This window comes from Chroicocephalus ridibundus, chromosome 3 (genome assembly GCF_963924245.1).
Source record: "Chroicocephalus ridibundus chromosome 3, bChrRid1.1, whole genome shotgun sequence".
Classification (NCBI taxonomy): Eukaryota; Metazoa; Chordata; class Aves; order Charadriiformes; family Laridae; genus Chroicocephalus; species Chroicocephalus ridibundus.
Genome location: NC_086286.1, coordinates 122417628 through 122483774, shown reverse-complemented (window position 1 = coordinate 122483774; position 66147 = coordinate 122417628). Strand labels below are relative to the sequence as shown.

Below are 66147 nucleotides of genomic sequence, written 5' to 3'. Positions count from 1 at the left end.
CCTGACCACTCTTTCAGTAAAGGAATTCTTCCTAATATCTAACCTAAACCTTTTCCCTGCTGCAACTTCAGACCATGTCCTCTGGTCCTGTCATTATTCACCTGGGAGAAGAGGCCAACACCCACCTCTCTCCAACCTCCTTCCAGGGAGTTGTAGAGGGCAATGAGGTCTCCCCTCAGTCTCCTCTTCTCCAAGATAAACATGCCCAGCTCCCTCAGCCTCTCCTCATATGCCCTGGTCTCCAGACCCCTCACCAGCCTGGTAGCTCTCCTCTGGACACGCTCCAGCACTAGTCCCAAGTGCTCCAGCCTGGTTCCAAGTCCTGGTAACCAAACCACTAAGTGGGGTGTGCTGAGGGTGCTGCCATTACCTAATTTACAGGCAGAGAGATGCACTCACAGCAGCATCCCACTGTCACCACAACCAAACTGCGGGCACCCCTCAGTCACCTTCCTCCCAAGCTGGTAGGTGGTTTTGGATGAGAGCTCAGGCTCAGAGGAAGCCTTTCAGAGCAACAAGTCTTCATTCACCACATACAGCTCTCCCTAAGTCACCAGAAGTCCCACAGAAACCTTGTGTCCTTCCTCCCTCCTCTAAGACATGACAAAAAGGAGAAGCATTTTCCTTTCTGTGGTGACAAAGGACCATTTCTGGTCACTTCAAACAGCCTGGCTGCTCCTCATCTTGGGGACAGCCTGCCACCTTGTGTTGAAAGCTAAGGATTATCAGATTGATTTTGCTCAGGGCATTGAAAATGCGTCAGGCATTACTTACTGGTTTGTGTTTAGGACTCCTAAAGGCCAAAAGAAAAGAAGACGACCACAAGAAGCTTGGCTTTGTGGGGGAGTCAAGGGCACAACAGAAATTGCCTAAGTGTTCCCAGTCTTGGCTTTGGTGGCACAGTTGCTTTCAGGTAAGTCATTGCCTGGTGCTTCTCTTCCCAAGCAAGGGCGAGCAACTCCTGGGACCCCAGCAGCCATTTTGGACTGTCCCTTCTACAGTGGAGGATTTTGGTCCATTCAGGTTGTGGCATCCCCCTGCAACTGGATGTGACCTTTCTTGCCCTTGAGCCTGGCCCATAATTTGCAGCACCCATACCTTTTTTGCCCATGGAAGCTCCATTGCTTTGCTTCACTGAAGGCCCCAAGCATCACTGAGGTGCTCATGGGCATCGGAGACATAGCTATGGGCTCCAGGTGCAACATGTGGGACATCAACAGCCACTGAGTGGTGTCTGTAGGCCAGGCCAGATGCTCAGGGCACCTCATACAGCCCTAAACACCTGTGTGAGCCAAGAACTCCAGGTCCTTACACACCCCAGGGGATTCATCTTAAACTGGACTCTGCTCGACTTCCACTTGGCTCCTTTTACTTCCTCCACTCTTAACAAGCATAACGTGTTCATTAGAAAGGATAGATGTTTATAGGGTGTAAGATTCTTTCCAGATTATTTTTTTCATTTTTCTAAATACTCCTAAGTGTGTGACAAATGTTTCTCATAAATCCTATTAGTGGTTAATGAACCCAGGGGGAGCCGTGCCATCATCTTGCAGAGCCCTGCTGTAGCTTTCTACAGAGGTTCTCTTATATTTCTCCATTCTTTCACAGTTTTTTTCGTATTTCTCTTTTTTTCACCATCAGCCTTTCCACCCTCCTTATGCCGTTTTCCTCCTGTCCCTGTTCTTGCTCAAGCGGTGTGAAGTACCACACACGCCCCATTCACAGGCCAGGCAAACAGCACAACACGTGATGTGCAGGTGCTATGCAGGACGGGAGGTAGGGGTAAAACATTCACAAAAAAAAAAAAAAAAATCCCATTTGCCCAGCTGTATTGACTCTTGCAGCTCCCAGCCAAGGGGTGACGGCAGCTGGGTTAGCCGTGACACCCCAGCAGAGGCAAAGGCAGCTGCCTTCACTCAACTCTCACAGCAGACACGTAAGGGCTGAGCTGGAAACTGGTGATGATTCAGAGCCAGCTCAGAAATGGTGAAAAGCATCATTTTTTTCTCCTAGTTTTGGATTTCACTTCTTACACAGAGCCGGTTCCTCTTATTCCTGCACAGGCAACGAGCTGCCCAGCTGGGAAAGGCTGGGTTTCGAGTTATTCACAAGCAATGGTTGACTTCAGAGATACCAATTTTCTTACCCAGCGGGTGATGACTCGAGCAGGCACAACTCAGTGTTCATCACGAGCACGGCAAAAGTAGGTTCTTGGGACTAAGTGGAAGTACCAGCTGCTTCCTGAAATGTGTTGGACGTCGCGCGGCTTGTCAGCATCGCTGGAGCAACCCGTTGGGGTCACGGTGAGATGGTGCAATTCAGCCTCGTGAGCAACCACAGGCTGAGCAAGGCAAAGTTGTGCTGCTTTTTCTAAAATGACCTTCCCGTTCTTTCTCCTGTGGCTGGGCCAGCTGAGAATTAGGTCTCCATGTACACTGAGGTGAACCCAAGGAGAGCTCAACTGCAATGATTCTTCCTTACTAGCGGTGGACTGCGGACGCCGTCTGGCATCCTGGCACCCACTAAATTCTGCCCGGGTATTGAAGAGCCTCTTGGCAGCTCGGCTGGAGAATGACTTATGGGTTTGTTTACTTGCTGGGGCTCCGACTCATCTTCAGCGTAGGCCAAGCTGAGTCAAATTTTCGCATTTTGCTAACACGGCATGTGCACACCAGGCATGAGGAAACACGCAAAAGCTGCAGAGGCTCAGCCATGTGTGCGCACTCCTTGGTTTCCTTGTTCCTGCATACCGGTGCTGACGCAGGCAGAAGGTAGACCCTACTATCAGTTCAAGCCTGGGTTGCTGACCTGCTTATCCAAGTGCAAAACTATGTGCAAAAAGATTAAATCATCTTCCAAAGAAGGTCTGAAATCTTTGCTTTTCCAGTAAACAAGCAGGTAACTGTTTACTGGCACACAGTGAAACCCAGCCAAGAAATTGTACAGAGTGCTAGCAACATCGAAAAATGACTCCACGTGTCCTCATAGCAACAGATCTTTTAATAAGATGAGGAACAGGTACAAGGCAAGTTTCCAATTACTTTAACAGGCATAAAAAAATCAGGTTGTGCCTGGTCATGGCTTTGTGATCTTTCAGCGGAATTGCTATTTGGTACTGACTTGCTCTCGCATCTTTATTGCTTATTTAAAATGTGCCTCTGCTTGGACTGGAGTTTCGTAATCGTGGCACTTTGGGCTTCCACATCTATCGCCTCGGTAAACATCCCATTAAAACTTGTTCAGCTGTACAAATCCCAGCCCTGCAGACAGAATTCAAAACATCGCTGGCGCCTTCCTGGGTTCCCTGTAAAGTGCTGAAAAAGCCGACCCCGAACCTGCAGAAATGATCACAGCCCCGGGACTGCGCCGCTCTCACCGCACGCTACGAAAGCGCCCTTCGGGCTTCTGCTGCCGCTTAATAACTTCAGTGCACATCAGATGTACTCCGCCACCAAAACGCATTTACCTCCACGCCTCCACCAAAATGTACTTACCTCTGCTGTAGAGCACAGTATTAAATTATTAAGTAATTTACTGCCTACAGGAGTTGGAAATGGTACTGCTTGCATTAGGAGGTGCTGGGCTGCGCAGGTATTGCGACAGTTAGGTTTAACTGTTGTCGTCCTGCCCCCTGTTCTACTGGCACCCAGAACTGGTGGGGGTTTTGCGACAAGTGTCTCCTGTCCCAGCTTTGTCCTTCTGCTGTGTGGTGACAGGTCTCTCTGGTCAGATGTCCAACAGCATTGAAATACGTGAAATCTTTTGCTAAAATGTAACTTGGTTCATTGACACTACGCAATATCCCTGAAAAAAGGGGGAAATCTCTTTTCTCACCACTCACCCACAACCAGTGCCATGCCCAGAGAGCTGTCCTGTCAAAGTCTCCCCCAAGCCCCATAAAATGGGAACTGGGGCTGCTTCCACCTCCACGTTCCCACCCCCACAGTTCTTTTACTGGGAATTGCTGGGAGCAAACGCAGTTAAGTAGCACGCTTCCTCACACCAAATAGTTGTTTACACACTCAAAGAGATCCCATGGAGGACCTACCTGCCACCAGTACCTGGCTACCCCAGTACCTGGCTACCCCACCCCTGGAGACATTCAAGGCCAGGCTTGATGAGGCTCTGAGCAACCTGATCTAGTTGAAGATGTCCCTGCTTACTGCAAGGGGTTGGACTAGATGACCTTTAAAGGTGCCTTCCAACACATTCTATGATTCTATGATTCTACAATGGCTATGAGTTCCCCTGAAGTCTCATGGAATACACATGAATGTTGTGGAGGTGGAGGTGGGCACCTCGTTGAGATTGGACGGGGTAAGAGTGGGGCCCTTGTCTGCTTCATGGTGTTGCACGTCTTCTCTTCCAACCATGAGTGGTGATATAGACCTGTGACATATTGGCAGAATATGGGAATTTTTTGAGCTCTTAAGGTGGTCACAGGTGGGCAACTCCTTCTTACTGATGAAGGGACAGTAGGTGTAAGAAGCAGTGGGTGAATGCTTTTGCAGCTATGGAAATCTAATATTCCTTGCTTCCACTCACATCTGTCATGTCCTTTGTGTTCTGCAAACAAGACACAGGTCCACACAGACGTTGCTGTATAAGCTCCTAATCTGTGTCAGCACCTGCAGGTGTTCATGCCACTGGTAGGTGCTGGGTGCCTGCAGGTCTTTCCTACATCTGGCTTCAAGCTGTCATTTTGTGAGACGTGCAAGGACCTGGCCTGGCTGGAAGAGTGCAAACACAACACACAGGATGTCCTGCGTGGGAGCATCGGTCGGGAGGGGACGTTCTGCATCTCTGTTTCCAGCTCACTGAATCACATCACCCACGCCTGGAAAATGGCCTTCACCGGGCATGTTCTTGGCATCGTGCCTCCATGCACAGCACTTTTGGTGTTCTTGCTGAGACTCATGAGGCTGAGCTGCGTGTTAGTTAGCTTGACAGGGGATGTGCTAGAGGCTGGCAGGAAAAATGCAGAGGAACAGGAGGACCTCACAGGCTATCAGGGTCTCCAAGGAACTGGGACTGAGTCATGGCAGAAAGACACAGGGAAATAAAATCAAACAGATGTATAGATACTGCTAGACCAAGCCCAATGCGAACCAAACCTGAGCCTAGGCTTTCAGTGCCAGCCTTTCCCCCCTAGTATTTATTTACCAAGGAAAAAACTACTTTTTTTCTCCCCTACTTCTAATTGCAGGCAAAAGAGCAGAGCTGTGTCTTATGAGGACAAACTAAAGGAATTTTGAAGGATATCCAAACATTCAATTTTGAAAATTTGGAAATGTCATGTGCATTGAGAGTGGCTCAGTGGAAAGAGACCTGGGAGTCCTGGTAGACAACAGGATGACCGTGAGCCAGCAATGTGCCCTTGTGGCCAAAAAGGCCAATGGAATCCTGGAGTGCATCAAGAAGAGTGTGGCTAGCAGGTCGAGGGAGGTCATCCTCCCCCTCTACTCTGCCTTGGTGAGGCCACATCTGGAGTACTGTGTCCAGTTCTGGGCTCCCTGGTTCAAGAAGGACAGGGAACTGCTGGAGAGGGGACAGCAAAGGGCTATGAAGATGATGAGGGGACTGGAACATCTCTCTTATGAAGAAAGGCTGAGGGATTCGGGTCTCTTCAGTCTGGAAAAAAGACGGCTGAGGGGGGATCTTATCAACACTTATCAATACTTAAAGGGGGGGTGTCAGGAGGATGGGGCCAGGATCTTTTCAGTGGAGCCCGGCAACAGGACAAGAGGTAACGGGCACAAACTTGAGCACAGGAAGTTCCACCTAAACATGAGGAGGAACTTCTTTCCTTTGAGGGTGGCGGAGCCCTGGCACAGGCTGCCCACAGAGGTGGTGGAATCTCCGACTCTGGAGACATTCCAAACCCGCCCGGACGCGTTCCTGTGCCACCTGCTCTGGGTGACCCTGCTCTGGCAGGGGGTTGGACTAGATGATCTCCAGAGGTGCCTTCCAACCCTATGATTCTATGATTTCAGCCCCTGTGTGATCCTTTATGGTGCACAACCTATGGCAAAGATGGGGGAGAAAAAAGGGGAATAAAACCATTGTAAAATGAGCAAGATCAGAAAATCTCATCCAGAATTGTCAAGGCAGGATGATTCAACGTTGTCTGGACACTTTTTGGTGCTGTCATGGCAGGAATGGGAAGCCTGAGGCTGAGCACAACACCTCCTGGTCCCACTAAGGCTTTCAATGCTATGCAAGAGTTGTCCTTGCCCATTGTCATTTTTTCAGGAGAAGCACTTTGAAGCCCACCAGTTCTTTGCAGGTTTATTCTCATGGGCCTGCATTTCTGCAAATGTAAGATTTGAGCCATTTTTCTTCTTTTTCTCTCTCGCCTTTTCTTTCCTAATTTTAGCCTCCAGAGGGCGAACACCCTTCAAAAAGACTCTGAGAAGAGCTACAGCCAAGCTGGAAGCGATCTGCTCGCAAAACCACAGCAGAAAGACCCATGATAAGGAATTCCCCCCAGATCGGGCGTTTCCCGGCCCTTTTTCTGTGATGACGTCTCCGGCCCCCAAGCCTGACCACTGTTGCGGAGGTCGGGGCGATGGGCTGGGTGAGAGAAGGGGAACACGAACTCCTGACTCAGGGCTTCCTGGAAAACCATTGGGATGATGAAATCGGCTGGTGCTTTACATCAAGTGGGAAGTTTTTCAGTGGCTTGCCGCGGGAGCTGGTTCCCAAGCCAGAAATCCTGGGCCATGCAGGAAAGTCCTAATGCCACCGATGCCGACGTTATGCTCCTTTTCTGTATGACATACAAGCAACTTCTTTGCAAAGTGCTTTAGGAAAGAAGGGGATCTGCCACTAGCCAGCTTCAGAGGGGGCAGAAAATCCTACCAGATCGGAGCACACCCCTGCCTAACCCTAACCCAGAGCCCAAAGTGATGGAGAAATGGGTCCCAGGAGAGCCAGTATTAAAACAGGGGTTGGATGCTCTTGAGGACAACACAGACATTGCCACATGTTGAAGAGCCCCAGCTCTTGGGAAACGCTGAGTGTCTGCTCTGAAAAACACGTCATTGGCATGTGTCTCCAAAGGAACTGGAAAAGCAAGAATTGAGGGGAATATCACACTCATGGACAGAGAGGATATTGCTCACTCCCAGCTGAAAAAAACACTGTTTTGAGAGGGTATGGAGACAAGATGGAATGACATAGGAGCAGTTTGGGGGTGAGGAGATGGGAAATGGGTCTGTGGAAAGTGACTGAAGGAGAAATGAGGCTGCTGGGGGCCTCAGTGTAAGGAATATTTCAGTGTATATACACATACATATCAGTTATACCATTAGTATACTCACTCTATATAGTACAATTCATTTCTATAGTATATTTATGGTGAGATGGGAGGCTGGAGGGAGGCGGGAGGATGCTGCCATCAGCTGGAGGGACCCAGCACCTCTGCGTCCATCCTGGCACCATCACTGAAATAGGCTGGGTAATTAAATCATTTACTGCTATGTTTCTGTCAGATCTCATTACATGGCACCTGAGTTATTTTTACGCTTGAGTGATTGCCTGGATTCTACCGTGGTGGTGCTAGATATCCCATCCCTGATGAAATCCCTGGAAATAGCCTCAAAGGGGACATTTGGTCAAGGCTGGCACTTTCTTCTGCAGCAATAATGCTGTCAGGGTATAATCCTGGTGTGGATGTGGTCCTGCCTCGTCTGCTGTCACAGCGCACCACGGGCAGCAGGGGAGAATTTGGGAGAAGGGACACAGGGAAGATCACGCAGCTCCTGCAAGGAGTAGGTGAGGGCTCCTTGTCTTTGCAAAGAGATGGCTGGAGGGGAAGCATGATGAGACTTACGAAATGGGGAGAGGACAGGCTGTTCACTGCTTCATCCAATGAAAAATTCAAATAAAATAAAATAAAATAAATAAGGCATCGGCTGAGGTTGTCAGGCTCGAAACAGACAAATCAGCAGGTGTTTGGTACAAAGTCTGGCGAGGGAGGTTTGGGGTGGCAAAGGCTGGTCCTGCTCTCTCCGGAGGAGCCCGGGTGGCCACGGGAGAGACACCATGGAGGGTCACCCAGCAGGCAGAGACCCCAGCTGCTGCAGGCGTCCCCAGGCCACAAATGGTCAGAGACAGGAGGGTTTGCGGAGGAAATGTCATCACCTGTTAATATGCCTTTCCCAGACATCCGCTTCTGGCGAGCGACAGGGCAGCGGGTGACGGGGACGTGCGGGTGACCCGGTGCAGCGGTCCCGTCCCGTTCTTATCACCCCTGCGACCGACGGGAAGAAGCTGCAGCAGAACCAGCCCTGGGCAGAGCCTCTCTGGGGGGGCTCATCTCGGCTGCGCCGTTTCTCACCTTGCTTTTGGAGCACAGACGCTGTCCTTATGCCAGTCCAGTTGGAGAAACACCTGCAAACAGATCCCCCGCCTTCATCCGTCTGCCCTACAGCGAGCTAAGAGCCTTCCCTCTGCCCCAGCTGCCTCTCGTATCCAATAAATCCCGATTTGGTTTTTTTGCACAGTCCAGCATTAACAGCACAGATGGAGCAACGGTACTGGAATATGCATGGCTTTTAGTCGAGAGGAATACATTATGATGGTACACAGGGGCTTTTTACTATGGCTAGGACCGGCGTAAATATATCTTACCAAAAAAAAAGACCTCCTCCTCCCCTTGTCTTCTTTCCCTTCTGGAATAATCATCCTGCCCAAACGCTCGTACAGAACCGGCTTGGGCTCGCAAAAGAGTTTTTAAAAGCTCCATCTTTCAATTTTTAATTTGCATGTATCTGACACCGAGGGGGCTAAGCGTGAGCACCGCCAAGCCCATGTGCTTCTGTCGTTGCCACTTCTCAGAGCGTTACCGGGTTTTGAAGTGGTTTGTACTGAAGAAAAACGAGCGTCAAATACAGGGAGCAGCAACAAGCCTGCTGTCAGAGCAAACCCACCTTCACAGGATTTCCCAAGTGTTTTGCCTTTATTCTGCATTTTGTGTGAATGTTCAAGCTGCTCGTTTCCTTTTTCTTTTTTTTTTTTTTTCTTTTCCTTAGAAAAAATAAAGCAGACAAGGTTTGAAAGCAGAGAACACGCCGAGTGCTTCAGAGAGTCTCTAACGACGCTTGTCAGGTCCTTCATCTGGAGCTGCTCGGCTTGACAGCCTGTGAACTCCCATTTCTTTAACCAAAGCTCTGAAAACATGATATTTTGCTTAAACTACCCTTTAAACTACTCTAACTCTTTATAGCTGTTTAAGCTGCTTAAGATTCAGCCACAGTTCAGATCGATTCATACGCTAAAGGATTGCGGAGTAGCCGAATGCTATAAACTCGCCTGGCTTTGAAATGATCTCAAAATTGAAAACGTTTCAACTGGTAGTATTTAAATATTCATTGCTCTAAATCTAAGAAATTTGCTTCTAAATAGGATTGAATTATGAGTCTCAAAGAGATTTGCAGCACAAAGCCCCCTTTGCAGGGAGCCTGCAGCAGTTTCAAAGTTATTAACTTCTGCAGTTAGGAAATTCCTCCTTAAGTGGCATCTTTAACAAACGCTTCACGAAATTGCCTTCGCCGATCAAAAAATACAGACGCAATTAATTTGTCTTGAATTTTAAACCTCACTGACATCAACAGAATGAGCTGTATTTTATCTCCCTGGCTCCCACCGCCCAAGCTGAGTGCAGAACCGGGCAGTGACATAAAATCGGTACAGCGCGATGTTTTTGTGCTCGTTTGCTCGGAGTCATTAAACCGCCTGTGATGGGGGGATGTGCCATCGCGCACGCGGGCAGGCACGAACCCGACACCGTCGCTGGGGTGAGATGGAGCAAGCCCAACCCCAGGCGCGGGGCGAGTTGTTTTTAAGTTATACGAGCACTGTGCGGGCCAACCTTTAAAGTCGCAACAGCCCCGGCAGTTACGCTTGTCAATACGGTGCTGTGCTGGTGGGTTTGTGCCAGCTTTTAGCCCGCCGCAGCAGGGGTCAGGGGAGGTGACACCAGCCCGGGTGAGGAGCAGATGCCTCCAGTGCACCAGACGCAATGTGTTTGTGGCCAAACTTTCTTCCCCGCCGAAAGAACAGGACGTGATTTTCCCGGCTGAAATAGGGCGAGACCTCGTTGGGTCACGTCTCCCGCCTCCGCCTGGCCACGGAAACGAGTTAAATATCAAACTTTTCAGCTGAACTGATTAACCAGCTCCGGCGCTGCTGTGAGCCACCAGGGTGGAAGCAGTGGAAAAACGCGCAGGTGTGGGATGCGATGCAGAGATGTGCTGGGCATTGAGCTCATCCGAAACCCCCAGCAAAACCCCGTGGGGACCAGGTCTGCAAGATGGGGACCAGCAGAGAGCCTGCTCGCTGCGGCAATGGGGATGGGTGACCTCCAAAGCACCACGTGTCCCAGGAGAGGCACATGGTGCTTGATGGTGCTTCTCCTGCACCATCTCCCCAGCTGACAGCAGGTGCAGGTCCTTGGCATGGGACTTAAGCACCTACATCCCACAAGGAGGTCCTGCAAGTCTTGCTCAAACCTTTGATCAGAAATCACAGAATTATAGAATAGTTTGGGTTGGAAGGGACCTTTAAAGGTCATCTAGTCCAACCCCTCTGCAATGAGCAGGGACATCTTCAACTAGATCGGGTCGCTCAGAGCCCCGTCCAACCTGACCTGGAATGTTTCCTGGGATAGGGCATCTACCACCTCTCTGGGCAACTTGGGCCAGTGTTTCACCACCCTCATTGTAAAAAATTTCTTCCTGATATCTAGCCTGAATCTACTCTCCTTTAGTTTAAGACCATTACCGCTTGTCCTAGCGCAACAAGCCCTGCTAAAAAGGGTCACTTAATCTCCTCAAACTCCAGCCTGGATTTGCTGCCTAGATCATAGCAGTGTTGGGCATCGTGTGTTGGGGCATAGGGACCGTTCCTGGCCTTTAATGAGGAATTTTGGGTGCTTTACATGGGGGTTTCCCAGAGCTTGAGGATGGGGGTGTTCTATGGGGCGCTGAAGTAAGGATTATGTTAAATAGGATTTTAATGTGGTAATGTCGGCTTGTCAAATGCTCCAAAAAACCAGCAAGCACAGGAAAATCACTGCTTACTCTGGAAAAAAATACACATTTCTTTTTTATGCTCAGAAAAATGTCTCCTCTGGAAGGAAATGGCCGTACATTTAGAGATGGGCGGTGGTAAGACGCTGGCATTTCAGCGCTGAAAATTACACCTTGTTCTTTTTAACAGAGCCTCGGGGAACGATGCGAACGAATGACGCAGAGGACGGGCACTGCAAGCCTTAATATCACGCTCTGGCCACTTCCCTCCCTCCTGCTTCAGTGAGCAGTGGGGAGCATCTGGCCTTCCTCTAAAAACCACGTGCAATTTATTGCTCCAATATTAAAGGCTGGACTCTGAGCCCTCAAATCACCCCCGGAGCCGCGGGGTGTAAATCCGTGCCGCTCACCATGGGACTATCACCATGGTGGGGCAGCTCTTGGTGGGCATCCTGCTGTCACCTTCAGCCTGGAGGAGGTTTTGGGCCACCAAGCAGCACTCACGCCTCTTTGCATCCTCGTCTAAGAAATGCTAATTGTGCGGCGCTTGCTTGAGCCGTGGCTCTATAATTAGCAGTGCCGCGTCAGCGTGTGTTGATGCCGCAGTGTTAATCTCGCAGATCCTTTTCCAGGAGCTGCTGGGACGCCAGACAACCCGGGGGTTATTTCGGGTGGCTCGTCCATCATGCAGTTTCCCCAGGTCCGTCCATCCCCACTGAGCGCAGGTTTGCCCTGTAACGGCAGCGCTGGATTTTTACAGCGAGTACCAAATTAGTCTGATTGGGGAAACACTCGTAGAGTTTGAAACATGGTCCTGTGGGCTTCGTATGGAGACCCCAGTGGGTGGCACTTGACAAGGGAGCTGGGACCTGGCCTGGGGACCCACCCCCAGCCCCAGGGCAGCACCAAGTGCCAGGGCAGCATTAGAAGCATTAACCCCAAAGGAAAGGTTTTCTGCCCTCAGGAGAAGCATTTTCACCTCTTCGAAGACCCAGACTTGAAACTGGAGGGTCAAGTCCACCGTGGCTCTTGTACATTGGGTCAAGTGTGCCAAAATTAGGGAAACTGAATGCTATTTTAGGATGCAAGCCAGATGCTGTATCACTCTTCCACAGATGCGTGTGTGCTCATTTAAAATCTGGCATCCCGTTCTAGTTTGGTTCCTCCAGAGGGGTCTCGAATGGGCCGGAGCACCTGTGGCTCTGGTTGTCAGGCTCAGACTGAGCCCCACATGGCCACCCATGTCAGCAAAGCACTGTTGGCATTATTTGTCCACAGGATCATGTACAGGAGTGCATCACCTCGGGGGTGGATGCAGGAAAACAGCCCCCCTCACCAGCCCTTCCCACCCCAACATCCTTCCCCACTGAGGTCCTCCAGGGATGCAGCTGTAGGACACAGAGCAGGGGAAAGCGGAGCAAAACAGAGGGAGTGGGAAAGGACAGTGACGAAGAAGGGAAAATTCATTATGAAGTGCAGAAAACCAGGTTACTTTTATTTTTCCCATCAAAACAGTTTTTTTTTCCCCCACAGTATGGAATTGCTCAGGTACCCTAGGGGCACACTGAGCTTCTTCCACAGCACGTGCCCGTGCTCATGAGTTCAAAGATTACATCTGCCGGTGACCTGCCAGGATTTGGTCCCTGCTGGATCAGCTTTTATTTCCCTGCCAGATCCAGAAAACCTCTTAGGTTTGTCTCTTTGACACTTCATCCCGCATGCTCATGGCGCAACTAAGAAGCTGCAGTTACCGAGCGAGTGTCACCTCCAATTTATGTCACCGTAGAAGGGAGAAGAGCCAGGACTATTACGTGTTTATTATATTAGTGGCCCTATTTCTAGGCGAACAGCAAGACCAAGGCATGTTTTGCAGAAGCCTGTGCGCTTTATCCCAGGCAACAAATCCTGACTCAGCCTGTTGCATAAATTATTTATCACAATCAGGGAAAGTTAGAGGAGTGGAAAGCTGAATTAGTCCAGACAAGGCGGTTGATGGAAGTGAAGTGAAAGCGTAAGCAAATGCAGGGGCATGGTGAAGGCTCCTGATTTCACAAACTGAGCATCGCCAGAGCCTGGCTCCAAATGCCACCAGTGTGAGGACCATCCCTGGTATGCTTTTGGAGAGCTCACACCCTCCCAAAGGTCTGCTTGGGGTAATGAGACAGGGATATCACCTTGTCCCTGGGGGAAATTTGGATGGAGTCATCCCATGCAAGAGGGTAAGAGTTAATGTTTTGGCTGGTGTCACACCGTACTAGCTGGCCCTGGTCCTGTTGAGTTTACTCACTATCTCAAGGATACAAGGAATAAACAAGACTGTGAAGAATTACAGTAACCAGGGTTTCCCCGCAGCAAGAACCCTCCCTTGGATGTCCACAATGGGAGGGGAGAGGGGAGAAGCCAGGAACCAAGCTCATCAAATGTCAAAGAGCTGCAAGGAGGAAGACCCACCATGTCATGCAGAAATGTGGGGCTCCAGATGAGCATGAGTGCAGCCCCAAAACAGGGGCGGCCACTCAACAAATACTTAACTTCTTAAATTGCCACCCATTGCCCCAAGCCAGGCAAAAGTGAGGAGGAAATCTGAAGGGAAGCTGCAGGAAGATCCCCAAGGTTAGTGCAGAGGTGGATGTTATCTCACCTTTCATTAGCGACGTGTGCTGGTGGCGCGTGCCTGTCTCCATGCATTGGAGGTACCGAGGATGACTCTGAGCTCCGGAGCAGCAGCAGTGCCGGCCTCAGCCCTGATTTCCCACACTGCAGCTGGGCTGAGCTGGATGGGGTCCGACAGGGAAGGAGAGACTCACTCACCCAAGGAAAGGGGGCTCTGGCTTGTGGTTTCTGCTGGGTTTAGCTGTGGCAAGTCGGGGAGATGCCTGTCTCCTTCTTCCCACCTCTGCTACAGGGGTGAAAGCATCCAGAGAGGGAGAGCAGATGCTTGAGGATGGGAACCCCTTAAATGACCAGGGATGAGTCAAAACCCTGAGAAAAGCTGACTTCCTGAGTCCAGAATAAAGAAAAGAGAGACAATGGGATCATAGAATCATAGAATCGCCTGGGTTGGGAGGGACCTTTCAGATCATCAAGTCCAACCATCAACCTAACTCTGACAAAAACCATCACTAAACCATATCTCTAAGCACTATGTCTGCCCGTCTTTTAAATACCTCCGGGGATGGTGACTCCACCACTTCCCTGGGCAGCCTGTTCCAACGCTTGATAACCCTGTTGGTGAAGAAGTTTTTCCTAATATCCAATCTAAACCTCCCCTGGCGCAACCTGAGGCCGTTTCCTCTCGTCCTATCGCCTGTTCCGTGGGAGAAGAGACCGACCCCCCCCTCACCACAAGCTCCTTTCAGGTAGTTGTAGAGAGATCTTCCTTCGTTTCTTGTTGTTTTTCATTCTGCAAAGCAACAGACAGAGAAAAAAAGCCCTTCACTCACCACAAACTCCATTCAAACTTGAATGATTACAGCAGAACTGTGTTCTGGTTTAGTTTTTTTTCTTTTTTTTTTATCCCAGCCATCAGGGAATGTATTAATCTGAAACCACAGCCCAACCTAGGATATATTTTAAAAGTCTTCAGATCACGGTCTTCAGACGCCTCCAGGAGGGAGCCAAGGGGCGGACAGGGAAGGATAAACATCAGGCAGGGAAAATATTTAATTTAGCTAAAGGGCCATATTGACACAAGAGCAAAACCGGATTATCTGTCCATGGATACATTTAATTAGAGGAAACTTCCCAGCTATTAGAGCAGAAAAAAGCAGAGGTGAGGGGAAAAAAAAAAAAAAGGAAAGCTGTTTTCAAGATTAAATGGCATTTTAAAAAAGGAAATTTTATAAGATGGCAACAGCAGGGGTGGGCAAAAGGGTTGATGCCGTGTCCTGACACCTCCTTTAGGTGGTCTGACTGCATCTGGGCTGGTTAATTCATCTTTATTGTCCAGGCTGTTGAATTTTTCAAGAGGTCCCCAAGCCAAATTTTGGCCCAGGCCAACTCGCAGGCTGACAGCCAGCTCTCAGGGCCCATTCAGGGGGTTGAGGGCACCCACTTCCCTCCCTGCAGGGTGGTTTGGAGGTGCCCCCCATCCCGGGGCGGGCAGAGAGCCAGGCCAGCCTCTTCCCGTCACTGCCTGTCCCTGCTCCTGCATCCTCCCGCTGCAGAAATGATGGCCAGATGCAGGGGAGGAGGTCCTTGGGGAAGGAAGAAAAGGAGGAAAAAAACCAAAAGGAGGAAAAAGATTGTTAATGCTCAGCTGAAATCTTTGTTTGCGACGTTGCATTTCGACGGCTTTGATTCTTTTCCCTCCCTTGAGGGAGCTTGTGGCCAGCTGTGATTTCCAGCTCTGAATCCCCACGCCACATGGAATCCCTTCACTTGTAAAGCCAAGAGGTCTTCTCACCGATTTCACGCCTTTCTTCCATCGACAGCCATACGGGCACATCACCGCCACGCCGTGCCCCTGCATGGGGCAGAGAGAAGGAGCATCCCTGCTCCGGGGAGACAGGACGGGCTGGGGCAAAAGGCAGGAACGAGTGGTTTTCTCTGGGGGAAGAGGGACAGAGGACGGAGGACAGGCTCGTTGGCTCAGCTCCAGAGCCGGCCCTTCCTCCCAGCTGCATACGGTGAGGTGGGGCAAGAGGAAGGCGGACGGTCTAACCGGGGAGACAGCACAGCCACAGATTTATTTCCAGCTCAAAAACTATTTTAACAGGCAAATATAATTAATGGAGAGCATGGTTTGGGAACACTGTCTCCAACCCTCCCTGCTTGCTGGGGCTTCAAACCTTGATGGAGGGTGGTGTGGGGTCCAAAGGGGCAAGACTTTTTTCTGAATTTCACCCTGATTTTATCGGTTTGCTGATGGGGAGTTTCATCTCCATCCTTCAAGTTTCCCCACCTGTAAAATAACAATAAAGCTGCCAGCCTAAGCTGTGCAGCAGCCAGAGCTCTGCTCACTGGGAGAACTGTAAGACAACTCACGAGCTATTCTCACAATAAATTAATATTATCAGTAAAAGAGAAGCAGCAGCTACCACGAGAAGCACCCATCAGCCGATCGAAGCATCCTGGAAGACCGATGATTTAATCAATCTAATTCTTGCCAAGTATTAGCCTGGAAAGATCTGAGCTGCCAGAAACCAGGCCAGGCAGATGACTGTCCTGCCCACAGCCCTGCTTTCCTGCCGAGCCTGACAGGTCCTGGCAAAAGCTCCTGCACCCAGAAATGTATTTTGAGACCAGCATGCTCGCAGAGTAACTCATTCCCTTCAAATTAAATTAAAGAGAGGTTATTCTCATCTGTACTGGGAAGGGAGCAGACAGGTGAAGCTGGTGTAACAGCCAAGAGGTCCCTGCAGGGCTGGGAGCAGAAATGGGGCAGCAGGAGCACAAAGATATATGAGTGCCTTGTCCTGGCCCCAGCAAGCTCAAGGGCTTTGGGGTACGTGCAACAACCGTGAGCTGCCAGAAATACCCACAGCTGCCAAAAGAAGGAAGATCCCCCATCATCCCCCCTGGGTCCCTCTGCTCCCAACCACCCCAGCGAGAAAGGAGGCCGCGATCTGCAGTTTCAGTGTGTTAAACTGGTTCAGCCGAAGGTGCGATGGAAGCGAGAACTGGTGCAAGAGGGAAGGCTGGGCTGGGTCCTCCAGCTGGGAGAGGGGCGGAGCGGGAGGCAGAGCAAACTTTCAGTGTATGCGTACTGGGTATCTCCACAAATCTGCGTCTAACAGCCTGCGTGAGGTGGCAGAAAGGTGCTCCACGGGGTCCAACTAAGGCCAGCTGGCATGGTTTGGCAACGTCCATACCATTTGACCCTCTTAGTCATCAAAGACAGGGTGGTCACATCCAGGCTGCTGTTGGCAGGGATCTGTGGCCAGAGCGAGCTCCAGCATTGTGCTTGGGAATTGCTGGGAAGCCCAGGCTGTGCCCAGGACCACTCCAAAACATGGAGTTTCATGCAGGGGACCCTTCCCTGAGACCATTTCATGTGAAGTGATACATAAACCTCCTAGTTCTCCCGTAGCAAAAATGGGGGGGAAAAATGGAAAATTCTACCTTTTCTGTGGATGGTTGCCCAGAGAAGATATGGGGTCTCCATTTCTGGAGGTGCTCAAAACTCAACTGAACACATCCCTGAGCAACCTGGTCTTGGTCTGAGAGCAGGTTCAATTTTGAAGCCGTCCCCGCATTGAAAAGAGGGCTGGACAAGGTGATTTTAAAAGGTCCCTCCCAGCTTAAGTTAATTTTATGGCTCTAAATTATCCAATGATCCTAAAGTAGACCATTGGAACATTTTGAAATCCTGTGGAGTTATTCTCCTGGTTATTTATACTGGTTCACCATACCTTGACCTCAGAGATTTATGGATTGACACCAGCTTCACCACTGCTTCTCATTCCTTCTGCAGCTCCATGGACTAGTCTGGGCTGTCCTGTGGCATCCACACAGCTTGGCCTGGCACCGTGGAGGTGAACCACACCATGGAGGTGGAGTGGTACAGCCAGGAACAGGAGGCCCTTTGGATGGTTTTGCCATCCAAGTCACTGTGTTGTGAAACTACCACTTCAGAAAATGCCTTCCAGAAACACTCTTCTCAGATACAGCTGCTCATCTCTTCCTAAATCCTCTTAACTGTTTAATTGGAAATTGCTTTTATTGTGCAGGGCACAAATCTCACGTGCCAGTGGTCTGCCCAAGGTGTGGAGCCATTTTGCTGCCCAGAGGATCTGGACGGTGCTGGGCAAAGCCCAAGGCAGCTACTGGGTTTGGGTTGCACCTTTTGCACTATTGGGGGCCCATCGAAATACGTTCCTGATATTTAGCAGAGCACTCTTGATAAACATCCATCACAGAGTGAAGCACAAGCTCACTGCTGATGTCCAAGCTGGTAGGTAGGTAGGAACCCAGAGAAAGCTGTCTTTGAGGAAGGTGCAAATGCTTTCTGCTCTCTCGTAGTAACATTCAATAGTCAAACAATTTTAAATAATAAACATTTCAAACAAACCAACAAACAAAACCAACTTCATCACTTTCCACTGTAACTTTCAGGCCCATAGATAACTGGGATTGAAAAGGACCTCATGGGTCTCCAGCCCAACCTCCTGCTCAGGCAGAGCCAGCTCTGCGGTCAGACCAGGTTGCTCATGGCTTTATCTGGTCACAACTTCTCTGTTTGACCTGCTCCACTGACCTCAGGGTGGAAAAGTTTCTTCTTATACCCACCTGGAATCTCTCCTGTTTCAACTTAGGGCCTCCGTACAGTTTAATAAAGACCCCAAGCTCCTGATGAACAACCTCAACCCCCTCCAAACCTGCTATTGAAGAGGAAGGGAAGAAACCAAGACAACATGCCTGATTTTTGCAGTGAAACATAAAGTCTTTCATCTTGGACACAAGGTGCTTTGAGGTTAAGGATGAGGTGAGCCAAAGAGTGACATTTCCAACAATAAAAAGGGCGTTTTCCCCTCCTGACTCTGAAGCTGGATCCATGGACCTGCAAGGGTAGAAGATTGCCAGAGGAAAACAAGAGGATGCCTGGCCTGGATGTTATTGAGTCATTCCCCTTGGGCTAAGGAGGACCTAAATGTACATCTCCCCCACCCTTCCCCGTGGTCTAACCACCTGATTTTTATACAAAAAATTGGGCAGGAGCCCTTCCTGGCTCAGCTCCCCACCAAGACCTGCTGCTGCTGATCACGGAGCTCCTGCCTGTGCAGGGCAGCTTACTCCCAATGTTAGGACTAAAAAGGGTCAAACCTAGAGATCTTCTCCACCTCCACACCTCTCCCAGCCATTCCCAGAGTGAGATCCCCAAATTAGGGACTCATGCGCATCCAGGGAAGAAAAACCCAAAGGGAAAGTGCTGCAATTTGTGCATTTGTGTCTGTAAGTCACCCGCTGTGAGTTAACGTGGGGATTATTAATCATCATTATGATTATTAATCATTGTTATGATTTCAGTCATGCCCCAAGCAAGAGATTTCCTTCTTCAGCATCAGGAAAACATGAAGAAAAAAAAAAACAAAAAAGGAATAAAGAAAAATTAAAAAGAAATTAAAGAAAAAAGAAAACTTGCAGGGTTGCAACATTTTATAAACTTATCAATATTTTTCCTCCCAAAAAATATCAGAGGAAAGGCTACCTTCTGATTTGGAATTAGATCACCGTTATGGGTTAATCACGCAGCCAAAGCAAATATGAGAAGCAGAGAGGAACATCTCTAACATCGCCTAAGTGACTTCAGAGGATTTTAGGCACCTAAAGAACAGAGGAGAACCTTGCCCGGCTGTAACGGCACCTAAATCCACAAAAAGGTTGGTGCGAGTTTAGGAAACCCCACAAAGTCCCTGCTGGAGCTGCTGGTCAGCATCTTCATCAACAATGTTATTCAGATGCTTCTGGTTTCATTTTGAGAGGGGGGGGTGTTTCCCTTTTTCTGGATTATATTGGTTAAGAAAATGCTTGAGAAAGGGAGGGAAGCTGGAAGGCAAAGTTAAATTACAGCGGGAGGAACTGTAAACCTCATAAATGCTCACAGGGTGAAGCAGCAGCCGTGCCCCGAAGGCTGGTTTGATAAACGCGTCAGGGGGTGCCACCACTCGGCATGTTCTCGATGAACACAGAAGCGACGGCGCCTCTTACTTCTCCTCCATCTTCCCATTTCCTACCCAGTTGCTCTGGAAACTTCCCCGCCGCCGTACTCGCAGGAGCAAAGCCCAAGAGAAGCCAACCCAACCGCAAAGCCTTCGTGACTTAGAGCTCACGGCCAGGCAATGATGGAGGAGGGTTTCGGTGTCAGCCATCCCTGTGCCGACCTGCCTCCCTCCCACACACCGCAGGGCTTGGCTCCAGACGGACCCCCTCAAATAAGCCCCGCATCCCACGCCGAGCCCGCGGGGCACCCTTGGGCGGCATCGCCACCCACCTCCCCGCAGGTTACTCACACAAAGGCCGCACAGGCGATTCCTCCTACACGCAGACCGTGTTGCAATTCACCAGCAATTACCTGACGTAAAAGGAGCCGGAGGGCTGAAAAACCTCCCACGAGACCCCGGGTGCTTTTCCAACCGGGAATTTGAGCAGCCAAGCCGGAGGGTTGCCATTAATTCCCCCTCAGGATAAACTCCAATTGGGCTGGGGTAGGAGGGAAGTGCACCGGACGCTTTGTCCTTCTGGAGGGAGCACCTGCAATTCATGGGGAAAAGAAAGGAAAGAGAATAATAAAAAAAATAAAAATCCTGAACCTCATTTGCACTGGAGGAATTAGAAGACCCTGGAACAGCAGAGCCATCCAGTCCTGAGGAGGCCAGGCCACGCTAGAGGCATCTCTGGAGGGTTTTGTCCCAGCAAACACTGTGACCTTGGGGGGAGACGCAATTTTCATGCCTCGTGTCCAAGCCCGCAGCAAGCAGGAGTGGAGCAGTGATGCTTTGTGTGATTGACATAAGAAATTTTGATGCCCACAAGATGCCCACAGCAGGCAGAGGAGGAGAGCACGGCTGCACTCTCCTCTTGCTTTCTGTCCCCTCTAGGTTTAGCAGGCTCTGCCGACCAAGACGGCCACCCCAGCACCCAAATCCCCCTCCTCCCAGCTGTCTCCAGCTGGAGGACAGTACACAAGGAGAAACAGCATGACTATGTCCAGCTCTGGAGCCCTCAGCACAAGAAGGACATGGACCTGTTGGAGCCGGTCCGGCGGAGGGCCACGAAGATTATCCAAGGGCTGGAGCACCTCTCCTTTGAAGACAGGCTGAGAGAGTTGGGGTTGTTCAGCCTGGAGAAGAGAAGGCTCTGAGGAGACCTTAGAGCCCCTTCCAGTCCCTGAAGGGGGCCTACAGGAAAGCTGGGGAGGGGCTGTTTGCAAGGGCATGTAGCGATAGGACGAGGGGCAATGGTTTTAAACTGGAGCAGGGTGGGTTTAGATTAGACATTAGGAAGAAGGTCTTTACACTGAGGGTGGTGAGACACTGGCCCAGGTTGCCCAGAGAGGTGGTGGAGGCCCCATCCCTGGAGACATTCAAGGCCAGGCTGGATGAGGCTCTGAGCAACCTGATCTAGTTGAAGATGTCCCTGCTGACTGCAGGGGGGTTGGACTAGATGGACTTTAGAGGTCCCTTCCAGCCCAACACGTTCTATGATTCTGTGACTGAGTGAGCAAGGCCGGGCAGGGGGCAAAGCCAAGCCACACGCTTCAAACCTGCACCTCCCACCTACGACGCAGACCTGAGAGTACTTTTTTTCATGCATGTTTTGCATAAAATGCAAAATGCATTTTTGTACGTATCAAAGTCTTTATATGCACAGCTTTGCCTTGTTAAACCCATTTAGCCAAAAAACTTCATCCATTCGAGTTGCACACAACCGGTGTTCGTAAAAATCTCAGAATGGTTTAGATTGGAAAGGACCTTAAAGACCATCTCGTTCCAACCCTCCTCCCATGGGCAGGGACGCCTCCCACGGGCAGGGACACCTCCCACCAGACCAGGCTGCTCAAAGCCCCATCCAGCCTGGCCTTGAACACCTCCAGGGATGGGGCAGCCACAACCTCCCTGGGCAACCTGTTCCAGCGCCTCGCCACCCTCATAGTGAAAAATTTCTTCCTAATATCTAATCTAAATCTCCCCTCTTTCAGTTTAACAGTGTTAGGCCTCGTCCTATCGCTACACGCCCTGATGAAGAGTCCCCGTTGCAGCGTGCAAGATTTGTGCATTGCCCCCAAAGCCTCAAATAAATCACGTATGAGGACAAGGACAACCCCTCCTCCCCCTGGAGTTATGCCTCCAGGCCACGAACCCATCTATGCCTGGTTTATTTTCTTAAGGTGTAAGAGAGCTGGCTCAGAGGAAGGGTGGGAGCGCTGGGCTTGCGGCTCCTCACACCTCCCACACGGCCAGGAAATACCCCGTGGCTCAGCTGCTCTCAGACATTTCCCCTGCACGCCCCCAGATACACAGAATAATTATGTATGTATTATGTGCATATATAAATACATAATAAAATTAATTTAAAATAGATGAAGAACATGAAATATACAAAATATTTATGTAGCATATATTAATACATAGAATTTGTATATATATTGAATATATGCAATAAATAAACATATTGCACACACACAAACATGCACGCAGCAAAGGGCTGCTTAGAGGTCACGGCTAGGAAATAGGCAGGGATGGAGCCGGGGACAAGACCGACATCCAGGCGCAAAGGAGCGAGCGATGCTGGAAGCATGCACAGCACACATGGAGGAGCCAAGGGTTGCCCAAATCCTGGCCTGTCCCATGACCTGCCACCAAGATGAGTAAAATGTGTCCGAACGGCCCCAGGGACCCACCCGCCTCCACTTCTACAGCTTCCTCGTGTCTCCTCGGCATCTCCCGGCCAAGGAACCCCCACGACATGCCCACTTCGCGGTGTTTCCTCATCTGGCTGTTAAATCCTCTTTCCAGGACCCATTTGGTTTTCTGCTTTACCTTCAAACCCCATCAGAAAACATAAGTGGGTGCCACGATGGGAAGCGGAGCTGCGGGACGGGTCCGGCGGTGCCCTGGGAGGGTGTCGGGATGGTTCCAGCTTTTACAACACCTGGGTTTGGCTGGGAACGCCTGGACCATCAGAAAAGGACAAATCCCCAGTTTCCCAGCCAGACTCACTCCGAGGACCCGCTTAAAGATGATTTAAAGCCGGCGGTTTGCGCTTGCCTTAAGCTATCGATCGAGCTCAGGATGGCACACCTTCCCTCCGCTCGCCAGCTCCCGCCCGAGCTGATCGACAGCAACCACCACCCCTCCCAACACAGAGACAACAAACCACCCACTGGCCAACAGGGTGGTCCTGGGCTCCAGCTCCAAATATTGCATTTAGCAACCTGGTCTATGCCAGGCACGCGAGCCACGCTCACTACTTCTTCGTGATGCTCTGAAGGCACGCTGCAGCCACCCAGGGCTCAATGCTCCATTGCCAGCGAGGGAAAACCCAGCGCCCCCGGTAACGGCTCTTGCTATTTTGCGCTGTATTTTATCTGTCCATGTGTTGAAAAGTTTTAATCCTGTACCTATGTATAGTCCCGTAACAGCAATTTTCAGCGCCAGCCAGAAAGAAAACACAGTACAGTTAATGGAAAACACTCCAGAGCTAAGTATACAAAATGACAGCGTTATAAACCAGAAGCATTTTGTCCCATTAAAGTTTCCATTCATAGACAGAATAACAAGGGATGAGTTATTTGGAAGCGGAGATTTTAAGGACATCAGTAATGTAACAGGGCAAGAGAAACGCTGCGACTGCAAGACCTTCGCTCAGGAGTGACTCAGCACAGCAGCTGCATCCTGCAAAAGTAATATTTCAGCCCCCTCAAGAAAATGCCTGCACAGCCTCTCAGAGCGCGTGAAAACCAACCCTGGAAGCCCCAGCAGCCATCCGATCCGCTCACCGCTACGGGGATTAACACACGTCCCCCACCCCGGCTCAGCGCGGCGACCTGCCCCGCGGGGAAGCATCGCCCCCCCCGCCCACCCCCGGCTGCAGAGAGCTCCGGCAGCGCCGCCGGGGACTCAGGGCAGCACCGTCACACAGAACGGTAGGGTTGGAAGGGACCTCTGGAGATCATCCCGTCCAACCCCCTGCCAGAGCAGGGTCACCCAGAGCAGGTGGCACAGGAACGCATCCGGGCAGGTTTGGAATGTCTCCAGAGACGGAGACTCCACCACCTCTCTGGGCAGCCTGTGCCAGGGCTCTGCCACCCTCAAAGGAAAGAAGTTCCTCCTCTTGTTTAGGTGGAACTCCCTATGTTCAAGTTTGTGCCCGTTACCTCTTGTCCTGATTGCTTTGTCAACAGAAAGCAATCACATTTTGGCCTCAAAACTATAGGAGACAACCCCGTCACCACCCCTAAACCCCAAAATCTCCCCCTTTACCCCCCACAGCCACCCTGCGCAGCCCTTGCTCCGAGCCAGCTGTCCCCGTGTGGAGGCAGCTGTTAAGGAGGTTAACACAGATCATGTCAAGTAACAAACACCTAGTATTTATTAATAAATTAGTACACTGGAAGGCAATTTTTCAATTCATTCCCCCCTCTTCCCCTACTCCCACCCTTTCCCACGGGGCAGCACATGCCACCCTCATGATTTCTTCAAATTGAGCATAGTACAGACTGTTCGTTACGGGAGCATAGTAGTTGCAAGTATAATCAGACAGACTTCTTACGATGCAGCTTTTTTCCCACCCCCACCCCCTCCCACCCCTTTTTTTGTTTGTTTGTTTGTTTCCTTAATAAAAAGTGAAGTGTGATTTGAAGAGACTATTAAGACCAGGTAAGGTCTTTGGAGAACCTATCGGCCATGTCTGTATATAAAAAAAAAAAAAAAACCAAAACAAGAGACACGAGTGTAAAAGCGTAGCTTGGTTTAAGTCTTACACCACGAGGAGAGCAGGACCACCGGCGGCCGCCTTTGCCTCCCCACGTCCAGCACCGGCTCCCTTCGGGGCCCCCGCCGTTCCCGCAAGTGGCAAGGCAAAAATAACTCCTTACATTCGACCGAAGGTAAAGGACCTTCTCATCGCCTCGAAGGCTGGTGGGACTGACCCTTCTCTTTGCGGTTAAAGCGCTTCTGCTTTAGCTTATAGGAGCGCGACGCGTTGTCCGGGTGAAAACCATACAATAAATAACCGTGCTAGTAAAATCTCAGCGGTGGATATGAGCTATACAATAGTACGTTAAAAAAAAAATAATAATAAAGTCAGCTCAGGTGGGAAGCTCAGCTGCGTTAAAAGACAGTAACCAGCAACGATTGGGGCTTTTTTTTTTTTTGCGTGTTTTTGCCATTTACTGCTCCGAGGCGAAAGGAGGTGGTGGGAGACGGTCACTCCGAGCGACAGCTTTGACAGAAGAAGTGGGTTACAGAGCAATCCCCGATGTGTTAAATTACACCAGATTCGTGGTCTTTTAGTTCGTTAACTGCTTTTTTTTTTTTTAATTATTTATATTTTTTTTTTTAAAGTGCATCGACTGATCTGATTGGAATGAGAACAAGAAGAGAGGCTCGGGAAGGGGACAGAGGGTGCAGAGACTTGGACTGAGCGATAGAGTTAAGGTGGAGGGGTGCAACGCTGGCAAACTGCCCCCCCTCCAGAAACCGAGGACACCTCAACAAAAATACTGGCCATATATTCTACAACAAAACCTGCCTGCGTATTGTCGGTCATCTTAACGAGTGCCAAGCTAGCTCTAGCAGATATTCGGAGAGTGTGTGGTGACCCAGTGCCTACAGTAAGTCGGGAAGGTGGCTATAGACAGAGTCCAGGAGGGTCTGGCTGGCTTCCTGGCTCTTGACTCCGGCGATCTCAAATAGCCTGTCCAGCTTGTCTTCAGCCTGCGGGATCTCCTCTATCACGTGGAGCTCCTCGGGATTAAGGATGTGCAGCATGTCGTCGAAGATGGGCTGCAGGTCGCAAGGGTCCAAGCGCACCTGGCGCAGGACGGTGTCCTTCTTTTCTGTAGGAGGAAAGGACAAGGTGGTCAAGAAACCCCTCAAGAAACCTCCGCTAACCAGGGCTGGTTCTCCTTGGAGACGTTGGTTCATCCCCTGGTGCCACCTCTGGAGAGGGACACGCCACCAGGAGAACTGAGGGAAAAGGTGGAGGGTGATGACAGATGGGGAGGGGAGAAGGCGGAGAAGCCAGCGCTGCTGAGGCACCTAAGCCAGGGTCCTGCTACAGCAAACACAGCATTTATAAATGCTGAACGGCCAATGCGGAAAAGTGAAGAGGAAGGGGAGCCAAAAAAGCCGAATTCTGCTCTTTTGAGTTGTTTTTTTTGGGTCAGCTTCATTTAGGCACCCAAGTATAAATTCGGTAGGTTGACTGAGCTCGGTGTTTCACCTTCGTCAGAAGTTGAAGAAGATTAAATGAAGCAAATTAAATGCAGTAAATTAAACCCCTTCAAAAAAAGGGTGAGTGACTAACAGCGATTTACATCTCAAGTCAGACGCTGCAGCAAGCAGGACTAAGGGTGGGGACAAAAATTACATTCAATCTCGAAATGACATTTTTCTGGTTTCATCTTATGCAATCACCCAAGGGCCAACGCAACAGCCAAAAGTCAGGAGAACTGCCCCCCAACACCCAGGGATGCTACGAACTCTCCAGCAGCACTTCAAAGAGTTAAAAGCCTTTAAAGGTGTTTTTCTCCTCTCAAATCTGTATCGTCTTCGTTAATAGGACAGTCTGGTCTGGAATGAGGATGTGATATACCCATGGAGCACCAGTTTTCACAGTTATTCACTTTATTGATACCATGTTGGGCAGCTCTGCCACCTGTGCTGACCGCAGGGGACATGTCGTGGCACCCCTTTGCTCTCCCCGCTCCCCCCAGGGTGATTTTAGTACCTTTGGTAATAAAAGAGCCCGTCCGGCTGAGCGCGGAGGAGCCGCTGGAGGTCGAGTCGCACCGCAGGAGGGGCTCTGCTTCGTCGACGAAGAAACATTTCTTCTCCGAAGGAGAGGGCTCCACGGTGAGGACGGCGGCCTCGGGGGGCTTGGGGCTGGGGCTGGGCACGGGGCTGAGCGGGCTGGGGCTCACCGGCGGCGCCAGTCTGTCAGCTTCCACCTTTGGATGGGGAGAGAAAATTAACTTGGGGGATGCTGTGTAACGGGCTCGCACTCAAAACCATTCCCATGGGGATTCACCGCGGTTTTCAACGCACCCCAGCCCATCCTGGGTGAGTGGTCCCTGCGTTCGGGTGGCCTCCTCCTCCTAGGGGACCTGCTGACCCAGAACGGGCACGGGAGGTGGCCCAGGGTGGACATCAGGCTGGTATTTGGCACGCCAGCGCTCAACAGGCAGGAGGGTTAATTAATGCAACCCACACTCTTGGTAGGAGCAACCGCAGCACCTGGATGGCGCAGGCAACCGCAGCAGAGCACTTCAGCTTCATTTTCCTTCTCACTCTTCGGTTGTTAAAGCCCCAAGTACCACTCTTGGGGGCTAAGGGTGATAATACCCAAGCAGGTAAGCCCCTCCAAAGACCTCCTCCACACCTATCGTTTCCTAAAAGCAAGGCACAGCCTGGCTCCCCACCTCCAACTGGTGCCACGGCTGCAGGGCGAGAGCTGCTTCCCCCCTCGGGGATCTCCACCACAGCACGCTCCTGTTACCCGCTAAACAGTTAACGTTTCAAGTTAACAATTTGTTTGCCCCCTCTCGCCCCTGGCTTCCGTGAACACCCCATTAGTGCGTGATGGGATTTCTCAATTCATCCCACCTGACTCCCGAGTCCAGGGCCAGGAAGGACGAGCCGGGGCTGGCGCCGACCCCAGCATCCCCCCCCCCAGCGCCTTTGCTTCTTGCTAACCCTGCTGCCAGCCAAGGGCAAGCGGCTTGGCTCCGCGGTCCCGACGACGCAGGGAGCGGCACGCGCTGCTGGGACACGCTGCGCTGGGAAGTGGCACCGTTTGGGTGCTGGCATGAACCCCGTTCCTCACTCGCCCGTGCTCTGCGTCTTCCTTCTTGCATCTCCTTCCTACCTGCACGGCGGCAACCAACATCATCCACCCTCCTCCCCCTCCGTCTTCAGCATCCCCTCGGGCTGCAAACCCTCAAGCAGAGCATTTCTGGTTTCCATTCGCCGCAGGGAGAAGAGAGGCTCGCGGCAGCGTCCCCGCATCCCTGGCTGGCATCTTGGCCACCTCCGCAGGTCACCAGGTCCCCCCCCCGCCAGGCAGGTCGTTCTAAGCATCACCTAATATTTAACTTTTTCCCAGACCCCACATCCCTGCTTGAACTGCCGAAGCAGAGATTTACAAGCGCCCAACCCGCTCTCCCAACAGCGTTTCGCAACCCTGTTTTCTCCTTCTACAGAGGGAAGACCAGGCTACTCCTGCTCACACGCTTTTCCCTGCTACCCAGAGGATTAAAATCCAAAATTTGGATGAAAGGCTGCGGGACAGGGGGCTGCTGAGCCACCTCCGCGCCGGCATGGATGTGCCCGCGCATTCCTCATCCGTGTCGAGGAATTTGCCACCCACAAATCACATGTCTGCTGAGACGCCCATTAGTTCACATTACATTAACACTGAAGCCTGTTCCTGGTAGTATAAAAGGTTTTTTTTTTTTTCCTTTCCCCCCCGCCCCGCCATTGAAAATAAACAGGGGAGGATTTGTTCTAGCTCAGCACGTTACGCAATAGGCACGTTAAAAATATAAGTCAGCTTTAATTTTTAATTAAAAGAATCTGCCTTCTCCTCTGAAACTCCCTTTCCAATACAGCTCATCGACGAGAATCAGCCTATTGCCATTAACGGGGGAAAAGCAAGGGAAGGACCAGAAGAGCAGCTGGCCGCTTCCCAAATTGCAACACGCTCCCATTTCCCCTTTAAAAAACAAACAAACAAAAAAACAACAACCAAAAAACAACCCCAAACAAACAGGCTTTAGGGGTTAGTTTTTTCCCCCTGTGCAACTCATCTATTTAATATCCAGCCACAAACCCACCTCCTGATTCCCAAAAAGGGGCCCGACGGCCCAGGAGCAGCCGGCTGCCCCGGCTCTGCCTTCCCAGCAGAGGGGAAAAACCCTTCCCAGAAGCGTGCGAGTCATTTGGTTGTTTTAATTAAAACAGCTGCTAGGAAAAAGCACACTAGGAAAAAAAGAAGAAGGAAAAAAAAAAAAAAAATCACCCAAGGTTATTTGACTGTAGGCGTCCCGGGAGCCCAAAGCTTTCCAAAGAGCCGAACGGCTGCGAGCGTACGAGACAAAGTCAACAGGATGCTCGGGTGTGTGTTAATATTTAAACCGCGGGAAGAAAGCAAGTGGGAATGAGGGTTTCGAAAGGCCGGGGAAAGCAAGAGGTTGCTGCGAGGTGAAGCCTGGGGAATAGGTGTAAAAACACCCTGTTCATAGACCTGTGACTCATTTGCTTGAAACCACCTCGGCCGTTCCTATTTTTAAGGACGGCGGTGCTCGAGTGAAACCGAGCTCTGGCCGGGGTAAAAAAAAAAAAAAATTAAAAAAAAAAATCCTAAAACCAACTCCCTCTGAAGGCCTTTTGCCTTTCCAGAGCCGTCACGTTTCTCACCTTTATGTCGTCGTTGCAGGGGTCCTGCGCTTGCCACTGAGGCTGCGTTTGCACCTGCAGACAGACAGACAGACAGACGGGGACTGTTAGACGCACGGACGAGCGTGGAAAACCGAAGGCGCCGCTGCCGCTTTGAGGCATCAGCAGCTTCCCGCGACCCGTCAGTCGTACCCAGGCACTACGCCAATTTTTTTTTTTTAATTTTTTTTTTTTTTAAATTTTTAAGCACTGCAGCAAGAGGTTTGCAATGCCGAAAAAAAAAAAAAGTTAAAAAAAAAAATCAATCCTAAAAGCTCCCTTTAGGCTGCGGCTCAAGCGCCGACATCCTCATGGATCCCACTGCATCCATGAGGATGCTCCAAGCAGCTGAGGGCATCTGAAGGTCCTTCCTAAAAGGACGAAAAGGGGACAGAAGGGGACGGGCGCAGAAGGTGACACAGGCAGGGCTTTGTTTTCTTTCCACAGCTGCTCCCCAAAAGCTCTGTTTGAACGGGTTCGTCCCATTTTCTGCCTTCGTTTTACCGTAACCGCAATAAAAAAAAAGCCCAACTCGGACAAAGCGAAGCCGCAGCTGCCGTGCCGATGTTAGGAAGGAGCAGCCGTGGGCACCACACAAACCCTCCCTCGGGCGCCGCTTCCCTGTCACCCCTCCTGCAGCAACCAGCCACTAACAACAGCCGGTGGCAGGTTTGCCGCTGCATCAGCCCGGCTTTGTGCAGCCGCGCTTGGGTCGGGTTTTCTTGCCCCAACACAAACCTGACTCAAAACTACTGCTGGTTTTTTAAAATAATAATAATAAAAAAAAAAACCCACATGGGAAAATCCAGCATGGAGCTGGGGTCGGAGGAGCAACCTCCGGAGAAGGTGGCTGCACGCCCTCTCGGGATCGGGGATAAATTTAGCACCGAGGCCACCGTTTCCCGGATTCCCTGCTGAAAGATGACACCCGGCTGACACCAGCCCTATTCCCAGGTCTGGTACGGCTCCGTAGGGGATGCAGGAGGAGAAACCCCGGCATGTGAAGCAGGGTGGGCTGGGTGGAAGCCCCACGTGGGGCATGCTGCGGATGCAGGGTGGTGTCAGGGGGAGATGCTCTTGCTATGGTCACAGAATGACAGAACGGTAGGGGTTGGAAGGGATCTCTGGAGATCATCTAGTCCAACCCCCTGCCAGAGCAGGGTCACCCAGAGCAGGTCGCACAGGAACGCGTCCAGGCGGGTTTGGAATGTCTCCAGAGACGGAGACTCCACCACCTCTCTGGGCAGCCTGTGCCAGGGCTCTGCCACTCTCAAAGGAAAGAAGTTCCTCCTCATGTTTAGGTGGAACCTCCTATGCTCAAGTTTGTGCCCATTACCTCTTGTCCTGTCACTGGGCACCACTGAAAAGAGCCTGGCCCCATCCTCCTGACACCCACCCTTTAAGTATTGATAAGTGTAGATAAGGTCCCTCCTCAGCTGTCTTTTTTCCAGACTGAAGAGATCCAACTCCCTCAGCCTTTCTTCATAAGAGAGGTGTTCCAGTCCCCTCATCATCTTGGTAGCCCTTTGCTGCACTGTCTCCAGCAGCTCCCTGTCCCTCTTGAACCGGGGAGCCCAGAACTGGACACAGTACTCCAGATGCGGCCTCACCAAGGTAGAGTAGAGGGGGAGAATGAGGTCCCCAGAGGCACAGGGAGGATCCATCTGGATGAGCAGCTTCATGGCACACATGGCATTTGGGGGTCCACCTTCAGGTCAGACCAGACCTTGGAAAGTGAAACACTACTGGCTGGGCCACAAGGTCTTGCCAAGGTGGCAGAGAGACACAGTGATGGTCTGCAGGTGCTGCAGAGCAGGAGGCAACCCCTTCACCACAATGGGAAGGGCATGAGGGTGCTCAGCACCCTGCAGTGGAGTGGAAAGCCCAAATGTCTTCTGTGCCCATTACCTCACTGGCCAGGTTTCATAAGAGTGCTTGGCCACCACTGCTGTGGTGGTGCCACGGTCCCTCAACACAAGGCAGCCCTGGAGAAGAGCTACTTAAGTCAAACCTCACCACAACCCAGAATGGACAATGCCAGGTCTGAAGAGGGTTTAGACACTGAGACCAAAACACAGCTGTTCATGGAGGGAGCAGCTCTTCCCAATGGTTCCTGGCCATCTGTGGGACAAGTGCTTCTCAAGCAGGAGATGGCGTCTCCATGAGAGCTCCCGGTGGCTTCTCCTTCCTATGGATTTGCCCAGCCACTTCTTCAACTGAAATCACAGTGAAGAGCTGACGAAGCCATGATGAAGAGTTTCCAAACTCAACCACAAGCTGAGTAAGCCAGTACTGAGTTTGGCTTGTTTTGACCTTGACATCTTCTAGTTTCACCTCACGCTCCTGAGCCCAATATAACTGCAAATACACACCCAAGGAGACATGGCCACCACAGCAGGGAAACCTCAAATATAACTGCATCTATTATAAAGTTTATAAGTTTGTGTTTATATTATTTACATTTGTATTACTTTATGAATTATTACATTTTCGTTTATTGCATGGTCTCCAGCCTGGTTCAAACCCAACCTCGGTTTGCCGAAAACCAACTCATGCTTTTTAGAACAAACCTACAGGAAAACAGTGATGCCCACCCCAGCAAAATCCAACCAGCCCTACCCCTTCCCTGAGGCTCCGGCCACTTTATCCTACAGCTTTATGCCTCAAAGCCTGATGCAACTCCAGAAGGAAAAATTATATGCAATTTTGGTTTTGTTTTGTGTTGTTTTTTTTTTTTTTTTTTTTTTCCTGGCTGCCCGGGCACTTCCCAGCCCTTGGAGTGCAGCCCCGCGGCTGGGAAATCCACCCAACAGCTTCCCCCCTCGCTCCAACACCGATGCATGAGGTTAACGCAGCATAAAGCTAATTGCTAATTACTGGGTCCAGCCCAATTCTGCTTTGCCAAAAGAGGAAATGAAGAGGATGGGGCAGGAGCTGTCAAGGGCTGGATTTGGGCAACGCTGCTCTAGGCTCTTGACACCCCCCCCCGCCTTTTGACCTGCAAAAGAGGAAGAAAAGGAGCCAGAAGGGGCTGCCGCAGCTGCGTGCCTGGACACGGGGCTGCTTTCACATCCTCTTCTCCTCCGGCGACCCCCAAAAACCCCACAGATTAACCTCACACCAGACCCAGCCCTGACATATCTGCTGATTCACGGGATTATCCGCAGCAGGCAATTAGCCACAGACCTAAATCTCGTTGGGCTCGGGGCTGCGGCTCCCCCCCTCCCCGCTCCATTTCCAACATCCCCCTTATTAATTTATTGGGTTTTTTTAAGCTTTGCTGAGGCTGCGCTGCTGAGCGGCCTGAGCAAGGCTGTTTGCTTCACCTCCATCCGTTCCCTGAAATATTTCAGCCGAGGCCAGCAGAGCCATAAATAATAAAGATAAGAGCTTGAAGCATTGCTCACAGTAGGACACTTGCAGTAGCCAACGCGGCCAGCTGTGCCAGCAACGCCCCCGGCCAGCCTGGGCGAGCGCAGACAACCCTCGATATCTGCAAAACGCTGCTATGCGCCCCCAAAAAACCCCATTACCCAGTGCCTGCACCTCATTGAGCTTCTCTGGTTTTAACCCCAAAAATGGAGAATTGCAATTTGCTGGAATAGCAGTGAAAAATCTCTCCTTTTCCCCCCCCGCCTCCACCCCCAATTTTTGTTGTTGTCAGCACCGCTAATTCGGGGTGTGCCCGCGCTCACCAAGCAGCGCCCGGGCTCGCACGATGCTGCCCGGCAAACCTGCCCGCACGGGGAAGGATTTTGCAAACCTTGAGCTGGAGAAGCTAGATCAGCTGCAAAAAAAAAAAAAAAAAAAAAAACCAAAAAACAAAAAACACCCACAAAAAAAAAACCAAAACCAAAAAAACAAAAAACACCCAACCAAAAAAACCCCTAGCAAAGCGATTCAGAGGGCTAATCTCGTTTTAACCTAAATTCACTCAACACGATGCAAAACCTGCATAATCTCCTGTGGCTAAAAAAGCCGGCGAGCCTTCAGCGGAGCTGCTCCCTACCCGAAGGAAAACGTTCCTGCCACATACCGTAACGCCCCAGACACTGCCGTTAATTCCCCTATTCCTATCGTGGGTTGTAAATATTTAGATTTCGGAGCCCAAAAGGCTGCCGGCGAATTGGGGCACCGGGGGAGAGAGCAGCTTTGCCTCCGCAAGTTTCACAGGCTGAAGACAGGCACCAGATAAAGGGTTTGGGACAAGGACGTGACAGCGGGTGGGATGGGATGGTGAAGGGAGGCTCTTTGGGTTTAGGGTACCAATTTGCCGTCCAAGGGCTGCATCACCCAATAACACAATTTCTACCTATGAGCTGGGGGTGTTGGTGCTTTCTTATGATACAGGGTCGTGGGGAGAGAGACGGGGGAGCTCCCATTTGCGGCCAGAGATGCCAGGCAAGGGCCAAAGGCATCTCGGATGGCACAGCCACCCGCACCCAGGACACCCTGGCATGCGTTGGATGCTTGCTGCTGGTCTGGGTTGCCCCAAGGGCATCATGCCGTTAGCCACAGGGAGGACACATGTGTTTGCATTGCTTAGGAGAGTCCTCACTCCCTCCACAGTACAAAAAAGCTCTTTTTATTATTGTTTGTTTGGTATTTTGTTTTTTTTTTTCTGCAAGACAGCTTCTGCAGGGACAGTTGCTGGAGAGGTGCAGCGCAGCACCCACGCCTGCCACCAACGGGGTGACCCGCTCCTTCGGATCAAACCGGTTCCATTTGGAGAGAAACTGCCTCGATTTGTCTGTGTTTGGACAGACAAACCACCCAGAGCCAAACCTGGATTAGCTCTAATTAAAGGCTTTCCAACCAGCGCAGATTAAAAGAACCCCAAACAAAACGACCTCAACGCCTGCCCTCGGCGTTGAGCAATCGTCTCCCCCGGCTGCTCGTGGTCTGGACCGCCGCGATGCAGCTCAGGGATTCGGGTTCCCCTTGCACAAGTGGCTTCCCACAGCTTTCTGCATCCCTCCCAGGGCCACTCCATCACCGCCCGCATCCACAGTGCGGGACCTAATCCAGGCAGAGGCGGCAGACGGGTTTCAGCAGGTAATACCTTGCAGAAACACAGCCTGCTGCCGCGCTGAGCCTGCGCCCCGGGGTGCTTTCCAGCTTCGACATCCCACGTGCCGATTCAGCGACTGGCCGGGGACCTTCGGGGCAGAGGGACAGCACGGGAATGGCCAACACCTAAGGCTGATCACAAGGGATCCTCATTGAAAAAAGCCTGATTGGATGCATGGTGGAGGAGGATGTGACAGCTCGGGTGAATTTTTAAAAACACCTCGTTTGCTGAAACAAACCCGGTTTCTCATGCGGACCCATCTGAGCCACCTTCTGAAAAGGTCAGCAAAACAATTTTACCGATTTATAGGAAACCACGGGGCACCACCAGGCTCCAGGTGCTGCTGGACACTGGGGAACACAACACACTGTTTTAAAAAAACAAAGAGAAATGTCCTCCAGGAGAGCTGGTCAGGACGTTCAGAAGACTTGCATACAAGTATCCATGAGATTTGTGTTTGCTCATCCTCCGGAGCATCCGCTCGCTATATTTTCAGAGTTATGGGCACACACAAGTAAACAGTTCGTGCTTACTGTCGTCGGGACTCCACCATCCCAATGGGTCACCCAATAAACCCTGTTCTTGAAGCCACCACCGGCATTTTTGTGCTATTCGAGAAGAAGCGCCCAATAGTCTTGGCTAAAACAGCCCAATGCTCAGGAGCACAAAGCACCACACAACCTACGTCTGTGAATTAGGTGTTATGCTGATGAACAAGCCCCATGTTTCATCTGATGTCCTAGCCCAGTGCTTTGCTGTACTATTCAAAGTCAAAGCAGTAACCAGGAGGACAGAGGTTACTACCTGCTCCAGGAGAGCAAGAGGATGATGTGTCCTTCTGGGACACTGCATATACTGGAAACTGTAATTCACGTGGGCAAAATTACAATTTTCTCTGCCTCTCTCCCTTTCCTAACCATAGCTTTGTCTCACGCTTTTAATTTCATTTTTTCCATCTTTGATATAAAAAAAATAATATCTTGGAGCACGGTAGGAAACGAGAAGCTCCATGATGCTTAATTATTAGGAGCTGGAAGAAAGAAAACAGCAACCGAATGGGAGCAGGAGCGATCGGGCAGCTGGCAAAGCGAACCTATCCAGAATTTGGGCAGGACACATGGGGCGATGCTTGGTATGCACCCAACTCGGGGCCCCTCCAAAACACAAGCCCAGGACTCCTGCTAACACACTGACACACGCGATTTCACGCTATGGTTACGAGGGCCCAAGATGTTCAGTACACTAAATGAAGTCGCGCGGGATATGTGACACGGTGAAGGGATCATGGTCCCTCTTACAGGGGGAAGTTTGAGATGCTCTGCCCCATAAGCTTTGCTATAGACAAAGGTCCACCTTTCCAGGCCCCCACCTGTTCCCCTTTGGGTCTGGGTCACTGCTAAGGTCAATGGGAGATGTTTCACCAACTGGTTTAGTGGGAAGAGCCCTCCCTCAACTGCCCCCACCTCCATCCATGTGTTGTCCCATTGGCTTCTACGTTCAGAAGAAGTCCCATCCATCACCATTATGAACACTTCCAGAAGACCACCAAATTATCAGAGCCAAAAAAACCTAAAGCACGCTGACAGGCAAGACAGGGGTGGCCAAAACAAACTGCAAAGGTCACTGAGGCACCTCCTGACGACTCAAACACCCAGTCCAGACCCTGCTGCAGGATATTCTGCCACAATTTATATATTCTCCCAAAAGACAGGACAGCTTGTTTTAAGGCCAGAGCTTCCAAAGAAGGGCAACAACTCTGGAGAACAGCACGCATGGAACCCCCACGCTACCAGTCATCACCTTGGAGGAATTGGCTCGCTGCTTTACAACAACATTTAGTGCTCAAGGATGCTTGGTCCTTCTTACAAAATCCTGGACATTTAATTAGAACATTTAAGAGCAAATTTAAAGGGGGATGCTTTTTCCCCTCCATGTCCCCAACAAGAAGACTCAAGTACTAGGTCCTTCTGGCGACCTTCAAACACACAGGCACACCACAACACGTGGGACTCAACGAGTTTGTCAAAACTTTGACACGGTTTTGAGCAAACTTTGGTGAAGCTTTGCTCAAAAGCAATGTAAAGCTTAAACATAAGCCCCTAAGGAGCTCTAGGGGGAGACGGAGTCCAGCTACTTGGCTATTTTAGCTAAGCTCAAGACCACAGCTGGGTCCCATGCACCCACACGCTCACCATGGCCAGACAAGACATGCAGCACATCAGACAAGAGTGAGCAAAACCCAACCCATCGTTACCGGCGTGGTGTCCTCCATCAGGCCTCGGATCTTCTCCACCACGTCGTTGCGGCGGTGCTGGCGGAGGGCGCTGATGAGCTGGGCCAGGCTGGCCTCGGGCCCACGGATGGTCCAGTGCTGCAGGGCGGCATAGGCGCGCTCGTGGTCGGCCGCGTAGCCGTTGGAGAAAGCCGCCACCTCGCGCTCGCTGGCGTTGCACAGGAACTGGTAGATGTCCTTCCACTGGCTCCCCACCTGGGCTGCCACCAGCTTCAGGATGTCGATGCCTGTGGGGCAAAAGAGCTACAGGTGAGGGACAGGGGTCTGCGGCGCTGCAGACCTAAGCCTTAGCAAAGCTTCTCCCATCCCCAAATATCCCCATCCCCGTGCTTTGCTTTACTTTGGTTGTTTCTTGTTTGGAGATTTTTATTAATATTATTTTTAATAATATTCCTTTCCTGAGTCCAGGCTGCAAGGAGCTCTGCAGACAAGCAGCACCTATAACATGCTCAACACCCGCTATGCAAGTAAAGGGTGACAGACCCATAGGTTGCTCCAATTAAGGTAAACACACTCTAAAATTAACCACAATAATTTAATCGTAAGATTTCCTGCGCTGTTCGGCACAGGAGAAACCCTGGTACTCAGCCACGGCACGGCTGCAGGAGCGGGGGAGATGGCAACGCGCTCGCCCGTACGCCTGCATTGCAGCTACCGCTTTGAACAGGAGCTGGATTAAGGGGTGCGTCACCAAAAGCACCTCTGTAAAGATGAGCATTTCCGTAACAGAGCACCTACAGCAGCTACGGTTGCGCAGTATCACAGAATCATAGAATCTTCATGGTTGGAAAGGACCTTTGAGATCATCGAGTCCAACCATACATGCACCAAAAGAACCCCTACAATCTCTGTCACTAGAGTGTGCAACTCTAGAGCCCTGTCCAGTGCAGACTGGTGGGATGACTCAGCCATGGGATGGGAGACACTGCACCAGGGGAGCATTGGGCGAGTGGATGATCTGGTGTGGGATCTGAGGAACAAAAAGGCAGAGCTCCCCCCAGAAAAGCCCTTGAGACACGTTGGTTCGAGTCGGTGAGGGTTCCCTCCCTTTAGCTTTGGGAGCAATGGAAGGAGCACACTCCTCCTTGCGTCTGCTGAGAGATCAGGAGTTAAACCTTCGACCAAAGCCATAGCTCTTCCATAACAGCTAATCAACCTCATTTCATCAAGCCGAACACCACCTGGTTTTAGACCACCACGTGAAGGGTCGGCATAGGTGAGCTGCAGAGATAAACTCGCTTTTTCCAGAGATGCCACCACACACCTCGGGTTTCCTCGCAAGCACCCCCTCGCAAGCCACCCCCATCGCTACAGGGACTACTTCTCCTTCCCCCTGCGGGCACAACGGCTGCGTCAGCAAAAAACAGCTGCTTACGGAGGACTATCATAGCCAGGGTCTTTCCTGCTGGCCTAAAATTTAACAATTTCTAACGCAGTTTAGACCAGACCTCCCGACTGCGCCTTCACGTCACAGCCCTGATATAGCCAAATAGATAAGTATGTACATATATATATATAAAAATCAATATACATATATAAACTATACAGTCTGATATAGATACACGGATATCTTTTTCTCTATATAAAACCTATACAGCCTGATATAGATATAATGATATTTCTTTTTATATATATAAATGTATATCAGGCTGTATGGTTTTTATATCTCTCATATATATATATATGCGCGTATGTGTATATATACACAGATATATACGACACAGATATTTTTATATATCTCTATATATGATATAGATACTTTATATATATATATTTGAGTGTACATATATACACACGTAGATATATAAAGTATGTATATGGCCTGATATAGATTTTTTTAATATGTGTGTGTATATATATATATTTTTATCCATCTCTATATAGGACAGATAATTTTTACATGTGTGTGTGTGTATATATATATATATATTTTTATTAATCTCTATAAAGGACAGATATTTTTTACATGTGTGTGTGTATATATATTTATCCATCTCTATATAGGACAGATTTTTTTATATGTGTGTATATATATATATATATATTTATCTATCTCTATATAGGACAGATTTTTTTATATGTGTGTGTATATATATTTTTATCTATCTCTATATATGATAGATATTTTATATGTGTGTATATCTATATATTTTATATATATAAGATAGATATTTTATATGTGTGTGTGTATATGCTTATATACCCCCGTACACACACATATATATATATATATAAAAAAACCCCAACTATACAGCCTCATATAGAGATTTTTGACCCAAACCCTTCCCACAATTAAATCGCGCTTATCAAGACCTGCTATATATAGACTTCAGTTTTCACTTCCGAGCTAGATAACGTTGCCATGTCCCCACGGCGCACAGAGCATCCGCAGCCGGCGTTCCACCTGCTCTACAGCAGGAAAACACCAAAGTACAAACGCCATTTTGCGTATCCCTACCCTCCTCCACCCACGGCCACCAAACCTCCCTCCCCCCAGCCGATTTACGGCCACGTCCATGTGTTATCCCACACGGAGGTGTGAGGGTCGGGGTTTCTCCTACCATAAAAGCTCAGCCCAGCGCAGGGGATGCAGCCCCCGCCAAAACACACACCACCCACAGGGCTTGGTTTTAACTATGGAGAGGTTCAGGAGGGAGGGAGGAGAAAAAAAAATAAATTAAAAATTAAGAAAGCCTTCTTCATTACTCAAATTAAGCCCAAGACAAAGAAAATGTTCCCCGGCATTGAGGAACAAGAGAAGGCTGTGAATATGCTATTAAGATTTATGATGGGGCTAATTATCTGAGGCACATAAATACATGCTATCGCTCATCACGTTTCAACACGGTGGCAGGAATTAAGCCTGGTCTTGTTAACTCCTCCCGTTACTCAGACAAAGACAAATCCCTCTCCCTCGATGCCTCTGTACCCACCCGGGCTGGCCGTCGGTTCGGCGCTGGGAGGACACGCATCACATCACGCCAGCAACCAAACCCCCCGCCTTCGGGTACCACACACCCGTGTCGGGAAGGAGCCCAAAAGCCGACTCGGGTTTGGAGTCAGATCCTTTCAACCAGCACATTCAACTAGTTTTGGCATAAAACCAGCAAAACCCCAGGTTTATGCAAGTCAACGCTTAATTTTACCACTCAAAGCAGGGGCGAAAAATAAAAATCTCTGACTTTGAGGGTAGACAAAGCTTGTGCGCCAATGACAGCAATGCAAGGAGGGACAGGCGAGCAGGCCTCCATACATCTATATATATCTATCTATAGATAGATATATCTCAGTGCATGAATTATTATCTCAGAGCTTTTTCTACCTTCCTATTCAGGAATTATTTTTTTTCCCCAGGTTAAGTGATAGATATATAGATAATGCTGCCCATTTACATATATATGTGTTTATATACATTTAAGAAAAAAAATATCAAATGCTGCCCATTTTATATATACAGTGAGCAGAGCCGGGTCCCCGCAGCAGTGCTGCCCTGAGGTGAGATGAAGCGTTACTCCCAGGCACATCAGTCATACAGAAGCATTAAAATAAAATTCGCTGGTTTATGACCCCTGCGTGGCACATCCAGTCCCCCCCAGGAAGGAAAAACCCACACACTACCTGCTCCCATCTGTGTATTTAATGCTGATAAATCCCGGTATTTACTGACGAGAAAAATTTTCAGCTGGTTGCAACTTGATTTGCACCCGTTTTACACGGCGGCACGACATTTACGTCCTAATGCGCTCGCGCAAGATTTACGGCAAAGCGCTCATGCTCCTACTGACATTTTCGAGTTTAGTGTATTTAATCTCACCGTTCAATAAAGTGGCCCCATAAACATGTTTATATCCCTCGGCAATAATATCCCAGGGCACAAGAACACACCAGGCAGGAGAGGACTTAATGGCGCGTAATAATCTTTGGAGAACAAATGTTCCATTAAAAACGAATTTGGAAATGTCTACCTTAATACTATAAGAACCTTAAACTCATTTTCTTGCAACTATTAAACGAATTTAAGCCCCATATGTTTGCTACATCCACTACAATATTGTGCAAACAAAACCCCAGAGAGATATGGAAGAGACACAGACGTGAGCGCAGATTTGGCTCCAGTCAGTTAGAAAACGATTGCTCCCTCTGTTCTTAAAAAATAAGATTAAAACCATTACATGACAAGTTGCGGCTGCACACTGCCAAGTATTACTGCTCAAGCCATTTACAGTAACTTAATTCACTTGTCCAAAACTAAAATAAAATGTTAATGCTGATAATAAGCTTACGGTCCTACTATTTCCATATCCGCAGAAGTCCTACAAGTTACTCTGCAGAGCATTAATAGTGCCGGAGGGTCCCGATGGGATGGGAAGGTGCCCACCAAGGTGCATGGTGCAGAAAACCCCAGCTCCACCTTGGGTGTTGGGTCCTCCCCACCCACCAAACCACATGGACTTTCTCCCACCAGGCTCATCTGCACGCCAAGGCTGGAGATGACGCTAAAAGCCCTCCAGAGTCCAACAATCCCAAGTAAAATGGCCGAGCTCCATGGGGATGGTGCTTTAGCCCACCCATTTCATGATTCCCACGTGAGGCCAGTCAGAGCCACATCGGTGCGATGCTGAAGCTGCTCTGAGCTTGCAAATGCCAAAGAACAGTCTGAATCCTCCTCCTTTTTTAACACAGGCCACGGAAACAGCCTGGGAGAGTTGCCACCACCCTGCTGCTAATGCAGGAGGCACTACCACCCTCTCCATCATCACCATCAGGGACCACCACCATTTATTACCCAGCTTTGCTCACCTCAGACACTGGAATGAAGGAGCCCTTGCTGTGAAACACCCACAGCTGCCTCCAGCAGAGCTGTGTGTGCCATGGCCATCCCAGAGCGGGCAACGACAGCATCTGAAGGATCCGGGACATCCATGAGCGTCTTGGGTACCTGGGCAGGTGGCATTTCAATTGCCATTACCTAAACTTTGCAATTCTCTAAATGTTGTAATGGGCTATTCCATGTAACCACCTAATTATTTTAAGGTGGTGATAACCCCGGAGCAACAAAGAACTCCCCTTCGTGGCAGAACAAGGCCAACACGTTGTGCACAGGCAGACGCGAAGCCCAGGGGTGGATGTACACACGTGGGAACAAGGGTGCCACCAGACACGTCTACAGCCGGAACAAATGGAGATAAATGGAGATAAGTCCAGAGACAGACAGACGCCTGCAGAGTGGCACAAGCAAACAGCACTGCTGAATACACGTCCAGCTCATCTACAGAGACGCTGAGCTGACGGGAGGACTTTCCTGGAAAGGCAGGGCAGGTCTACAGACAGCAGTCTTGCCTCCAAGGACACTGCTCACCTCCACCCCAGCCCTCCTCATAAACACCATTTCAGTGACTTCCATTTGTTTATTTTGGATCTGGTTCAAGACTTTTCCCCATCCGTTTCCAGATCCTTTGGATGTCTCTCACCGCACTGTGGTGTGCACAGTTCAATGTAGACAGAGCAGCCACTCCTCCCACTCATGAATGTCACTGGGACGGTAATCACGCAAGCGAACAGGACTTGGCTGACCTTTAATGACTCTCCTGAGCTTGTTCTGGACAAGCCTCGCTCATCTTCTGTAGCCCTACTATTTACAGTTGGACATGAACCGGGTCCTTCAGTGATCATTTGGTCTCAAGCAGGGCAAGAAGCCAGCATGGCGCAGGGCCATGACCAGGGGTGCTGGCACGCCTACATACAATACACCTGCAAGACACCGTTTCTCCTCTTTGCCATTGCTTTTTGACTTCTTTCAACAAACTTGAGAGGAGTGGAAAAGAGCTACCCTGCCAGAAGGCTACACCCAAGCACCTGGCAACAGATACGATAAAGTCTAACCACAGCCCAGCCACAGAGGAGCTTCAGTTCCTTCCTTTCCTCACCCTCTCACAAACAAGCCGTCATTATTTTCATTTTTGGAACTCAAGCCACATATCGTTTGCTATTTTTCAGAAGAGTGCTTGCTGAGAAGCTGCCACCTTTAAGGGGAAATCCCACGTTCAAGCCTACAGAGCCCTCCCAAGCCATGTGTCCTCCCATCCACTAACAATGAAGGGACAAAGCACAGAGAGGATTAACACAACACCAGTTCAAGTCTTATAGGCGGTCTTCGACAGGAGACCGTTCTGGTCTGGTTCTGGTCTCTGGACCGACAGGAAGCAAAGCTCAGGAGACCGTTCAGGACCTGTGGCACACATGGTCTCATCTACTGAGTAGCTCATCTACCCAGGGTTCCAGAGCCAGCTTCATGCATTTTCAGAAAGGTTGAGTTTCAGAAGACTCCAGGTTCTAGCCCTTCATCAGCAGGGACAGGTACCACCAGTCCACCCATGACACCTGCAGGAACTGACCTCCACCATCCCAGTTACTAACCTGAGCTAGAGCACCTGCAGCTTCCACTACTGGAACAGGTATCCCAGAGGTGGGCAATGGCAATTGCTACACCCACCCAACACACACATCGATGGCTTGTTCTTTAATGCAATCCAGACCTCCAGTAACAGAGACACTGAAATTCATTTTTTCTCTGCAGAAAGGATGCTATTTGCCATTACTGGCTCTTCACCCTACATGGGAAGAGCTGCAATTTCATCACTTTCTCCATCTGTCCACTTCAGAGCACATGGCACCACGTGGAATGACAAATCCTGACCGTGACAGGCTGGCTAGATTTTGAAACGCGCACAGACCTTGAGGATGAAACATTGTGGGTGGAGAGCACAGCCCAAAGGCACATGCAAGTCAGACAGGAGAACCGCAGTGATGCAGCCCAACCCTCCCCTGCGTTCAGATAAAAGTTCCAAATCACTGCTAACCCAGCTCTGTTCCTGAGCTCATCCCACCTCCCTCCTCCAAATATCCTCCTGACTCATGCAAAACGCAGCCACACCAGCCTATTTTTACCTCTGAACACACACCGAGAGCCTGCATGTACAACCGAGCCAGGACGCAGCACTTCCAAACTCCAGTTGACACCACGGCTTGGCCAAACCAAGGATTAGAAATCCCAAGCCTCCGACACAAATACCTTTCCAAAAACGTGAAAACTTCACCAATCTCTGCCCAAAAAGTGGGAGTTGTTGGAAACTCAATTCCTCCCCCTCCTGCCCCCCAAGTATATTTCAGGTGCTAAATGAGGAGGTTTGGAAGATGTGCAAGGTCCTGCACATGGGTCACGGCAAGCGCCGGTATCAATACAGGCTGAGGGATGAAGGGATTGAGAGCAGCCCTGCCGAGAAGGGCTTGGGGTACTGATGGATTAAAAGCTCAACATGAGCCGGCAACGTGTGCCTGTAGCCCAGAAATCCAACCACATCCAAAACAGTGAGGCCAGCAGGTCAAGGGAGGCGATTCTGCCCCTCTGCTCCACTCTCATGAGAGCCGACCTGGAGTCCCGTGTCCAGCTCTGTAACCTTTAGACCTTCAGCACAAGAAAGACATGGACCTGTTAGAGAGAGCCCAGAGCAGGACACAAAGACGATCCGAGGGCTGGAGCACCTCTGCTGTGAGGACAGGCTGAGAGAGTTGGGGTTGTTCAGCCTGGAGAAGACTTGGGAGACACCATATTGCGGCCTTCTGGTACTTAAGGAGGGCTTATAAGAAAGAGGGAGAAAGACATTTTACCAGAGCCTGTAGTTACAGGACAAGGGACAATGGTTTTAAACTGAAAAAGAGTAGATTTAGATCGGACATAAGGAAGGAATTCTCTACTGTGAGGGTGGTGAGGCGCTGGAACAGGTTGCCCAGGGAAGCTGTGGATGCCCCATCCCTGGAGGTGTTCAAGGCCAGGCTGGATGGGGTTTTGAGCAGCCTGGTGTAGTGGGAGGTGTCCCTGCCCAAGGCAGGGAGGTTGGAACGAGATGACCTTTGAAAATCCCTTCCAACCCAAACCTTCCTAGGATTCTAACAAGAACCTTTGTCTGGACAGGAGGAGAGGACACACTTATGAAGACTCATTAGTGATTTCCTAGTTTTCCCATGGAGGACAGCACTGGTACCAGACCCTCCCAGGAGCCAGTGATTCACATCCTCCGCAAGTGAAGTTTGGGCAACAAACCACTAAACAGTGGTGTTTGTTTTTCTTTTAAAAACCAAAAAAGTCTTGCAGGGCAGGAAACGGACTCCTGACAAAACACTTCCCACACGCTCTCTGAAAAATAACCAAACCAAGCAGTCGAAGAAGGCTTGTGATCAGCCACATGCGGTTACAAACATGTTTCAGATCTGGGAACATGAGGGTCAGCACAAGACAAGACCTCCCTTCCCACCACACCCTACATTGAAGTTACCTCTATAAGAGCACCTTTGGTCCAACTCTCCCGAGACCCACAGGAGCTCCTGCCCACCACCACGGGATGCTCTCCCTGCGTGTATCCCTACACTGGCGTTGGGGACCTGCAGAATAGACTTGCTCTTCCTTTCGTTTAAAAGGGAACGGCCAGCGTATTTTATGTAATTATTAACTTTTAAACGGCTTTCACAGAGTTAATCTTCATTATAACCCTCTTGGACAGCTGGTAACCCTGAGCAAGCAGGGCCATATAAATATCCAGACACCCGCAGATGCCAACCCCAGGATTAAATTTGCCTCCTGCATTTCTTTCCCTCAGAAAAAGCCTTGGCGAGCGAGGAAAAAAATATCTGCCTTGTTATTCGAGGAGTTATGAGTGAGAGCCTTACGGATGCGAGAAATCACAGCCCCTCCCGGCACAGAAACTGGTGCCGGGTTTTTGGCCAAAAAACAAGGACAACCCTCCTCTCCCCGCAGAGCTGCCCTGCCTCCGACACTCGACCCTACACCTTAACAGCCGGGCACAAATCCCGATCCCTTATTAAATGAATCCAGGGGCCACCCAGGAATTTTGACCATGGGATAGTTTGGGTTTTTTCTTCCCCCTTTTTTTTTTTTTGAAGCAGATTTGGGAGCAAACATACCAGTTTCCCCAGGCAGCTCCACACAGACCTGCGTATGTTGGACACATGGCTTGTGTAGTAACACACATTAAACGTGAGGAAGCACTGGGGTCTTCAGGCCTGCTAATGCAATAAGGCTCAGGAGCGAGATGTGATAAACCTGCACACTATTAGGTTTCCGTCTCTCTAAGCAGAAGACCAGTCTCCCTTGTTCATGTCTTCCAAGGCTCCCTTTCACCACAAAGCCTTGGTCACCTCCTGCATAAACCCTATGGAAACCCTGCAGCTTCCCGAGAGGTCAAGGATGAGTTTGGGGCAAACCTGAGCAAAGTTTTGAGTCGAGCAGTTTGAGGAAGATGGTGCTCTGAACTCATCCGATGTCACCCCAAAGCACCCACGGCAGAGGTTTCCACTGCAGACGAAGGGCTGCTTCATCCCACCCCAAAGTGAAGCATCACACCAATGCTGGAGCACTCGTAGCATGAAACACAGAGCTCCCACACAGCCCAACAAGCTCCAGCAATGGAGCATCCCTGTTTCAAGGCTCAGAAGTAAAACAGCATACGTATTTCTCCTGGTGCCCACCACATACCTGCCCCTTCCAGCACAAGGACACGGACCTGTTGGAGCAGGTCCAGAAGATGATCAGAGGGCTGGAGCACCTCTGTTGTGAAGGCAGTGTGAGAGAGTTGGGGTTGTTCAGCCTGGAGGAGAGAAGGCTCCGGAAGACCTTATATTGGCCTTCCAGTATCGGAAGGGGGCCTACAAGAAAGCTGGAGAGGGACTTTTTACAATACATCTAGCGATAGGACACGGGGTAATGGCTTCAAACTGAAAGAAGGGAGATTTAGATTAGGTATCAGAAAGAAGTTTTTCATTATGAGGGTGTTAAGACCCTGGCACCGGTTGCTCAGAGAAGCTGTGGATGGCCCATCCCTGGAGGTGTTCAAGGCCAGGATGGATGGGGCTTTGAGCAACCTGGTCTAGTGGGAGGTGTCCCTGCCCATGGCAGGGGTGTTGGAACTAGATGGTATTTAAGGTCCCTTCCAACCTAAACCACTCTATGATTCCAATTGAATAAGCTCCCTTTCCGCCTGGATCCCACTTTGCAGAGGTAGACAGGCTGACTAATGTTAGAGGACAAGCGGTCATCTACAGATCATTAAGCTGCAGATGCCAGAAGAGACTGCTTTGGAAAAAAAAAACCAAACCACAACACCACCTTCTGCCTCTCCGTTTTGGCAGGTAGACAGACATTAATCCCTCATTTCATGCTCTGCCTGCCAGAGTCATATTAGGGTTTGCACACAAGCCCAGGGCCGCTCCTCTCCAGGCGTAACCGCAATTACCAAACTATGTTAGCAGCAATGGGCACACCTGCCCTCTTGAGATGCTGCTGGCCATCTCTGCCCTACCTGTGGTCAGGGCACAAAACCTTGAGGCCACCACAGTCTGAGAGTGGTGAAGCTTTTAACCCCATGGCTCCTCCCGACGCTCTGCAGATGTGCAGATGAGACGGAGTCCCCAGAGGTGTGTTTCCACAGCAGCTCCTCCATCCTCACCCTGCCTCCCAGCGTGATGCTCCTGCCAAACAAGCTGTTACCCATCTAGGAGCTGATCAAAGGAAAAACTAACCCTACAGAGAAACCCATGCCTACTACATGTCTTTCATCTCATTTACCCATAGAAGCACTAAGGAGGGGTCCTAAAGTAGCATCTAGAGTCACCCCATAGACCTGCAAGCGCCATCCCTGCAGCTGGGTTTCCTTATTCAGGGTAGCAGTTGAGAAGGAAGTGACACCGGACTCGAGGAAGGATATCCACTGCTGGGTTGCTTCCATGCACTTGCTTCCCTTCATTAGGTGATGGATCTACAGAAAAGATTACGGTTATGTGTGGGCTTGTTTAGTCAGTGTGCTGACTCTTTAAAAAAAAAAAAAAGAAGTAATTTTACTCTGATAAGCATCTTCCAACACTAACCATAAATGAGTATCTGATTCCATGTGAGGACAAGCCTGCAATGACCCGAGACGTCCCGATGCACACTGCCAACACACCCGCTGGTAACATTCACATGGGGACGCTTCGGAGCTGCAGCACAGGGTCAGGTTCTCCATGGCACAGGGCTTTCCAGCGAGGCTCTGGTCCCTCTTCAACACCCTTACCAACTTGCTATGGAGCAGACCAAGCTCAAACCTGGTCCTACAACAACTGAGCTGCAAGCCAACAGCCATTCCCTACAAATCACCAACCGAGACGATCCCAGCTCCCAACATGCTGAAAACCGGGCATCCTGACAGCTGAGCAACCAAGACCCCCAAATCCTCAAATTCCCCATCTTTCCACCATCACCCCTCACCTCCCCACTCTGCTTTCGATCCTGCGCCATTTTCAGTACGTACTCTTCTACCTGCAAGAGTAGAAGCAGCCTCAGCTCTACCTCAGCTGCAAACAGCTTCTGCAGAACAGTTTATTTCTCTGATTATTTAACCGGAGGCTTCCTGGCTTCGCTCTCACCACCCACTGCAATAATGTGCAATTACCAGACTTGAAGAAAAATAAAAGGGAAGTGGCATCTCATGCCAGGCCAGCGCTGCCAAGAACTATTCTTCAGTCTTTCAACTCCGAAAAAAAAAAATAAAAAAAAATCACCAAACTCTTCTTGCCTCTTGGCAGATCATTTCAGGCAGCTTCTTCTATCACAGGAGGTTTCACCCAAAACCGTAACGTTTTACACCGTCTTTGCCTTTCATCCTCTGCTACTCAATGGGTGAAAGCCAAAGGCAACACTATCACCGATGCCTGCAGGATGCCTGCAAGCCCATCGTCATGTTTGGCATAGGCCGATGCCAAATTTGGCATTTCCAAGACATTCACGAGACAGGATTCAAGTCTCCATTTTTATTACAAGTTCAATTCCTTGCCTTTGGAAACAGAAGAACAACAGAAATGGGCATTCGCTAAAATGAAGGGACTGTTTAGAAGAAAACGTTTCCAGCATGTTGACAGTTCCTAATCTTCTAAAAGAAAGCAGTCATACAAGGTTAAAACCACAGAGCGCTATCAGCCCTGTGCCCATGTCGTGCAGGCGCCACGCTGATAATTTCTTTGGAAATCTTTGGCAAACTACTTTTCCCCTTTGGATTCCCATCTGCAGGGCTAGAGAGTAAGAGCCAGCTGAAGCAGCAAGAGGCCCAGCTTCTCCAACCACAGCTCCACCGTTGGTGCTGCTCTACCTTCACGATCCCAGGCAGGCGAGACCTGGGGGCTTTGGGGACAGGCCCCGCCATGGGGACCGACGTGAGGACAGACGTGGAAGTAGGCTGGCTGCTAACTCAGGCCATTAGTCATCGCAAGCATTTCCCAGACCTCTGAACCATTTAATCCAGCGAGAATCATCGGCATTCGCCATCTTGGCTGGACCACGTCCATGTTAAGGACACAGGTCTTGTTTTAACACCAGCCTCCCAAGCTACTGCTAATTTTAGGTTTGGGCTGTTATTTAAGGCACGTATTATGCCCAGAGAGAGCACGGGGCACAGATACCAGCTCATGGGAAGATGAGGACAAGTGAAACACCCCATGACAACAACCGCTGCTCAGGATCGCAGGCGTATCTCAACTACGTAAGCAACTCAGTGTATCAAGCACCATCAGCAACCGGGCAACAGTCTGAGCCACCACTTCTACCCTAAAATCCTCTTCTTTTGGAAAGAAGCCCAATCACAGCGAGATGACTTCACTCCAGCACTGCTGCCTCCCTGACTACGCTTCACACAGAACCTTTATGAAATCAGTAACAAAAATCGATAATAAAATCCGCCAAGTGGACAAAGCCTTGGATGCCAGCCGTGCTCCCGTCATCACAGGAGATGCACAGGGTGCCGGTGCAAGAGCAGCCGCCCAAGCACAGCTCCTCCGAGCAGAGGCTGCAGCACCTACGTCAGACCCGGTCTTGCCTTTCAAAGGTTAAAGCTGTTTACCGAAAGGATTAGGAGGGAGGAGATGGTAAACTAGGAGGAAGCGGGGGGAGACTGTGCGCAAGAGCTACGTACACAGGCTTCGCCCCGGCAATAAACACACCTCAACTCCTTGGCACGGCCAACCACCACATAGGTGGGGAAGTCATATGGATGTCGGCACGCTGCCAATACCAGACCCCCGGGCTTCACCCCCAGCCCCAGAAGACGATTTCAACCTAATTTGCCCTCCACGTCCCTAGTGCAACCACAAACCAGGCTGGCACCTGACGACCTGGGGAGCAGCTTGTGGTCCTCGCATCTATGGAGGCTTTGCTCTGGCTGCCTACCATGGAGGGATCTGCACAAGCAGTACGGGAGGGGAAAGATTTCCTCTCTGCAGCAGCCTGAAGTTTGTTCCTGGCTATATTCAGCCTTGTCTGAAACGCTGCTTCAGGGTGAAGCATGATTTGGGTACGAAGACTGCCGAAGCAGCAGAAAACTAAGCCATGATGCTGCAGCTCTGCAGTACATCTTAGCTGTACGGCCGGTTATTAAATAAAAGGTCAATTCCTCTATGGCACTACATCTTCTCTTGTTTCAAGTAAACAGTCTTAAGAGTCAGACGTTTCAATAGGAAAACCAAAGAGGGATTTATAAACCACCACGGGAGGAGAACAATTTCCCTATCTGACATGACAGAGCACCACCACCAAGAAAGAACTAATGAGCAAAGCCCTTCCAGCTAACGCAATGTGATTCAGGCAACACCAGAGCTGCGCTAAAAGCAAGACAAAGCACTAATTGGTTTGCGTTCATCTGCCTGCCTTCACTGCACCAAGTTCAACTGAGGACATTCAGCGGCAGGAGGAAGTCATGAAGCCACCCAAGCCAACACGGAACCAGCGTGACTATGGCACGAACGACTGCGAGGGATGTGCAAAACCGCCCAGCATAACAACGCAATTCACTTCCAGACCTCAGCCACTTGATCAGGTACTGGGACAGTTTATCACCTAAGCGTGTTTTTTGCTGTTACAACCAGCTCATTTCCCAAGGCAAGGGGAAAACTTTGCAAACATCTTGTGAACTTGACGCACTGGCTCAATTCAGCTATTAAAGGATGACAGAGAAGACCAGAACAACTCATGGATGACCCATGAATGATGCTGTCCCCCAAAGGATGATCAGAACTGTGAGGTTATACCTACATGGGTTTACAGAGTCTCGTTGCTCACCATGTATCACCTGCTCTTACCCACAGTTCTTTAACCTGAATCACGCTTGGTGAGCAAAATGCCCCCACAAAGCTGCCCCCATACCACTGCCCACAAAGGCAGCTCCAACTCGGCCTCCAGGAGAAGGGCCTGCTGTGGCACAGGATCTGAAACACCAGGTTAGAAACCAAAGCTGCACCCGCCCAAAGCAACTTGGTCTGCTCCCTGCGCTCGATCGCTCCCCACCCTGTTCAAATTCAGCCCCTGGCTCTGAGATAACAACACTCGCTGCTCAAAAAAAACCAGGAAAGTGAGAAAATCAACCACTGGGTAATTAAGGTAACAGGGAAAAAAGTCACTACAAGTTAGTAACAACCAGTCACTTTTGGCCAACGAACCATGGCCAAAGCTTTGCAGTATTTCTGGTAGCGCCCACAAATAAGGGTGTTTAACAAGGTTCTGCAACCCCGTTGCAGATCACTCACCATCACCCCAAGGACCACATTTTGGGTACCACAGATTTTAGGGACAATGGAGCACAGGGGTTACTGGAAAAAGTTATCACAACGGAAAAAAGATCAAGAAACTGCACCCCAAGGATTCAAAAGAGTTAAAAGGGAACTGAGAAGTAGCACAAACACAACCGAAGGCACAGAACTAATTCCAACAAGACCTTACTGGTTCTATAAATGCATTGACGAAGGCAAACAAAGTGTAGCAGGAAGGAGAAGAGAGTACATGACAGGAGACGCCCTACTCAAAGCCTTCTTTGCTTTGTACTTAAGCACTCAAGGATAACTTTCATCAAGCACTGATCTCTCTTAAACCCTCCAATCTTTTTTTTCAATCCACTCTTTGTTTGGCCCCCCCTTGTTAAATGTGCTTTTCTAAAGGTTAACTGTGAAGAGATGTTTCAGGTTGAGCAACCTCAACCCAAACAGTAAGGACTCATCAGTGCTGTCTGTCTGCACAGGGTAAAGGGGGGTGAAAATCACCACCACAGCTTTGCAGAGGAAGAACCATGTATCATAGTAGGGAGATCATGGCTGCTTGGTGCTCACATTCATGCCACCATTAATTTATCATTGATTTTTACAAATTTCCATTTAACGACCACAGCAGGTCATCTTTAAAGTCTCATCAAAAAGCTGACAGCAAGTCATCCACCAAAAGAACAGAAAAAACTGAGAAGCAGAGCCTCCAGGAAGACCCCACGACACTCATGGAGCTGTACGCCTCCACGACACAACGTTCCTGGCTCCAGCATGGGCGAAGGGCTGGGGACACAAGCCAGCAGTTGGGATTTAGGGCTAAGAACCTGAAATTGAGGCACTGCCAAGAGGCAGGGGATGACTCAGCCTTCCAGAAAGAAGACGACAGGAAAAAGGATAACACAAAAGACAACCAGACCTATGTCTGAGCAACCAAGAAAATAAGGAGTGAAACAGAGAAGGGGGAAGGGGGGTTGGGGCAGGAAGGGAAGGGAGCCTTCATTTAAGATCCTTCTACCAAGAATGGGTGGGAAGGAGAAGAGCTGAGGAGAGCAAGTGACATTCCCTCCATTAACTCTTCTTTCAGGAGCAGGGACACACCATGGGAACAGGGATAGGGAGAAGCCAAGGATGAAGAAACATCTGAGGAACCAGTACATGGGCTTTGTCCTTGCTGCAAGACCCAGCAGGTCAGAAAAGCAAGCGGTCACTTGACGTGGGGGCAGCTCCTCCAAAGCACCACAGAGGACACTACCCCCTACAGCCCCCGGTCGCCACTGCTCACCGTGCCCGTTGCAGTAATAGATCCACTTCTCCCTGTTCTGCGTGGGGGTGGTGGACTTTTTCATAATAGCTTTTTCCACAATGGCACTGGGATCTTGCCTGGGTCCCTTCTTCAGAGTCCGTGAGCTCTTCCTGACACTGCAGACGACAATAACCACCAGGACCAGCAGCAGGAAGAGGACGATCATCCACGGCAAGTGTTCGTTGATGTCGAAGTGCTGGTGGACATTCTGCTGACCTCGCCGGGGTGGCCTGTATGGGACGTTGGACTTGTCGCCCCCCGCCATCTCCAGCGATGGCTGTTTCTCCAGCGCTTGGCTGGTCTGCTTGTGCCGGTAGCTCTGCGCCTGGCCAGCAGTGCTGGAGCCCACTAGGGTCCCACTGGTGCTTTCCGTCTCGTTGGCCGAGGTCTCGTTGTGGTAGCCTGCTGGCCCCGCTGTGCTGCTGGATGTGTGTGGCACAGGAGAGGGGACAAAATCGGGAACTGAAGAATTCAAACCTGTGAAAGGAGACGAGAGCTCAGTGTAATGGCACCGGAGATGGGATATGGCATCATGTCACAGTCTAAGACCTGCCTGAGCATCTGCCTGGCCAGCAGACAGAAACCCAATGCCAGGCAGCAAGAAGGGGAAAAGGTGAAGTTGAGGTTTGGCTCTGGGAACAGATGGGTATGGTTACAGAGGCAGGTTCAAGATAAAATTGACCCTTGTTGGTTAAGGCTAGTGGCAGTTTGTTTTAAAAAAAAAAAAAAAACCAAAAACAAACACACAAACAAAACCAAAACAAAACAACCCAAGTGACTAAAGGCATGCTGTCAATCTGTGTTTGTACATTCAGTACCTCTCAAAAAACCTAAAACTTTGAGGTTTCTTAGGTTTATGAGCACGGGTTTCATTCCAAATCCAGAAAATGTGGTATTTGGGCTAGAAACACATGAAAATTTGGAGGCTTAGTATCTCTCTACCACATTTTGTTTAAGGAACCACAAACTTTTTTTTTAACAGTGTTGCAAGCAGCTGTGGATGCATCAAGTACAAAACAGGTTTCAGAAGCAATAGAAGCAATCTAGCCTCCCTCTAAAAGCTACCTTCCATCTTTACTGCGCTTTCTTATCAACCAACAGCTCTCAGGTCTCAGCCAGCTGCATGACCAAAGCCTGGTGAGAAGGGGAAGGGAGGGCTTTTGTGGCCAAAACTAGAGCTTGCTATAGAAACTCGGCTTCTGAAGATCATGTCTCATCCCAGATGAGACAGAGAGTGGGTGTAACCACCTGTAACGAGATTTTGCCTCTGACGTGGTTACCCAAAACACTCTGATCAGGATACAAACACGGAAAATGCTTTAACTTTTACCCAACTGTCTCCAGTTGATTTCAAAGTTCAGGAAAACACCCTCCCATCTTCCCCCAATAACACGTCAACACCATATCAAGTTCTGAGACCTAATAAAGGAGAAACAGTGGGAGTCTACCACTATCACTGACAACGCTTCCCCGCTATTGTATTCACCAACTCAGGTGTTCAGGCCATCAAAAGTTGCATTTTATTTTTTTTTTTTTTTTTAATTAAAATGCCCCACCTGAGACACTGTAAGGAGGCTGCTTCCCAGGGAGTGTTAAGCACCACCTCAAATGGGGTTCTACAGTGCCACTGCACCAGCCACAGCTAAAGCATCTCCCTAAAGACTGCCATGGTGTATCGTTTTCAACTAAATAAGAGAATGGGGAATTCAACCTGGTTCTCCCCACCACTGACAACTAATAGAAATCTTAGAGGTCAAAGAAAAAAAATGTACGGCACAGCCTATGCTTCTGGAGAGCTGTTTTGGCGATGGATCCCATTCAAGCCAATACGCTGGCTCAGCATGGGGCAAAATGCAGCAGGGAAAGCACGGGCACAAAAGCAGTGAGTCCATCAGGGAAGCAGCCTGGTGGAGCAAAGCTCCTCTCCTGCCAGGGTTTTCCTGCTGCACTCTGCTCAGGTTTGCCACGAACACACAGAGACCAGTGCCAGCACAACACAGACAAGAAACGAGGCTGGGGAACGCGATGTCCTTTCAAACCAAACAGTAGGACAGCCAGGAGTCCAATCATGACTGCAGCGTCAGTGAAAGTGTTATTAAACATGGTTTAATGCAGCTGAGGGCAACCTAGAGCTGCCTTCTGGCCACAAAGCATAATCATAGAATGGTTTAGGTTGGAAGGGATGTGAAAAATCACCTAGTTTCAACCCCTCTGCCATGGGCAGGTACACCTCCCACTAGACCAGGCTGCTCCAAGCCCCATCCAGCCTGGCCTTGAACACTTCCAGGGACGGGGCATCCACAAATTCCCTGGGCAACCTGTTCCAGTGCCTCACCACCCTCACAGTAAAGAATTTCTTCCTAATATCCAATCTAAATCTACCTTCCTTCAGTTTGAAGCCACTACCCCTCATCCTAACACCAGCAAAAGCACCACCCATGCTATAGACCAGGCTGCCCTTTAACAGCCTACGACCAAGGCAGGAACACAATCGCATGACCGAAAACACACCTTTGTTTCAGTGGTGGACATTACCTTTGGGAAGATGAGCAGTTGGTGGAACTTCATAGGGCTCTTCAGCCGCTTCGGTGCTTGACGAAGTCAAGGATGTGTTCGGAAGAGACGCTGGAGAACCACAGACGTTGTCGCTCTCCTTCGTCCCTGGCTTGATGACCACCATGTTTTTCGCAAAGCAGTCAGTGTATGTTTTGCACTTCATCACACTAGAAGGCACATCAGAAAAGGTACCACGAGGGCACGGCTTGCACCTAACGTCTTCCGTCTCGGTTCCTTTCTTGCGGACGCCCCAGCCGACCGGGCACACCGTGTAAGGGACGCAGGTATCGTTTGTCTGAAACGTACCAGACAGGCAAGTGCACTCGCGGTCAGTCAAGGCAGTACAATGAGTTTTCTCAATCATTGGCAGTTCACAGGGTTTTCTACAAGGGTGGCACCGCTCTATGCCGTTCTCATGCTTGGTAAAAGTCCCATCTGGACAAGGGCTGCACTCCCTTAAGGTACTCTTCGTACAATGTTTAGACACATAGGTTCCTGCAGGACATTTGTCGCAGATCAGCTCTTTGTTGGTGGCACGGTCGAGGTGGCGGTACTTGCCAGGGGAGAGGCCGATGGCATTCTGCTCGGAGGTCAGCTTCGACTGACCATCAGCGGTGCCAAGGAGCATGAGCAGCTGGAAGACAGACAGGAGGTATTAGTCAACAACAGGGCGCGAGTGGAGCCCTCTCTGCCGGCGATCCCTTGCAGGATCACAAAGCACATCCCAGAGGGATGCATGTCCCCGTGCGACCACAGAGATGTTCCTACACGCAGGGGAAGGACCTTGGCAACGTCAGGGTGGAAGAGAACCAGTGCAGACAGCAGCACGCTCTCCAGACACATCGCCAGCTACGATTATAATTTCTTAAATTTGACACCACGCTTCTCGGTGAGACTAAGCATCATTTACACTGCAGCCCTGCCAGGGTGGCAAATACTGCTAATTGTGTTTCAGCAGTACGTGCTACCTGGCCACCCCAGGAGAATTCAGACCAGCTTTGCCTTTCAAGGCTGAGAGGCTCCAGCATGAGCCAGGGACGTGCTGAGAAGACAATAAATACACACAGGTGGCAGCTCTGACCTGTAAAACTTTCCTCCTCTGTATTTATTCACCCGCACTTGTTCAAATAGTTACCTTTCTAAAGAACGCAAACCGGGATGAGATCCAGGCTAGCAGGCATTACCGGACTATTTCTCAGCCCCTGTGCCCTTCCACGGGTTTTTATGACCCTGGGCAAGCGTAGGGTTTGGTGAGACCGCAAGGGATGTTCTGCTTCGAGCCTCCAACCACATCTGAACCCACTTTAAACCAGATGCATTAGCAACAGGAGAGAAAACCCGATGCTATTTTTAAGCTTTTTGAGGAGCTCTGCTGTAACTCAGTTCCTCATTGCATCAGATGGAGGTAAAAGGTCCCCAGTTTTTAGACACTGAACTGCATCCAGCTGGGCTTGGCTAGATGATGGCTACACATCTGTTTATCTCTACCTATTTCCAATCCCAGGGCTTTACTCTCTTAGTTCCTTTGCATCGAGGCTGCTTCATCTACAAGAGAAGCTCCGTCTACCAAGCAGGACCTCCACTTCCTCCAGAAGACCTCTGGTCCACGGATCTAACGTCCGTTATGCCAGCAGAGATAAGACGCCAAGAACAAAAGGCGTATCAGAAGAAAGGCTGACACAACCTCGTACAGCATGCAAAGCAACAGGAAAAAAAAAAAAAAAACCCAAACATTTTCAAACAGCCGCAGGCTGAGTGAGGGGGGGAAGAGAGAGGGACGGGCCAACGTTACCTTGAATTTCCAAAGGCGCTTTTCCTACACTGAAGCTAAAAAGACCAGAGACCCTGACGCTTTTCACAGCCAGGCGCATAAATCACTTGGCTGTGTTATACAAGCCCTCGCCTCTTGCTCTGCTACCTATTCCGGGCTATCAGCCAGCAAGAATATATTCAGAAGCAAGGGGGGGGGGGAAAAAAAAAAAAAGAAAAAAAAAAAAGAGAAAAAGAAAAAAAAGAAAAGCCTCCCAACAACATGACTCTGCAGAAGGCACATCGCAGCAGAGCCGCAAGCTGCGCCGCGTCATTTTTGGTGCAGTCTCTCGCTTCCTGGAAACACACAGCACATTTCTCTCTCACCTGCTAAATAATTTACGGCTCAGGATTTGTACAAAACACTTCAAATTATTTTTTTTAATTTTTCTTTCCCCCCCCCCCTCTCCTGAAGCAGCAATTACAGAGCAGGCAGAAGCAGGCAAGCCCGCAGGAGTTGACGAGGATCCTGCGGCGGCCAGGCTAATTACGGCTCGTCAAATTAAAACAAAAAGCGGGGCTGCTGCCCTGGCAGGCAGCAAAGGCTTACAGGATGCATTTTATTTTTTCCCCTCCCCTAAGACATGATTTCACAAAGTGCTTAGCTGGCTCTAAGGAAACCTGCCGCCCGCAATCTTCATGACGCAACCCTGAATTAGCAAACCAGACACAGCGGGATCTGGTCTCCCGAGGTCGTGTGGGGGGGTCACCTACTCATCCTCCTCCCCGTGCCGGTTGCTGGGGCGTTGGGACAGGCCTGCCCCACCAGCTCACATCCAAATTTCTCCCTCTGCATCAAGCTAGACCTCAGGAAACCCATGGACAACCCCACACGTGCCATGGGTCCCGTCCTGCTCTCCCTTTTCTTCCCATCTCCAGCATCTTTCCATCACTCATCTGGGTAACCAAAGTCAGTGGGACCCACACCACCCTAACACCACCAGCTTAATTTTTTGTTTGTTTCCGTTTGTTTGTGGGTTGTTTTTTTTTTTAAAACCTTATCTCAAACAAAGTGGCACTGGTGCTCTTGAACATCTCCAGATCTTCAGCTGCACATGCACTTCCAAGCTTAGGGACAACAGCAAGTCATAGAATCACAGAATAGTTCGGGTTGGAAGGGACTTTAAAGATCATCTAGTTCCAACCCCCCTGCCCTGGGCAGGGACACCTCCCACTAGATCAGGTTGTTCAAAGCCCCATCCAGCCTGGCCTTGGACACCTCCAGGGATGGGGCAGCCACAGCTTCTCTGGGCAACCTGTTCCAGTGTTTCACCACCCTCACAGTAAAGAATTTCTTCCTGATATCCAATCTAAACCTCCCCCCTTTCAGTTTTAAACCATTACCCCTCGTCCTATCATAACACTCCCTGATAAAGAGTCCCTCCCCATCCTTCCTGTAGGCCCCCTTCAGGTGCTGGAAGGCCACTATAAGGTCTCCCCAGAGGCTTCTCTTCTCCAGGCTGAACAACTCCAACTCTCTCAGCCTGTCCTCATAGCAGAGGTGTTCCAACCCTCTGATCATCTTCGTGGCCCTCCACTGGACCGGCTCCAACAGGTCCATGTCCTTCTTGTGCTGAGGACTCCAGAGCTGGACACAGGACTCCAGGTGGGGTCTCACCAGAGCAGAGCAGAGGGGCAGAATCCCCTCCCTCACCCTGCTGGCCACGTTTCTTTTGATGCAGCCCAGGATGTGGCTGGCTTTCTGGGCTGTTAAGTCCCAGTGGGGGAAGGCTAAGCAACACTGAGCATCCTCTGTTGATTCAGATTTGTGTTTACGGTCCCTAAAACCATCCAGCTGCTCAGGTTTGGTGGCTGGCACCACGCCGATCCCTGAAAGAGAAGGCCAGGAGGACATCCTCAACAAAAAAGGGGCGTCTGCTGGTTTGGTGCCTCATCCTCAAGACTGCCCAGGAACACGCAGAACCAGACCTTTCTAGCAGATACACCCCGTCTCAATGGCAAACGCAACAGAATAATGAAGTGAGCTCTGCTTAGCCACTGGATTTCAGTTCATTACTCCAATATCGAGGAAAGTGTATAGGGTAACAAAAAAACACAGAGAAAAGGAATCGGTGCAAGGTCTGAGCAGATCTGGTTTCAAGCATTTTCGGTGCCGCTCTCTGTGCACGACGCAGGAGCAGCTCCTGATACTAAAGCCAAAAAAAGGGTCAGGTGGGATGGGGCGGCCACGATCCCAAAGAGCTCCACACCGAGGCCCTCCACCACACCAGCAAAGGCAAGTCCTGGCCACCTTCACCTACTCCAACACATGGAGGTTTTTATGGCATAAGGAAAGCGGATCAGGCTGGGGAATGTTCTCATTTTCACCTCCCCACATCGGGGAAATGGCTTGGACAAGGGAACCTTCGCGCTCGGCTGCAGACAAACCCTTGAGCCAGAAGGACGCCGCAGCTGTGGTGGGCATGACCCACCTCTCCACCACCCAGCTTGATGGTTCCATCTCCATGGTCACATCTATGCTGTGCCTCCATCACCCTCATAAATAACTGCACGCTGCAGGAGAGACCCCACGGGTAATTGGCACAGTAAATAGCTTTTAGGGGCCACATGCATGGGGACGTGGCAGGGACACAGCGGCTCGTTCAGGACCCAAACCCACTCGGTGAGCCAAGGCGCCAGCAGAAAGTTGGTGGCTCAACCAACATTTGTGTCCCGAAATGGGGTGACACCTCGAGACAGTCAACACCTCGGGTTGTGGGCAGCAATGCGCCACCACCAGCCCTGCGGGGAGGCACTGAGAAACCTAAAAAAAAAAATCATAAAAATAAGAGAAAAAATGACAAAAGCCAGCTAAACGCAGGGCACTTGACCCTGGTAGAGAAGAGCAGGAGCAGAGAGCTGTAAGCGAGCACGGACTGACAGTGCTAAATCGATACTCCAGGAACAGTTTCCATGCAAAATCTGTCCAATTTGGTAGAAATGGCAGCTGGCTCCATGGCAATGCCTTGGCACAGGTCAGGGATGGGCTGCACAGCCTTTCCCGAAGGTCATCTGCACCCTCCGCCGACCAGCACCGGGAAGTCACTTGCAACATTAAAAGAGGAAAAAAAAAAAAAAACAAAAAAAAAAAAGAAAAAAACCAAAACCCCAGAAAGACACAAATAAACCGGTCTGGAAGTTTTACGGTAACTTTGCAGACAGGAGGAGCCCACCTCCTGCCCCGCACACTGTAAAAAGAATCAAGTTACTCCAAAAAAAAATTGCCTGTCAGGAGAGTATCGAAGAGCAAAACAAGTTTCTGCTTCTTGCGACGCGACTGGCTATTGCAGCTGGGCTGGGGGTTGTGAAACCGAGAGTCTGGGGCTCCCTCTGCTCCGCAGCCCCTTTACTACGCCTCGTGAGCCAAGCGCAGGCAGCCGAGGGTGCCAGAACAGCAGCACCCACCGGCCGGCACGTCTGGTCCCCATGAAGGGGAACCCAGCAGCTATTCCTGCAGCCAGCGCCGACCGCAGCTCGCCAGTATCCCCGGTGGCCATGGGTTTGCCCCAAGCAGATGAAATCCCCCGGGTTCCCCCAAAGCCCCGAGTCAAAGCAAGGCGACAAGGTGCCGGTTTGAGGCGAGGGCACTGGGGTGGGGAGGGGGGTGTCACAGAATCATAGCACTGACGAGTTTGGAAGGGACCTTTCAGATCATCTAGTTCAACCATCAACCTAACTCTGACAAAGACCACCACTAAACCATATCTCTAAGCACTGTGTCTACCCGTCTTTTAAACACCTCCAGAACGGTGACTCAACCACTTCCCTGGGCAGCCTGTTCCAATACTTGATAACCTTTCCAGTGTAAAAATTTTTCCTAATGTCTAATCTAAACCTCCCCCAGCACAACTGTGAGGCCACTTCCTCCCGTCCTAGAGATGGTGGGAACCACCTTGCGGCAGCCACCCAAAGCCCGCGCCAAGCAAGGGAAACCATGGCCAACACCAGCCTTACGCAAGCGCTGCCGCGTGGCTACCGCTCAAAAAACCAGGCAGATTTGGGTTTGCTGCACCAGCAGCTGGCGATTCCAAGGCACTGCCATGGGGCTGGAAGGACATTAACTCCTTGTGGGGCTGGAAAGAACATTAACTCCTTGTGGGGCTGGAAAGAACATTAACTCCTTGTGGGGGGCCAAAGGGAGTTGCCCGAAATTTTGAGGATGAAGATGTGAGATGAAGAAACCCTGGCCGCTGGCCAAGGGAGCATCCTGCCAGCTCAGGAGCAAAGGGGAATTTCGTCTTACGGCTCTTTTGCCCGCACGATCAGCACACGCAGAGGCTCGAGTACACGCACGCACAAGCAATGTACACACGTTTGCTCAGACTCAGCTTTATTTTGCAAAATTGCTGGTGGATTTCCCTACGCTTTTATATCAGGTTTCCCCCCCCCCCGCCTCCTATACCTGCCATTCCCGACTGACCTCCAGGATCCCAGCTGGAGCTCCATATCTCAAGTTCCCCATCAGCATCTCATCTTCTAGCTGTGCCGCCGCACTCGCTCCTCCCCGTGGGAAACGGGCGCTGGGGAGAGCCCAGCCAGCACCGTGCACCGACCCCGGCTGCTCCTTCGCCTTCAGAGCAATGAGGCCGTTTCTAATGCTCTCCCAAGCTTTAGATTATTTTTTGTTTACTCGGCTTCCTCTCGAGCCAGCACCGGCTTGCTAAGACCCACCTTGAGTTCAAGAGCAAGCGTGCTCCTGGGTTACACAACCCAGCCGCAGCAGCTGCGGCGTGTGCCTGACACACCGAATTACCGTCTCCCCCCCCAAAAAAAAAAAGAAGGGATGGAGCCCCGAAGGGCTGGCTGGGAAGGGCCGTACCTGGGGAGGTAAAGCTGGAGGTGAACCCGCCGGAAAACATAAGTGTTGAGTCAGGGCTGCTGCCTGCAATTAGCAGCGGGGAGTTTTGCTGCCTGTCCAAAGGGTGGCAAGAAAAGCAGCTGGGAGGGATGGATGGAGGGATGGATGGACTGATGGAGGGAGGGATGGATTGGCTGATGGGGGGGATGGATGCATGGATGGATGGGGGGATGCCAGCCCCGTGCCGAGCTCCTGGAGCGGGGCAGGGGGGTGAAGCAAGGATCGGCTCATCCCGACACAGCCCTGGATGAAGCCCGCGGAGAAGATGCCGCCCATCGCCCGCCCGCAGTAACACGGGGATGGAGGGGATGGAGCAGGGGACATCGCACCGGGTACCCTCTCTGCCAGGGCGGGGGCGTCGGGGTGGAGGGACGATGGGGGACACCGCTCACCCCAGGGCGCCGCGGAGGCGTGGGGGGGGCACCCAAATACACGAATCCCGCCCCAAAACACCCTCTTGCCTGCCCCCCACCAGACCGGCGGCATCACCCCCACACACACGCGGGCGGGGGGGGCGGGCAGGCAGCCCCGCACTGCAGCACGCACACACACACCACCACCCCCCACTCCCCCGCGGATCTTGCGCGGGCGGCGCAGGGACACAGACCCACACCCCCCACACTCACCGTGAGGAAGCCAGCGAGCGCGGCGGCGGCCGCCCCCATGGTGGCGGCCGGGGCCGGGGCCGCCGCGCGGCTCAGCGCAGCGGGCGAGGCGCTGCCCGTCCGGCCGCGCTGCCTCAGGCGGCGGGGCGAGGGTCTGGCGGCGGCGGCGGCCGGCGGCGGCGGGGCGGGGGGCAGGCGGCCATGGCGGCCGGGGCCGGGCGGGGCGGGGGCCCTGCCGCCCGCCGCGCTCCCACCTGCCTGCGGGGCGGCCGGCTGCGCACTGCCGCGCGCGGCGGGGCGGCGCGCACGTGGGGCGGGCGCGGCGGGGGCGGGGCGCCCTTTGTGGCGTCACCGCCCGCCCGCGCAAGGGCGCCCCCCCTCAGCTCCCCCCCACCCGGGCTCCATCCGCTTCCCGCGCAGCGCAGCCGCTGCCTCAGCGCTCCGCACACCCGGGCTCCCCCCCCGCGGGTCTCCGCGCCGGCGGAACATCCCCCCCCCCACGCTCCGTCCGCGGGGTGCGGGAAACCGCGGGGCTGGGAGCGATCGTAGGACCACAGGCTGGTTTGGGTGGGAAGGGGCCCGCTCGGGGCATCGCGTCCCACCCCCCCGGCCGTGGGCAGGGACATCTTCAACTAGATCAGGTCGCTCAGGGCCCCGTCCGACCTGGCCTGGAATGTTGCCAGGGCATCCACCACCTCTCTGGGCAACCTGGGCCAGGGTCTCACCCACCACCACCGGTGTAAAATTGTCTTCCTTCTATCTAGTCTGAATCTTCCCTCTTTTTAGTTTAAGGCCATCTCCCCCTGTCCTATCGCAACAGGCCCTGCTAAAAAGCCCATCCCCATCCTTCCTGTAGGCCCCCTTTAAATATTAGAAGGCTGCTCTAAGGTGTCCCCGGAGGTGGGGACAGTGTCTTCTGTGTCTTCTCCAGGCTGAACAACCCCAGCTCTCTCAGCCTGTCCTCACAGCAGAGCTGCTCCAGCCCTCTGAGCATCTTTGTGGCCTCCTCTGGATGTGTCTGAACAGGTCCATGTCCTTCCTGTGCTGAGGGCTCCAGAGCCGGACACAGGACCCCAGGTGGGGTCTCACCAGAGCGGAGCAGAGGGGCAGAATCCCCTCCCTCGCCCTGCTGGGGATGGAGCTTTTGATCCTGCTTTTGATGCAGCCCAGAATGCGGTTGGCTTTCTGGGCTGTGAGCGCACATTGCCGGCTCCCGTTGAGCTTCTCATCAACCAACACCCCCCAGTCCCTCTCCTCAGGGCTGCTTCCCATCCCTTCATCCCCCAGCCTGTGTTCGTGCTTGGGATTGCACCGACCCAGCTGCAGGGCCCTGCACTTGGCCTGGTTGAACCTCATGATGTTCACACGGGCCCACTACTCCAGCTTGTCCAGGTGCCTCTGGATGGCAGCAGGGACTTCGTGGGAGCGAGCACCCAGCCCTGCCACTCCAAATCTGTCCTTTTGCCAAGCATCCATGCATTGTATGTAAAATAGAATCATAGAATCATAGAATCATAGAATCATAGGGTTGGAAGGGACCTCTGGAGATCATCTAGTCCAACCCCCCTGCCAGAGCAACCCCCCTTCCATCCAGGGATGTCCACCTCCCACCTGCCTGGGACCGTAGGGATGGAAGCACTGTGTAGGATGGTGAAGGAAATGTTTTTTCTCCATCTCTACCCTGTGTTGCTTTAGCATATCCCTCCATCGTCCTCCCTGTAAATGGGGTGGGAGCAGTTTCTCTTCCCCGTAGCGGTTTTGCTCGGGTGGAGCTCAGCCGTCCTAAGGCTGCAGGCATGTAGACAATTGCAGAGCAGTGACCGTTCAGCAGCATCAAATTTTTTATTTTTATATCTTTTTTTTTCTTGTTCTCCAACATCAGACTAGATATAAGGAAGATGTGTTTTTACAATCAGGGTGGTGAAACACTGTCCCAGGTTGCCCAGAGAGGTGGTAGATGCCCCATCCCTGGAGACATTCAAGATTGGGCTGGACAGAGCTTTGAGCAACCTGATATAGTTGAAGACATCCCTGCTCATTGCAGGGGAGTGGTGTAACTAGGTGGCCTTTACAGATCCCTTCCAACCCAAACCATTCTATAATTCTGTGAACATGGAACACATTCCCTGTGATGGCAAAATGCATCAGGATGCATCCCTCCATGAACGAGGATTAGCTGGAAGCTGAGCCACCGCACAGGCCACAGCACAGGCAGTGCCCTCACGGACCATCCTGCAGCATCTGAACAGGGTGGGCAGAGCAGGGTGCTGGTCACAGTGTCCATTGATGGCCATGGCAAGTGATGGAAACAGGTCCAAGTGTACCCAGGGAGCCAGGTGGAGCAAGACATGGGGTAAGAGACAGCACTGGAAAGGCTGCAATGTAAGTCCAAAGTCCTTCCAGGAGACAGAGACAGAGATGAAGCTTCAGGGTGGATCCAAGGTCCGACCAGGAGACTCCAGCAGGGGCGGTAAGGCCCCAGGTAAGGCCAATCGAGGCCTTCAAGGTTTATGAGTGCCATCAGGGCACTCAGCCCACTGGGTGCACCAAATCACGGCAATATATGACTCTCTACATCGCTGGTTGCCCATTGAGGAAAACACTCAAACACCTGATTTCCAGAGCCTGCAGAAATGCCATTGACCAACAGTCACCTTCTGGAGGCACCTTGAAGGCAGCTGAAACAAGGGAGGGTTTCAGTGCCATGCCAAAGCAAACAGCACAGAACCTATGTGAATGAGAGAAATTCTCAAAAAAAAAAAAAAAAAAGGAAAAAAAAGCAGTGTTCTTGCTCTACAGGAGGAGCACGAGCTCCATCCAACCCCTTCCGAAGCCCACAAGAAGCCTCCTCCTGATTTCGGAGAGGTTTGAAGGGCTCTTTTCCCAGTCAAGGTGGACTTTTTCTTCCCATACTTTTTCCATATCTAATCCTGGAAGGGAGCTGGAAGGGAGCGACGACCTTCGGGAGCCTGGGAATGAGCCTGGAGAAGAGCTTCCCTCCCCGAGCCGGGGTGGCAGTGGCAGGACTGCTGTTCCCAGGAGAAGGAGGACAAGGCAGACCATGTCACATGTGCAGGGAGAGGACCTTCCTCCACAGCTGTCCGTGAAGGACTGCAGAGCCCCGCTTTGGGCTTTGCCTTCCCCCGGGGCCACCAAACCCGGGAACAACGTGCTCTTCCCAGGAGGTCAAGGAAGGGGGGGCCTCATCCCGAACGGAGATCACGAAGCAAAGCAAGACCCAGTCAGGCTGACCAGAAGGAAACCTGGGATGCCCATCGCTGCTTTTAATTCAAAATAAATTGGGCAAGTGGCAGGCCATAACACAACCGGGTTAATGCCAGACTTGTGGATGGTGGAGGGGACTTTAAGTTTAAAAATGCGCCGCTTTCTGATGAAATACAGGGCAAATTTTGCTCTGCTGGAGCAGAGCTAACCGGGCTGGTTGTGTCCGGGCTGGAAGAGGGTTTGAAACCCCCTGGCAGCGCCAACCCACGCTGGATCCATCCGCAGTGTGAAAGGCAGTGATTGTAGTAGGGAAAAGCAGAAAAATAATCATCTGGAGGACGGAGTGACTCAGGGGACTGGCAATAAGATGGATCATGTTACCGCCATGGAATGGATTCCAATTAGTTACATCCGCTTTTAATTATTATTATTTATACCGAACCTAAAGGCAGCCCGCGGATTATCCAAAAATGCGTGGGCTGATCTGTAAATCCCCCATCCCACCCCCCCCCGTCGCAGCCCTTGTAATGACAAACACCACTCACGCTGCCTAGGCTGGTTCATACTGGCCGCGGCATAAATCGCTTATTAACGTCCAACTTGCCGCATCTCCACTTTTCTCACTCGTCGGAAGGAAAATAGGGAAGCGGGTGACCAAGGTCGGAGTT

At 50.9% G+C, this 66147-nt stretch overlaps 1 protein-coding gene across 3 annotated transcripts; it reads right to left on the bottom strand.

The window, feature by feature from the left end:
- Window positions 1-24042: 24042 nt before the first annotated feature.
- TNFRSF21 (TNF receptor superfamily member 21) lies at window positions 24043-62441 on the bottom strand. Of its 3 annotated transcripts, none has more exons than XM_063330608.1 (7): window positions 62276-62441; window positions 54962-55616; window positions 52406-52903; window positions 36457-36722; window positions 29114-29167; window positions 26427-26646; window positions 24043-25533 (listed from the first exon to the last, which is right to left on the bottom strand). In XM_063330608.1, the coding sequence occupies exons 1-7, from the start codon at window positions 62312-62314 to the stop codon at window positions 25304-25306; spliced, it is 1962 nt and encodes a 653-aa protein (XP_063186678.1). In that variant the 5' UTR covers window positions 62315-62441; the 3' UTR covers window positions 24043-25303. The 3 variants fall into 3 exon arrangements, with proteins under 3 accessions (XP_063186678.1, XP_063186677.1, XP_063186679.1); XM_063330607.1 differs by lacking the exon at window positions 62276-62441 and adding an exon at window positions 61212-61274; XM_063330609.1 differs by lacking the exons at window positions 29114-29167; window positions 62276-62441 and adding an exon at window positions 61212-61274.
- Between the last annotated feature and the right edge of the window lie 3706 nt (window positions 62442-66147).

Bases quoted from the DNA above. Each gene is read 5' to 3' on its own strand.
- TNFRSF21 (XM_063330607.1), bottom strand. From the start codon at position 61,259: ATGCTGATGGGGAACTTGAGATATGGAGCTCCAGCTGGGATCCTGGAG. The intron at 29,168-36,456 runs GTAACGATGGGT...GTCTGTCTGCAG, and splicing joins TGATGGAGGACACCACGCCG to GTGCAAACGCAGCCTCAGTG. The intron at 26,647-29,113 runs GTGAGAAACGTG...CCCCATCCAAAG, and splicing joins CCTGCAACGACGACATAAAG to GTGGAAGCTGACAGACTGGC.